This window comes from Erpetoichthys calabaricus, chromosome 4 (genome assembly GCF_900747795.2).
Source record: "Erpetoichthys calabaricus chromosome 4, fErpCal1.3, whole genome shotgun sequence".
NCBI lineage: Eukaryota > Metazoa > Chordata > Cladistia > Polypteriformes > Polypteridae > Erpetoichthys > Erpetoichthys calabaricus.
Genome location: NC_041397.2, coordinates 316,818,455 through 316,890,543, shown reverse-complemented (window position 1 = coordinate 316,890,543; position 72,089 = coordinate 316,818,455). Strand labels below are relative to the sequence as shown.

The 72,089-nt window shown below is 40.2% G+C and overlaps 1 long non-coding RNA gene across 1 annotated transcript; it reads right to left on the bottom strand.

Annotated features, from left to right (window-relative positions):
- Positions 1-20,387: 20,387 nt before the first annotated feature.
- Positions 20,388-57,866, bottom strand: LOC114641145 (uncharacterized). Its single transcript, XR_007934686.1, has 5 exons — positions 57,380-57,866; positions 56,733-57,080; positions 32,731-32,835; positions 25,976-26,043; positions 20,388-20,833 (listed from the first exon to the last, which is right to left on the bottom strand). It is a non-coding gene; the product is annotated as an uncharacterized LOC114641145 (long non-coding RNA).
- Positions 57,867-72,089: the final 14,223 nt, after the last annotated feature.

Sequence of the window (72,089 nt, the reverse complement as noted above, 5' to 3'; positions counted from 1 at the left end):
TCTTTCCATCTGATGATTTCAAGGCTCCAAGTATCTGAGATGTCTTTTCCACGAGTAGAAGAAAAGCTTGGCAGTAGACGCTGAGACACCCTGAAGAGAAACAGAACAGTAACATTTTATAAATAACTTATTACTTATATTTTTATACAAAGGACTAACAAACAGAAATGTGTACAGCTAATCAGCAGCTCTAGTACAATACAATACAATACAGTTTATTTTTGTATAGCCCAAAATCCCACAGGAAGTGCTGCAATGGGCTTTAACAGGTCCTGCCTCTTGACAGCCCCCCAGCCTTGACTGTCTAAGAAGACAAGGAAAAACTCCAAAAAAAAAAACCTTGTAGGGAAAAAAATGGAAGAAACCTTGGGAAAGGCAATTCAAAGAGAGACCCCTTTCCAGGTAGGCTGGGCGTGCAGTGGGTGTCAAAAGAAGGGGTCAATACAATACAATGCAGTACACAGAACAGAACAATTTCTCAATATAATAAGAAATAAAAAATATAAATTTTAGAAGTACAGAGCAGAATTTAACAATAGATGATATATCCCATAATAAGATTTGGATTTGTGTAGAGTCCTGGAGACCTCATCCTTCAAGCTGCCTCCCCCATTTGGCCATTCCACGGCTGAAACAGTGCTGGGCCAGCCAATCCGATGAAAGGACCCCTCTTTCCCACGATTCCTGCAATCCTCCATCTGGGATGACTTTTCCTTAGGCAGGCAAAACAACTTGGCGGGTGGGCAGTGGCACCAAGTGCCACATTTGAGTACCGAGAAGAAAAACAGAATAGGTGAGGGTTAGTATCCGATTCTAACTATCATGTTACTTATGTTTTAGTGCTAATGACTAACAACAGAGATGCAGTCTGTACAGTTAATCAGCAGCTCTAGTCAGGATATGCTAAACTGAAGTAGTGAGTCTTCAGCTGGGATTTAAAAGCTGAGACCGAAGGGGCATCTCTTATAGTAGCAGGCAGACCATTCCACAGTTTAGGGGCCCTGTAACTAAAAGCTCGACCTCCCACTGTTATTTTATTAATCCTTGGAATCATAAGCAGACCAGCATCTTGAGATCTTAATGTGCGCTCTCGTTTGTAAGTCATGATAAGTTCAAACAAGTAAGCCGGACCTCGGCCATTTAATGCTTTATATGTTAAAAGAAGGATTTTGAAATCTGCCCTAAACTTAACCGGGAGCCAGTGTAAGGATTTAAGAACTGGAGTTATGTGTTCGTATTTTCTTGTTCTTGTAATAATTCTTGCAGCCGCATTTTGGATTAACTGGAGGCTGTATAAAGAACAGTTTGAACATCCAGTGAACACCGCATTGCAGCAGTCAATCCTACTAGAGATAAATGCATGAATTAGTTTCTCAGAATCCTGTTTATTTAAAAAGCGCCTTAATTTCCTAACATTTTTAAGATGGAATAAACATGTTTTGGACAACTTTGTAATATGCGCTTTAAATGACATACTAGAGTCAAAGATAACTCCTAGATTGCGGGCTGAGTCAGTAAAATTGACTGGGATTCCCACTGAGTTACATGACGACAAAATATTGTTGTGATCAGCATCATTCCCTTCAACAATTAACATCTCTGTTTTATCTGTATTTAAAGACAAGTAGTTCTCATTCATCCACTCCTTTAATTCACTAACACAACTCATTAAAGACAACATCGGAGAAACTTCATTTGATTTAAATGAAAGGTATAACTGGGTGTCATCTGCATACGAGTGAATATTAACATGATGTTTCCTAATGAGAGATCCCAGTGGAAGCATGTAAAGTGAAAACAGTAAAGGTCCCAGTACTGAGCCCTGCGGGACACCATATTGAACTTCTGTGTATAATGATGGAGTACTGTCAGCACATTTCTGTACATATTGGAATCGATTTGATAAGTAAGAACTAAACCAAGCGAGCACGGTGCCTGTAAGCCCAACATCATTTTCTAGCCTGTGCAGTAAAATAGATTGGTCGATGGTGTCAAATGCTGCACTTAAGTCCAACAACATAATTACAGTGGAGTTTCCTTCATCAGAGGATATCAGAATGTCATTTACAACCTGCGTTAGTGCCGTTTCTGTACTATGACCAGTGCGAAAACCAGACTGGAATTTCTCAAATAAATTGTAATGCGTAAGGTGTGTCTGAAGCTGACTGGCGACTACTTTTTCTAGTATTTTAGAGAGAAACGGTAGATTTGAAATAGGCCTATAATTATTTAGTATATGTGGGTCAAGGTCTGACTTTTTAAGTAATGGTTTAATGACTGACACTTTTAGTGCGTCAGGTACTGTGCCATGCAATAATGAACTATTGATAATGTTTAGGATAGGCGCTGCAAGAACATCCATTGTACTTTTTACTAGTTTTGTTGGCACTGGATCTAGGGAACAAGTAGTGGGCTTCATTTTAGAAATTAAACTTAAGACTTCCTGCTCAGTTACAGGATTAAAATTACTAAAGTGCTAAATTTCTAGTCAGGGTATGCTAAACTGAAGTTGTGAGTCTTCAGCCTGAGATTAATGGGACATCTCCTAGATCAGCAGGCAGATTATTCCACAGCTTTTGGACCCTCTTATACGCCATGTCCTAAATTCTCACTTGTTTAGGTTTCTTCATTAACCTTTCATATGGAATCTGATCAAAAGCCCCTGAAAATCAAGATAAATAAAATCAGATGCACCTGTCTAAATGTACAAAGGAAACAACTGAGGCAGCATCTTAACTAGAAGCAAATGTCTAATCCGCTGGGTTGCACTGCCTAAAAGGTCTAAAACTACTACGCTTGCCATTTTAGTTTTGCTACACTATTAGACAAAGCAAGTAATGAATAGACACCCACCACATGTACCCCTCCCAGGGCTTTCTATTCCTCTCTTAAGCTTGTGTGTGCCCCATTCTGGTGTAGCACCTTAGGTTTGTGGTTTAGTAGGACCTGTTATATGGGCTGCTGTACTTTAAATAGAAATAGGCAGTCAAATAGTGCAGACAGGTTGACTGCTTGACAAAGGCTAAAAGCAGATCACAGTCAGCGGATGTGGTGTTCACATCACTAAAGATGAGTTTTAATCAGATGGGATCCTTTTAAGTTTACCCTCACATTCTATCTCAATAGTGTACACCTCTTCTTAAAGTGTCATGCAACTTGAAAGTTCAAATCAAATCTATGGGTAAAATGCAATTAATAACTAAAGAGTAATCTACTGTGGACAGCCACCAGTCCATAACAGGGCAGAATCATTTGGTTGGTGGATTCATCAAATAGCCCAAAAGCCAGGAAGAAAACCAGAGAGACCCTAAGTTGCCATTACGATGTGCACAAACTCTGCTCAGTGTATATTTGCATTAGGACTTCAAAGCAGACCCTCACACCCTCTAGAGCAGTACCCTCAGCCATAAGAGGCACAGCCTGACTCTCACTTTCAGAAAGCTAGCACTCAACCAAGGCCTCAAAAATCAGAGAATTCTCATAAAGATGACTTGTTATGATGGCTAACACTCCTTCTTCTTCTTCTTCTTCTTCTTCTTCTTCTTCATCTTCATCTTCATCTTCTTCTTCTTTCAGCTGCTCCTGTTAGGTGTTGCCACAGCGGATCATCTTGTTCCATATCTTTCTGTCTTCTGCATCTTGTTCTGTTACACCCATCATCTTCATGTCCTCTCTCACCACATCCATAAACCTTCTCTTAGGCCTTCCTCTTTTCCTCTTCCCTGGCAGCTCTATCCTTAGCATCCTTCTCCCAATATACTCAGCATCTCTCCTCTGCACATGTCTAAACCAATGCAGACTGTACCAAATTGTATGGAAACTGGCCAATGGACTGATTATGAGGTGCATAAGCAGATGGGAAATGAAAGTGTACATTGATAAGTGCTTAACACAAGTGTAGTGGCTCGCTGGCTAATCTGTGTCTGTGCATTGTCTTTACTTGTTTGAAAGTGGGCATAAGTCTGGCAGTCCTTCAATCCCCTCTTTGTTTTGTTTTACATTTTCCTTTCTGTTTCTAAATTTTCATAACTCTTTGGAGAGGCTATAACAAAAAATCCATCTCCTCTCCCCCTTTCTTTCCCTTTTCTGTTTTACTTCAGTTCTTTTTCTCTTTTGATATTTTTATTCAGAACATTAGAACATAAGAAAAGTTGTGACAAGATCAGGCCCTTTAGCCCAACAGACTCATCCATCCTATTTATCTCCAAGATGACACCAAGTTGAGTTTTGAAGGTCCCTGAAGTCCAACAGTCTACCACACTGCTTGGACGCTTATTCCACATGTCTGTGGTTCTTTGTGTGAAAAAAAACTTCCTAATGTTTGTGTGAACTTTACCCTTAACAAGTTTCCAACGTTGTCCCCGTGTTCTTGCTGAACTCATTTTAAAGTCAACATCTCGATCCACTGGACTAATTCCCTTCATAATTTTAAACACTTCAGTCAGGTCACCTCTTAATCTTCTTTTAAACTGTAAAGGCTCAGCTCTTTTAATCTTTCATCATAACTCATCCCCTATAGCCCTGAATCAGCCGAGTTGCTCTCCTCTGGATATTTTCTAGTGCTGCTATGTCCTTTTTGAGACCAAAACTACACACAGGACTCCAGATGAGGCCTCACCAGTGTGTTATAAAGCTTCAGCAGAACCTCCTGTGACTTGTACTCCACACATCAAGGCGCTATATAACCTAACATCCTTTAGCCTTCCTCATCATTTCTGTACTGACAAGTACAATGTGACTCCCAGGTCTTTCTCATGCGGAATGCTGTCCAAGTTTCTCTGTACAAATGCAACAGATTTGAGATTATCTGCCCTTCCTCTTTGTTTGCAAACTTAACCAGCATGCATGCATGCATATATATATATATATATATATATATATATATATATATATATATATATATATATATATATATATATATATATATATTGTGACAGATAGGGGGCGCTCTCGCTCCCTTGAACCCTCGGTCACCATGCCAGACACCAGATAAAAGTCCAAAATGAATTAATAATAATAAACTGTGCACAAAGCACCCTCCTCACCACAATCCTCCAATAAACAATAACACAATAACAAATAATCACTCTCCCAGACGTGTTGCCACCCTTCCACCCAGCTCAGCTCAACGCTCTGTTGTTTTTCCCAGTCTTTTATAGTCCCTGACCCAGAAGTGTTTCGCATCCTTCTGTCCATGTGATTCCTTATCACTTCCGGGTCAGATAAAAAGTCGTCTTCTTCATCCCGGAAGCACGTCATTCCTCTTGTTCATGTGACTATCCAGCAGGGTTGTAAAGGAAAACTCCAATGTCCATAATTGCCTGCTAGCATTTGGGGCACCTCCATGCTGCAGGGTGGGCTCCACCTGGCGGCCTGGGGGTATTGGCCGGGATGAATGACCAGTCATTTCTCACAATATATATATATATGTAATTGAAGATTACATTATAATTCTTGTCAGATTGTTTGTGTATGTTAAAAAGTGCAGCAGCACTGACCCCCGGGGGTCACCACTTTAAACATACCCTAATTCTGCTAAGGTTCCTTGCACCATAATCATTTGCTTGAACCAGATTTGTAGCCACCTAAACACTGCATCCTAAATTTCCACTTCTTTCAGTTTGATTATTAACCTTTCATGCAGGAACTTATCAAAAGCTCCCTGAAAATCTACATAAATAATATCATATTCACCTCTCTGATTGTATTATTTTGTCGCTTCCTCATAAAATTCCAACATTTTAGTGAAATAAGACTTCCCTCATCTGAACCTATGTTGAGAATTTGCCAACACTCCAATTCTACTCATGTGCTGCTCAGTCCATTACTTAATAATACCTTTCATTAATTTTCCTGTGATGTAAATAAAGCTTACCGGCCAATAGTTGCTTGAAACTGCAAGATCTCCCTTTTTATACAATGAGGTGATATTTGCCAACATCCAGTCTTCAGGAATTTCTCCAGTGTGCAAAGATTTTTGAATATTATGTGCTTACTTACTTCCCTAAGCACTTGAGGATAAATATTATCTGGTCCTGGAGGTTTGTTAGATTTCTGTCTGTTTAATCTGAGCAGCACTTCTCCCTGTACAATTTCTAAATCACTCAGTAACTCCTTAGTCAGGATTGGTAATAAGATTTCAGCCACCATTATCACAAACACAGGCACCCCACAGGGATGCGTCCTCAGCCCCATCCTCTACACCCTGTTCACCTAGGACTGTGTCGCCTCCCACAAAGATAACATCATCCTAAAGTTCGCAGACGACACTGCAGTGATAGGACGCATCATTGGTGTGGATGAGGTGACCTACAGGAGGGAAGTGGTCAGTCTAGTGTCATGGTGTGAGGACAACAACCTCACCCTCAACACAGACAAGACGAATGAGATGATAGTGGACATGAGGAAGGAGATGAGACCTCACCGCCCACTGCTCATCTGAGGGCTTGAAGTGGAGAGTGTGAGCAGCATTAAATACCTGGATGTCTACATCAGTGAGGACCTCACTTGGAAACTTAACACTACACAGCTGGTCAAGAGGGCCCAGCAGCGTCTGTACTTTCTGAGGAGGCTGAAGAAGTTTGGTATGTCGACTAAGATCCTCAGCAAATTTTACAGCTGCATTGTTGAGAGCATCTTGACCAGCTGCATCACCGTGTGGTACGGTAACACTACTGCTATGGATCACAAATGCCTGCAGAGAGTGGTGAAGACTGCTGAGAAGATCACCAGGACCCCACTGCCCTCTCTGCAGAGCATCTATAACTGCAGAGTCCGCAGGAGAACTGCCTCGATCCTCAGGTACCCCACTCACCCCCAACACGAACTATTCACACTTCTACCCTCAGGCAGGAGGTATATATGTATGAAATGCAGGACTTCCAGGCTAAAGAACTCTTTCGTTCCCAAGGCCATTAGACTCCTAAATAACTGACTGGAGTTTATAACCATGGTGCACCTCATTCTATCTACCTCACACAACTGTATTTGACTTGTCCATCACACACCTACAGTACTGTGCAAAAGTTTTAGGCAGGTGTGAAAAAATGCTGTAAACAAAGAGTGCTTTTAAAAATGGAAGTGTTAATCATTTATTTTCATCAATCAACAAAATGCAGTGAATGAACAAAAGTGAAATCGAAATCAAACCAATATTTGGTGTGACCACCCTTTGCCTTCAAAACAGCATCAGTTCTTCTAGGTACACTTGCACACAGTTTTTGAAGGAACTTGGCTGGTAGGTTGTTCCAAACATCTTGGAGAATTAACCCCAGATCTTCTGTGGATGTAAGCTTCCTCACATCCTTCTGTCTCTTCATGTAATCCCAGACACACTCGATGATGTTGAGATCAGGGCTCTGTGGGGGCCATACCATCACCTCCAGGGCTTCTTGTTCTTCTTTACACTGAAGATAGTTCTTAATGACTTCGGCTGTTTGTTTGGGGCTGTTGTCCTGCTGCAGAATAAATTTGGGGCCAATCATACGCCTCCCTGATGGTACTGCATGATGGATAAGTATCTGCCTGTATTTCTCAGCATTGAGAACACCATTAATCCTGACCAAATCTCCAACTCCATTTGCAGAAATGCAGCCCCAAACGTTCAAGGAACCTCCACCATGCTTCACTGTTGCCTGTAGACACTCATTATTGTACCGCTCTCCAGCCCTTCAACGAACAAACTGCCTTCTGCTACAGCCAAATATTTCAAATTTTGACTCATCAGTCCAGAGCACCTGCTGCCATTTTTCTGCACCCCAGTTCCTATGTTTTCGTGCATACTTGAGTCGCTTGGCCTTGTTTCCACATCGGAGGTATGGCTTTTTGGCTGCAACTCTTCCATGAAGACCACTTCTGGCCAGACTTCTCCGGACAGTAGATGGGTGTACCTGGTCCCACTGATTTCTGCCAGTTCTGAGCTGATGGCACTGCTGGACATCTTCCGATTTCGAAGGGTAATAAGCTTGATGTGTCTTTCATCTGCTGCACTAAGTTTCCTTGGCCGACCACTACATCTATGATCCTCAACGTTCCCCGTTTCTTTGTACTTCTTCAAAAGAGCTTGAACAGCACATCTTGAAACCCCAGTCTGCTTTGAAATCTTAGTCTGGGAGAGACCTTGCTGATGCAGTAGAACTACCTTGTGTCTTGTTGCGGTGCTCAATCTTGCCATGACATGAAACTGTCTTCCACAACCTCACCTGGGTAGCAGAGTTTGGCTGTTCCTCACCCAGTTTTAAGTCTCCTACACAGCTGTTTCTGTTTCAGTTAATGACTGTGTTTCAACCTACGTGTGACATTGATGATCATTAGCACCTGTTTGGTAGAATTGGTTGATCAGACACCTGACTAGAATCCTACAAAATCCATGACTTTGTGCAAGTGGACCGATAAGAATTGATGCTGGTTTGAAGGCAAAAGGTAGTAACACCAAATATTGATTTGATTTTGATTTCTCTTTTGTTCGCTCACTTTGCATTTTGTAAATTGATAACAATAAACAATCATTATTTATATTTCTGAAAGCATTCTTTGTTTACAGCATTTTTTCACACCTACCTAAAACTTTTGCACAGTACTGTACCTGCACATTACACTTTATATTTCTATTCTGTTTTTATACTTTATGTTGCCTCTGTTACGTATTATCTATCCATCCATCCATTTTCCAACCCACTGAATCCGAACACAGGGTCACGGGGGTCTGCTGGAGCCAATCCCAGCCAACACAGGGCACAAGGCAGGGAACCAATCCCGGGCAGGGTGCCAACCCACCGCAGAACACACACAAACACACCCACACACCAAGCACACACTAGGGCCAATTTAGAATCAACAATCCACCTAACCTGCATGTCTTTGGACTGTGGGAGGAAACCGGAGCACCCGGAGGAAACCCACGCAGACACGGGGAGAACATGCAAACTCCACGCAGGGTGGACCCGGGAAGCGAACCCGGGTCTCCTAACTGCGAGGCAACAGCACTACCACTGCGCCACCGTGCCGCCCTACTTATTATCTACCTGCTACTTATTATTTATGTTTATCTTTATATGTTGGTTTTGTCATTTTGTGTGGACAGCAAAGAAAGAACTTCATTGTACACGTTTCCTTACTGTGCACATGACAATAAACTTTGAACTTGAACTTGAACTTAGTAGTCCCTGTTACTGTGTGAGGTTGTCAACTTTAGTAAAGTGCAATTTTAAAGTATTTGCTTTTTTACTGTCTGTACATTTTAGTTCACCTTTACTGTTCCTGATACTCTTCACGTCCACCTTCACAGTTCTTGTACTCTTCTGCCTTTTCTGCATTTTTTCCTCTCCAACTTTCTTTTAGACTTCCTAATATCATTTTAACCATTTCACTCATTCTCTCACATTCACTATATTTTAGACCCTATTTTAGACCGTGTTTTTAGAGAGCAGTTTTTAAAATGTGGCTTTTTGTGTGCGTTTTGGCCTTTTGTCTACATACAAACTGCAATTTAGGTCCCAGAAAACGGACCTCTTGAAAAACTCCGGGCAGGGTAAAGATATTTAGAAATCCATTTTCCCTGTTTATGTGTAGACAGGGAAAGACTATGTTTTTGGCTTATAATGTATGCCGGTACCATCTTTGCTTGACGTCAGAGTGTGCGCCATTATCCGTTTTGTCTACATGAGGCAATTTCGCGCAATGGCAGGCAAGTTTACATATAAACATACAATTACTTTATCACTATATTGAGCAACAGAGGAATCACAGTGAGCTACAGAGGCCACTACTGCATCAAACACTCCATAAAAACAAAGCAGTCATCCACAAGTTTCTTGGGTTATTTGAAAAAAAGGGAAGGTTTCCTCAGCCACCTGTGATTATAAATGTTCATTTATTGATGTTGTGGTGAAATGGCCAGGTAGTGTTCATGACGCCCATAAATCAATGCTGAACACACATTTGAAAAAAAAAAAAGCTATGGATATTAATATAGACGACATTCCCTTTGTTATCTACAGTCATGGCCGAAATTATTGGCACGCCTGGAATTTTTTTCTCTGTTTCTTTATGTTGTTCCAATGCACATAAAGTAAATAAACATGTGGATACCAAAACATTTGTAATTGCAACAATTTTCTGGGAGAAATTGTGCATTTTCAAGGAAACTTCCAGGGGTGCCGATAATTTCGGCCATGACTGTATGCCCGTTTTGTGCTCTTGACAGCGGATTTTTGCATGTGGATGGATTTTTTTTTAAATAGTGCATGTTTGGAAAGCATTTTTTTAAAAATGAAGGAGGACAACACCCATTTTAAAAAATATGACAACCCTTAATTGCCCCTGTTGCCAAACCGTTGGAGTTTACAGGGTGCCATGCTGAGCTTTGGTCCTTGTACAGCCTCACGAATCGCATAGACACCATTGTGTTTCTGCTCTTCTCTCCCTAGCAGTAGAGTGTTGTACCGTGTTAGCCATAGATTGATACAGGAGAAAGGAGGGTGAAATGACACCTTTTATTAGCTAACTAAATAGATTACAAATGCAAGCTGTCGAGTCAGCTAAGGCCCCTTCATCAGGCGCGGTGTAACAAAGAAACTGACAAATACTCTCGCTTATATTAGGACACCACATCTGACTCCACTCGATGCGGAGGAGCAGCGGCTCAGTCTTGATGACAGCTTCTCACCCTATCTTTAAGGGAGAGCTCAGACACCCTGCGGATGAAACTCTATTTCAGCCGCTTGTATTCGCGCTCTCGTTCTTTCGGTCACTACCCATAGCTTATGACCATAGGTGAGGGTAGGAGCGCAGATCGACTGGTAAATTGAGAGCTTTGCCTTAAGGCTCAGCTCCTTTTTCATCACGACAGACCGATGCAGAGCCCACATCACTGTGGACGCCTCACCGATCCGCCTGTCGATCTCATGCTCAATTCTTCCCTCACTCGTGAACAAGATCCTGAGATACTTGAACTCCTCCACTTGGGGCAGGATCTCGCTCCCAACCCTGAAAGGGCACTCCACCCTTTTCCGGCTGAGGACCATGGTCTCGGATTTGGAGGTGCTGATTCCCATCCCAGCTGCTTCACACTCAGCTGCGAACCGATCCAGAGAGAGCTGAAGATCATGGCCTGATGAAGCAAACAGGACAACATCATCTGCAAAAAGCAGTGACCCAATCCTGAGTCCACCAAACTGGACCCCCTCAACACCCTGGCTGTGCCTAGAAATTCTGTCCATAAAAGTTATGAGCAGAATCGGTGACAAAGGGCAGCCCTGGCGGAGTCCAACTCTCACTGGAAACGGGTTCGACTTACTGCCGGCAATGCGGACCAAGCTCTGACACCGATCGTACAGGGACTGAACAGCCCTTATCAGGGGGTCCGGTACCCCATACTCCCGGAGCACCCCCCACAGGATTCCCCGAGAGACACGGTCGAACGCCTTTTCCAAGTCCACAAAACACATGTAGACTGGTTGGGCGAACTCCCATGCACCCTCCAGGACCCTGCTAAGAGTGTAGAGCTGGTCCACTGTTCCGCGAACAGGACGAAAACCACACTGTTCCTCCTGAATCCAAGGTTCGACTATCCGATGGACCCTCCTCTCCAGGACCCCCGAATAGACTTTTCCAGGGAGGCTGAGGAGTGTGATCCCTCTGTAGTTGGAACACACCCTCCAGTCCTCCTTCTTGATATTATAAACTGCTATTAAAATAATGGATTTTATGTGCTGTGATAATACTTGTCATTACTTTCTAATTTTACTGGAATGATGTGACATGGTTTAAAAAATAATTCATAAACAAAAATGTAATAATTCTAATTTTTTATTGAATTTTTTAAAAACAAGTAACAAATCACATCCAAATAAATCAAACTTAATAAATCATAAATTCATAAATAAGTAAAAAAATAAAAATGCTCCAAGTTTCAAAACAGTTCCCGTATTCCCTGAACACACCTGTATATGTAATGGCATGCTTGCCTTTTCAGACTTGTTTTCATTTCCACTAATGAGAGTTTCCCGTCTCCTTCTCTCTACTGCACTTTCAGGACAGCTTTAATGTGTTTGCTTTCTGAAGTTCTTTTCTCTCTCTATGAAATGCACTCTCTGTGTTTTAGACTGATTGATTTTAGACTTGCACCAAAGGCTTCGTATGTCATCAAGACAACATTTCAGACAGGACAGCTGCGGTAACATCAGGCAGTGAAGGCATAAAACCACAGTTCACACTCTTGCATGACAGATGTCTCACAATCTCAACTGCATAATAAGTCAAAGGTCCATTAATTCCTGCTCATCAAACCCAAAATTAGGAAATGAGCCTGGCAGCCCACTCAAGTAGCCTTTTAGTAAAAAGCAATGATGCAGCAACACAGGAGGGACAAATATCACATTTCATTTCATCTCATCTTCAACTCATCTTCTGCTTTACCTGGTAAAGGTCATGATGGTAGCAGATCAGCCCTGACTTCCCTGACCTAAGGTTTAGATTTCAACTCGTCCCAAAGAATCTCCAGGTGTTTCCCAGCCAGAATGCATCTAGCATGTCCTGGCTCTGCCACAGGGTCTGCACACAGTGAGACGTACCCAGAGGAGCTCTACGGACAGCTGCCTGAGGGGCACCTTTATGACTTGCCCAAACCACCTCAACTGGCTTGTCTTGATCTGGAGGAACAGCAGCTGTACTCTGGAGCTGTCCCAAATCACTGAGCTTATCACCCTATCATGGGGTGTCAGTCCACCCACCCTTTGAAGAAACCTTATTTCTGTACTTGAAATCTCATTCATTCTGTCATTACCCGCAGGTGAGGACAGAGATGTAGATCGACCAGTAAACCAAGAGTTTTCTCTTTAGATTGAGCTCCTGATTCACCACCCAGAACTTGCACAATGCCTGCTCTGATCTAATTGTCAATCTCACGATCCCTTTATCCATCAAGATCCTGAAGAAGATCCTGAAATACCTGAACTCCTCCACTGAGGGCATTTGTTTCCTCTCGTACCTGGAGACAACAGTCCACTGCTTTATGAGAGAGAACCATGGCTTAAAGATGTTGATCCTCATCCCAACCACTTCACACTTCATCTGTTTTACAAAAAACATGGCAAAGTGTTCAGTCTGTGTAAAAATGAATGTACAGTATGTAACTTCAGCTATTGAGCATAAAGAGAGCAAATGTACTGTCACTTCATTTCTGCTGCAGAAGCAGCTCTTTCCATTACAGCATTGATGAGGACCACAGATGACATGTGGTTTGCCAAATGTGTCACATTGCAAAAAGAAGAAGGCCATGTGAAGAACTGAGAATGCGTGCTTGTGTCTGCCTTTCTCATGCCAGGCGCTCTGAAGTGGTCAAATGATTAAAAAGGTGTTGTTAGCTTGGCAGTAGGCACGTCTGGACTGAAACTTGTGTTGGACGATGAACACAGATAAGTGAAGAGGAAGAGCAATAAGAGGAGGGAAATTGCATTTGAGGGGGGCTGCTTTTCAAAATCTACCACCATTAATGTCTCAAATTAGAAACATTCAATGTGTACAATGATATTCAACATCCCTGCCATGGAAGGAATGAAAGACTTGGTATGAAATGATCCATATGCAATGCTTCCATATAATGTACACTTTAGTAATACCGCTGGAAATCAGTCAGTGGAAAATGTTACAGCAATACAATTATTAGTGCTGTACAATAATATATAATCAATTATATTCACTTATAAAATATTTATTATGCACACAAGTAAAATGAAGAGGAAATTGAATAAGAACCAGTTCAATAATATTTAATTTGAAACGAAACACATTGGGTCAAATGAAGTAAACAAACTGCACAGATTGGTACAGCGGTGGCTTGATGCTTCTGTGCATATCAGCCTTTACAGATCAGTTGTGTGTGTGTGTGTGTAGGTGTGTGTGTTTGTGTGTGTGTTTGTGTGTGTTCATCTCTTTCTCTCCATCATCCAGCACATGCTCTGGTATGGAAAACTTGCTGTCGGCTGTATTCATTTGTAAATTGCTTTGAATGTGTAGGAGTGAGTGTATGCGCGTGTGCTGGCATGTGAGTCTGTGTGGGCGTATATGTATATTTAAATAAATGATTGTATATGGCATAACAAATAAGCCATTTGATGAGTTTAATATTCATAACTCACAATATTGAACTTGATTTAAGCAATATGTAAAAAAATAACTGCAAATACAAATCAGAATGTGACCCTGATGATCTAACACTGATTAACGGGCCAGCAGTAAGGACACTTGAGTAAACAGCCAGCAATTTGAAAATCTGTACCCTCTGATTTTAAACAGCTAAACTTTTAAACTCTGGACTCTTTAATCCATTTCTAAACACACTATTTGCATACTGCCACAGAAGTGAATTTCAGAGACAACATAGCCTTCTTATTGTCCATTTTTTCTCAAAAACACACGTAAAAAGAGTTGCATTTTCTTGGCTTGAAAAATGACATATTTATTAAGTTCAATCTTTCTACTGTAAAACATACAAAACACAAAGTACAAAGTCAGAAGTGTAGAATGTATAACAATAATAATAATAAAAATAATTCTAATATCGTATATGCTGTCAAAATGAGCAGTTTGTGTGATATATCTTGAACCATGGTGAAATATACAATCCAACTTCACAGTTGTGACAATAGTAGCGTGAATCCTTCTTTCCAGACTGATCAGCTTTTTGAACGGCACATGTGCGACTGACACGAGTGTCACTTTCAGATTCATCACAATCACTTTCGATTTCAATGTCCATTTCAATTTCACTGCCTGAAGACAGATTAACTTCATCATAACCGCTCGTATCACTGTCAAGAGCGTACAACACCTCGGCTATTGAAAAACATTTCTTTCGAGACGCCATTATGATGCTAGGAGAAGACGTGTCTGCACTGCTGCCTGGGTAACACTTGGGTCTGTCGCTTAGGCAAGACGCACCTATGTCGTTTCCTGAGCAATACCCGGCAATAAAGACTGTTGGCACTTTTGCAGCCTGAGTGACATTCAAGTCTAACACTTATGTGAGACACATCTATACAGTTGTTTGAGTGACGCTTGGAACTAACGCTTATAGCACTGTTTTTACAGGTCTAATGCTCAGGTGTTTAAAGGCTCAAATAAGTGTAATTGCACTCCCAACCAGGGGTTGGCACTGTTGCCTTATGCCTTTCCTCTATCTCCCTCTTCAGAAGTAGTGATTGATGGTCATGTCCCTAACAGAGGTGGGTAGAGTAGCCAAAAATTGTACTCAAGTAAGAGGAGCATTACTTCAAAATAATATTACTCAAGTAGAAGTAAAAAGCAGTCATCCAAAATATGACTCAAGTAAGAGTAAAAAAGTATTTGGTGAAAAGACTACTCAAGTACTGAGTATCTGTTTGACCATAAATTATTTATTTTTTTGGAAATGTTGTAACAAGACAGACAAAAATATAAAATAATGTTCAAATTCTGCTATTTCCAAATAATAAAATAAAAATTGAGTACAAATAAATAACATCTTTACAAAATAAAGATGCACAAATAACACAAAGTTCCAAATCTCAGTCTTTCACAACAAAGCTAGCAAAACTAACATCCACAAAAAATGAATTTATGTAAAACTTACCACGACATGTTTCCTCGGGCTAGACATTAAGTTTTTGTATGCTGAAATGTCCGTTAGTTTTTGCAGACACAGAAGCCATCGCATTATATAGCTGTTCTTTTGCACTGTGTGTAAGCGAAACATGCTTTTTATATGAGGCCAGTGGTGTTCATTCTCATCCTCTTCAGTTTTAGCATTGGAGAAAGTTGCCTCTGCCATTTTTCATGTATTCTTTCTTTCTGTCCGCTGTCTGTGAGGAGTTTGTGCTGCTATGCCACCACAGTTTGTGTGTGGTCATGTGACTGCATGGCTACATATGATTGGTGAAACCGAGTAATGTGATTATTGTTGCTATGTCTGATTGGTGAAACAGTCATGCAGTATCTCCAATGGCGGCTTCTCTCTGGCAAAAATATAGCGTATCTAATGCGTAAATGGAAAAAAAGTAACGAGTCGAGTGTTGCCCAAAGCAGCAGAGTAAGATTAGCGTTTTATCTGTGTTTTTTCTTATTCTTACAATAGTTTTAATGACTGCTATAGATTGATTTTAATTTCTGTATCTTTATTGACTTGAGCCTTGTTTCTTTTAGATTATTTTATCTTTTAGGTAACAGATTGTTAATTTATTAGACCTGTGGTAATTAAAATACAAATGGACAAACAGCCTGATAAAGGAAAACACTTATTGATTATTCTTACAATCCTTTAATTTAACATGAAGTGAGTCTTGGGGTCCATGATGTACAAACAAAAAGAGAATAGCACAGCAGGACAGAGAAAAAGAAAGCAGAGTAGAGAAGGAAACAGCAATAGGCTGAAGAACCAAATAGAAATTGGCAGGACCCCTGCACACCGAAAAACAAACTGAAGCAGCTCTTTTCCCAGAATTGAAAATACTCATCTTCCATCACCTTTAAAAAGACTTATTTTCAAAAAAATTTATTAACCTTTAAAGTCTCATTTCAAATACATTTCCTACTTTTTCTATCAGGGAGGCATGGTGGCGCAGGTTCTCCCTGCATGGAGTTTGCATGTTCTCCCCGTGTCTGTGTGGGTTTCCTCTGGTGCTCCGGTTTCCTCCCACAGTCCAAAGACATGCAGGTTAGGTGCATTGGTGATTCTAAATTGTCCTTAGTGTGTGCTGGGTGTGTGTGTGTGTGCCCTGTGGTGGGCTGCTACCCTGCCCGGGGTTTTTTCCTGCCTTGTGCCCTGTGTTGGCTGGGATTGACTCCGGCAGACCCCCCTGACCCTGTGTTAGGATATAGTGGGTTAGATAATGACTGACTGACTGACTTTTTCTACCATCAATTTAACTGTGTTTTTGTGAATGCTGGTTTATAATAGTGGTGATTTTATACTGTTTCTTACCTGTACCTTCTGTACCTTAATGGTTTGGTGCTTATGTTAAGCTAGTAAGTCTCTTTGCGGAAAGCAGCTGTCCATGTGCAGATAAGATTACACATGGGGTGCTATAAAGTAGATATATTAAGATAAAATTCCACAACAATACAATGATGGATCTCAAAAACTACTTGTGCAAAAATATTGCTTACCAATAAGCTTGGCAACTTGATTAAACAGAAAAGACTGAACAAAATCCCAGTTAAATTAGGGATGGAGGGGATTTTTCATGATGGCAACCAGTTTTTCCCCCATCCTCTTTTCCACAACAGTTTCCAGTGTGTTCAGGGTTAGCCCTGTGATGATGCAGGCTTTCCTGATACGTTTGATCAGGAATTGTGTTTCTTCAGATTTGAGGTTGCTTCCTCAGGAGACCACAGCATAGAACAGGCTACTATGGACCGGTAGAACATTTCTAGCAGTTTGATCCATACATCAAAACACATGAGTCTCCTTAGCAAGTCCCGTCTGCTCTGACCCTTCTTGTCCAGAGCCAATGTGTTGTCAGACCAGTCCAGATTGTTGTCTATGTGAACCCCCAGGTCCTTGAGCTCTGCACCACTTCCACATCCTCCCCCTCAATGATGACTGGTCTTAGAGGCTGTAACACATGCTGGAAGTCCACCACGAGCTCTTTTGTTTTGCTAATGTTGATCTGCAGTTAGTTTTCTCTGCACCACAAAACAAAGTGCTCTACAAGCCTACTATACTCTGACTCATCTCCATTATCAAAACAGCCTATGTCTGTCTGTCTGTCTGTCTGTCTGTCTGTCTATCTATCTATCTATCTATCTATTATGAGGGACAACCCCTGAATGATCCTGGAAACAACGTCAATGTCATGCGCTCAGATGAATAGACTGACGTGCACCTCACCCTGTAAATTTCCAAAGATGGACATGAGACCTGCCCCAGGGGATTGTGAGAAGGTGTAGATGGATGGTGGCCCTCATACTATCTGGAGCCTACACCAATGGATGTGATTTCACAGAAGGGGAAGGCGGATATGTGCAACAGTCAACATTTCTCCACCATAGATAAGGAGGTTCAGAGGGTTTCTGGTGATTCTGTTGATACAGGGAGAAACCAGTTAGCAATTGGCCAGCCTCCAGAACTCCATCTCCCAGAAGCCTCCAGGTAAACCAATAGAGCATGTGCAGGAGAGCCGCATGCTTTCGACTAGCAGACTGGGCCAACATACAGACTGGGCCAATCCCATTGCTGGCCAAACTAACTATTGACTTTGATGTGTGGGACATGGAGTGGGTGCTCCAGCCTGTACGTTCTTTGTTACAGATCATCGGAAGCTTCAAGAAGATAATCAGAGAATTGAAGAAGATGGCCAGGGTCATTAGAGTGGGCAGAAGAATACTTGCGGTGGCAGCTTGGTGTCGGACTTCCTATTATGGTGAATTCAGTAGTACACATCAGTGGCATGGGTACCATACAGAATAAAAGGATGAAATGCAAATTGTCCTCTGATGATTCGGAAATGAAACGAGTTGCATTGGACCAAACAGTGAACAAGAGTGTGATGACCAATTGTCCGGGGAAGAAAGACATAGGGTTGAACAAGACAGATCGGCTTATTAGTAACAGTGTCCAGGCCATCCAGGTCCATGCTAAATCTCCGACAATCACACGCAAAACAAAAGGGGTGCAGGCATTGCAGGGTCCCTCTGTATCCTATAGGGAGATGCAGACTGTTGCCACACACCAGGTCAAAAAGGAGATCCATGAAAGACAGGTCAGGTCTCCTAATAATGTAGTATGTTTGAGAGTTCTGCTCTGCTGATGTGGAGAGACGTGCTAAATTGGGCTGTGCAGAAAGGGAGGCAGAGATTCCCATCCTGTTTCCAGACTCGTGGGTTGCAGACTCTGAAATGGGGACAACAGTGCTATGAGTGCTGTGGGGCAGGACTTGGATGGAGGTGCTATCCCTTTGTGACAGACACAGGTGTCATGAGACAGTGTCAACGCAGCACTTCCCAGTAATCTTGGCTTTATATTTCAGGAGGGAGCCATAGACTGGCCAACCCTGACAGCCTCCCTTGGAGCAGCCCTCTTGGGAATGGGTGACTTGCCCTACAAGACTCAGCTGAGAGAGGGGCACTGTGAGGGATGGCCCATGTTATTACCTGTCCAGGATGCCCTCGTAATGGAAGAAATGGGGGAGAGAGTGTGCACAGGGCATTATCCCCCCCAGAGTGCTAGATGGCTGCGTCATTGTCTCAAATTTCCACAGGGCAGCATGGGACTTGGCGTTCTTCAACTCAGCCCTGTGGGCTACTGTGGGTGCCACCAAGGGGTGCTGCAGGGACTGGGGAACCCTACTTTGTGGTGTCTCCAACCTCACCCAGAAGTGCATTTGGAGCATGTATATAGAAGACCAGAAGTACTCTCAGGTGGAAGATAAAAGGAGTTGCCTTCCTCACATGGATGAGCCAGAGTCGGGTGGCAGGTGGACCAAGCTTGCATGGAGGAGTGGAGGAGGCAGTGACCAGAGAGACATGGAGAAAAGAGTTGCTTTATTGTGCTATACACTGCTTATTGCATATACTTGTGGCTGTGGTGGAGGGAAACACTTATCTTAAAGAGTTTACCATGAATAAAAGTCTCTTTGGGCTTTTACCTTGTGTCCGTGCCTGTTTGTGTTGGGCATTTGGCGAGCTGGAGCACCTCCTGGTGCCTCATCTATCTATCTATCTATCTATCTATCTATCTATCTATCTATCTATCTATCTATCTATCTATCTATCTATCTATCTATCTATCTATCTATCTATCTATCTATCTATCTATCATATAGTGCCTTTCACATCTATCTATCCTTCAAGTAGTGCCTTTCACATCCATCCATCCATCCATCCATCACATAGCACCTTTCACATCTATCTATCTATGTATTATATAGTGCCTTTCATCTATTTATCTATCTACTGTATCTTATAGTGCCTTTCTTGTCTTTCTATTATATATTGCTATTCTTGTCTATGTATCTTATAGTGTCTTTCACATATATAACTATTTATTATACAGTGCCTTTCACATGTCTATTTATCTATCGATCTATTATATAGTGCTGTTCATATTTATCTGTCAACCTGTCTATCCAATGTTTAGTGCCCACTATGCAATATCTATCCATGATATGTTTTCAGGTGCTGCCTAGCTCAGAAAAGCGCTAATCAATTTTGTCTAAAGATTCACAGTTTACATTTGATATATCCTTAAGTATTTGAAATAAAACTGTCCAATTGCTTTTTTAAACTTATTTTATTGCTCTTGTCAGATGTTATGATCCATGCATCTCTGGACTCTGGAGCTGCCAGAATGAATACATTTTTTCCATTTCCAAGTACTATTTAATGGCCTAATAATCTGTAACGATTAAGTGCCCTGACCATTATTCAGTAAACTTGATTATATTTGTCATCTTACAAGGTGAGACGGTCATCCCCCTTAATTCAGCTCAATACAAATTTGACTGTTACAGTATTACATTGCAAAAAGAAAAGAAAAAAAAATCACACTTGGTAGTTCATGATAGAAAACATATTTTTTAATAATGCAGTGGTCATCTGTGAAGTAAACCAACAAGGCATATATGTGTTTATTTTTTTTGCATTTTACCAAATAAAGCAGTTGGTTTCTTGCCAGTATTCAGACACACTTGCAGTGTGAGGCAGCCTAAGTTTAAAAGCACCGCCGATTCAGAATATGAAAGTCCATTTTAAAGTTCTATTTTCTTAATTGGACTTCAGCATACACCGTGTGTTTATTCATTTGCCCTCTCCGTTGTTGATTTTCCATGGTACTCACTTCTGCATAATGCAGGTCATTCTGGATAGGAGACAAAAATAGTAATTCATACAGTCATTTCATTAATAAATCAGCAAATGTTTGTTTACTGTAACACCTTACCCTTTAAGGTGGCAACATCAGGACTAGCTTTACCAAAAGAATCAAGTTACAAAATGAACTCATGGCTTAACTTTCAGGTGTGTTCAAGGCCTGTGCAGGCACTGTAGCCCTCAATGGACTGAGGTCAGGAGGTTGGTTTCAGAACCTTGCAATCCATTTCAGAGTTTTGAAAGCCAAAGGCTGTCTTCACCAGGATTGGGTAAATGGCTGAAAACAGACCTGGACAGAACTCCAGTCCATCACAGGGACCACTCACTCTTTCTCTCTCTCACACACACCACAATTTGCAATTACCAATTAACATAACCTAAAAAACCTTTATAATATATTCTTCCTTTGCTCGAGTATATCTGGCTGTAGTAATTCTCATGAAATCAGTTTTGCACAGCTATTCAGTTATGGCAAATATTAGTAAATAACAGAAGTGAAAAGCCAATTTTATTACAGTGACAGAACATTATGGGTGAATGTGGCACTCTGGATGGGTGACAAGAAAACTTGTGTAGCATATACTGTATGCCTACACATAAAGCCCATCCTCATTTGTTTAAGGCCTGCTCTATATCATCATCATTAGAGAGGGACTGGGGTACACTAAAAAAACTTTCACAAATGAATGTAGAGTAGAGGACTGCACACAGTGGTTGAAGTGGAAACAAATAAATGGCAGTGTTTCTGTATGGTTCTTCATTGTCATGATGCTGTTCAAATCCAGAACAAGTTCTTAATCAACATTTCCCCCTCATGAGTTTTGATCACACTATTGTACATATATAGCATCTTACTGGGTTATGGAGGGGGAATCCCCCTTGTAGTTTTATATACACAGTTCTAAATCTATTATGAGGATGTTTGTTTTGGTGGAGCAATGTTTTATTAAATGGGCAGCATGTTAAAACTGAGACATTCTGATATTCTTCAGTTATTCATCAGGATGCATTGCCTAAAATCAGAACTGTCGATGTCATCCAGACGTTTGGTTACCCTGGGAAATAACAGTGACAGTAAAAAAGTGGACCATTGCAATTTATGTAGATAATAGAGCTGTGAAGCTGGTTTAGAGTAAAGCTGATGCTGTGTAAATGCTTATTTACTCTTGTGCTTAATGTCACAGGGTACTTCATTCATATCTAGATAACATTTTGTTTTCCTTGCTTGCATTTTATACTTTTATGTTTATGAAGATTATTGAAATAACTTGTTATCAGTTAACGCATTTGTGAACTGAGGTTCTAATGCACTGGTTCTTTTGTTTGTGCTCAAGCCACTGAGAAGACTTCACAAAGCTGAAACAACCTGCTAATTGAGAGGTTTCTGCATGCACCCAACTGGGCTTGCAGTCCCTCCCACGCAAACATTAAGCGACACCGATGTCCCACCCCATGCATGCAGTCTGTTGGGTGTTTCACTATCTTGCATTGGGGATCTGTTTGCCATCAGTAGTGGCTATTAGGCATGAAAAAGAGGGAAGTATATAAAATATACAAGTTGGCACTCAAGGTAAAATTGAAATGGTGAACTAATTTGAAGTTGCAGAGAATATATATTTTTTTTAAGATAGACAAGTTTGTAAATTTACCAATGCTTTACAATGGGACATTTTTGAATTGTAAAACTGTGTACAGAACAACGTTTTCAAGATATTGCAATGAATATTGAACCGATCTTGCCAAATTTCATTGAAGATAAGTGTACAAATTGTGCAGACAGACAATATAGCTATCACAACAGGTGCTTTGGGCATTATATACAAGAACACCTAAAAATGGATGGGCCAAACACCAGGCATTCATTACATAAAGCTGTCATTTTAGCAGTAAGATATCACAAGCCATCAAATTATTATGCGGAATGAAAAGGAGGAAACAAATCTTTTCAAAAATATAAAGTAAATATTTTCCTTCCTCAGTTGCTCTATAGCTGTGGAAAAAAAAATGAGTAATGAAAGTGCCATGAATTGCATTTCCAGTGCTTATTACGGTGACAAATTTTAACCCAGCCACAGGGGATGCACAAAACAGTGTGTTTCTTCGTGCTGGTGCCAAGACAAGATTAATGAGGAGGGATATGTCTGGAAGGGCATCTGGTATAAAATTTTGGCAGACCAACATGTGGACAACGATATAAATTTCCATGCCGGATTGGTCAAGGCCTGGGTGAGCAATGGCTGCCACCAGTACTGTTAGCCAACAGGGTGCTGGTGGAAATTGGGCTGCTGTTGGCAGAAGAAGGAGAAGAAGAGGGGGGAGACGTGTCCAGAGACAGGAGGAGAGGAGTAAGGTAAAGAGAGTGGAATAGAGGGTAGGAACTTTGAATGTTGGCAGTATGACTGGCAAGGGGAGAGAGTTAGCAGATATGATTGAGAGAAAGAAGGTTGATATATTGTGTGTGCAAGAGACTAAATGGAAGGGGAGTAAGGCCAGGTGGATCAGAGGGGGATTCAAATTGTTCTATCGTGGTGTGGATGGGAGGAGAAATGGAGTAGGAGTTATTCTGAAGGAACAGCATGTCAAGAGTGTCCTGGAGGTGACAAGAGTGTCAGACAGAGTAATGGATTATGAAGCTGGAAATTGGAGGTGTGATGATGAATGTTGTTAGTGCATATGCACCACAAGTTGGGTGTGCAATGGATGAGAAAGAAGATTTTTGGAGTGAGTTGGATGAAGTGATGAACAGTGTACTCAAGGGACAGAAAGTGGTAATAGGAGCGGATTTCAATGGGCATGTTGGTGAAGGGAATACAGGAGACGAGGAGGTGATCAGTAAGGTATGGTGTCAAGGAGAGGAATGAAGAAGGTCAGATGATAATGGATTTTGTCAAAAGGATGGACATGGCTGTGGTGAATACGTATTTTAAGAAGAGGGAGGAACATAGGGTGACATACAAGAGTGGAGGAAGATGCACACAGGTAGATTACATCCTATGCAGAAGAGTTGATCTGAAGGAGATTAAAGACTGCAAAGAGGTGGCAGGGGAAAGTGTAGTTAGGCAACATAGGATGGTGGTCTGTAGGATGACATTGGAGATCAAGAAGAGGAAGAGAATGAGGGCAGAGCCAACGATCAAATGGTGGAAGTTTAATAAGGAAGACTGCAAGGATGAGTTTAGGGTGGAGGTGAGACAGGCACTGGGTGGCAGTGAAGAGTTACCAGACAGCTGGGAAACTACAGCAGATGTAGTAAGGGTGACAGCAAGAAGGGTGTTTGGTGTGACATCTGGAAAGAGGAAGGAGGAAAAGGAAATCTGGTGGTGGAATGTGGAAATACAGGAGAGTATACAGAGGAAGATAATGGCGAAGAAGAATTGGGATAGTCAGAGAGATGAGGAAAGTAGACGAGAGTACAAGGAGATAAGGCGCAAGGTGAAGAGAGAGGTGGCGATGGTTAAAGAAAAGGCTTTATGATGAGTTGTATGAGAGGTTGGACACTAAGGAGGGAGAAAAGGACCGGTGGGCGAGACAGAGGGACCGAGCTGAGAAAGATGTGCATGGAGGTGTTTAGGAGAGATGGCAGTGGAGCTTTTAACCAGATTGTTTAATGGAATCTTGGAAAGTGAGAGGATGCCTGAGTTGTGGAGAAGAAGTGTACTGGTGCCGATATTTAAGAATAAGGAGGATGTGCAGGACTGTAGTAACTACATGGGGATAAAATTGATGAGCCACATCATGAAGTTATGGGAAAGAGTAGTGGAAGCTCGGTTAAGAAGTGAGGTGATGATTAGTGAGCAGCAGTGTGGTTTCATGCTGGAAAAGAGTACCACAATGGTGTTGATGGAGAAGTATAGAGAAGCCCAGGAGTTTCATTGCGTCTTTGTGGACCTGGAGAAAGCATATGACAGAGTGCCTCAACAGGAGCTGTGGTATTGTATGGGGAAGTTGGGTGTGGCAAACAAGTAAGTAAGACTTTTACAGTATATGTATAAGGGAAGTGTGACAGTGGTGAGGTCTGCGGTAGGAGTGACGGAGGTGGGATTACATCAGGGATCGTCTCTGAGCCCTTTCTTATTTCCAACAGTGATGGACAGTTTGACAGATGAGATTAGACAGGAGTCCCCGTGGACTATGATGTTTGCGGATGACATTGTGATCTGTAGCAATAGTAGGGAGCAGGTTGAGGAGACCCTGGAGAGGTGGAGATATGCCCTAGAGAGGAGAGGAATGAAGGACAGTAGGACCACCAAGACAGAAAACGTGTGTGAATGAGACGGAGGTCAGTGGAATGGTGAGGATGCAGGGAGTACAGTAGAGTTGGAAAAGGTGGATGAGTTTAAATACTTGGGATCAACAGTACAGAGTTTCAACAGAGATCTCAGCAAACTCATACAATGGGCTCAAGAAGTGTAGCAGACATTTTTATTTGAAATTCAAAAGTATTTTCATTGTGTATGGAGAGTTGTTTGTGGTAATAAAAACACTTTACTTTGATTACAAAACTGTAATTCTTGTCTATGAATAATACTATTAGTTACTGTTATCTATATTGCTGTTCTCCAGTTAAATCAAACTCATTTGAGAAGAAAAAGGCAAGCAGTGTGGGGTTAGTAGTTAAGACTTTGGAATCAAACCCTGAGGTTATGGGTTTAAATCCCACTACTGACATCATGTAGCCATAAGCAAGTCATTTCATCTGCCTGTGCTGTAACTGGAAAAACAATCGTATCTCAGAGGTTGTAATTCACTTGGATAAAGGCATCAGTCCAATGATGAGTAAAAAATAAAACGTCTTGAAAGAGATAAAAACAAGACTAGAAAGAGATCTCACATAACATGCTTAGCAAATTTAACTTCTTTTACCTCAGTTGTCTCCTTTTTGTGTATTGCTATTTCCACTGAGGAATTTTAAGAGCAACATCTATGACAAAGTTCATACTTGAAGGAGAAATTCTTCTAAACCTCATGGGCAATCAAAGAGCAACCTCTGAGCAGAAAACTTTTCTAGTGGGCCATGACACATAAGTGCGATGGTGTCCACAAAATCTCCTCCAGAGAAAAACCCTGCAGTGCTAGACAATGAAGACATGCATTAACAATGTTCACTATCTCACATTATATGAAAAAATACCTCATGACAGGGTTGCTGCAACTCAGTTTTCTTTGGATTTCTGAAAGAGAACCATTTCTTCTCAGTGGCTAAAGGAATAAAAAAAAGATATTAGTAATTAAATCGTCTTTAACACTAAGACAGCCAAACGTGCATCTTAACATGTACCAAAGTTAGGAAAAATAACATTTCTTTCAAAAAGAACATTTCAAAGACTTATGAAATATTTATGATAAATAACAGGAAAATATTTCATACTGTAAATGAGAGGTGCATTCTGTGCAAGGGATTTTATTTGGGTTTTCCGATTTTAGTCTCACATTCAATGAACATACAGATTAGGTCAACTGGAACCTTCAAAATGTCCCTGTGAGATTAGGTGTGATTGTGTGCCTAAGGATTCAATATGGCAACTGGTACCCCATCCATAGTTGGCCCCCAGGTTGCACTCACAACTGCCGAAGAAAGCAGCAGCTCTCTGCAACCCTGAAGTGGATAACTTGGCTAGAAAATGGAAGAAGACAGCCCCTGGGCTTGAACCACTGTCTGGGCCCAACCTACATGTTCTAAAAGAAACTGTGGAAAATGTAGTAACGTACTGTAATGTCAAAGCTTTGTAGTTACTTATAATCGAATGAACTGTACACAGGAACAACTAGTGCAAGAGTAGCAACTGGTGTATAGACACAGAAACAACTTATGAGATTATGAATGATATAACAAGACAGAGAAATGAAGTGTGCAATGTCAAAGCTTAAAATAATGCTTTATAGTCATCAGAGTACAGTGCGCCATGTCAAATATTAAAAACAGAAAAAGTCTGAGCGAGAAGAAGAGAGAAAATGAAAAGAGAGGGGGGGGGGGAAGTATTTAACACATTTTATAGCATCCAGTTATTTTCAGTTGTTAAGGTAATACAAATAAATAAATAAATAAATAAATAAATAATTACTTTGGACCCTGGACTCTTTTGTCAGGCTACCAACAAACTTCACCTGCAGTTCAGCAGAGATACAGCCCACTCACTCATTGTGCGAGGTCCGCTTTGTATCACTTCACTGCCAAATGGCCTTTACAAAACCATACAATTTGTCATCAACACTCTGCTCGGGTGTGTGAAGTGCAAAGAACAATTTCATTTTCAAAAAGCGATTTCTCACAACTGTGTATAGTATCAGGTAACTCTTCTGCTTTTTGTTAAGGAGATGATATTTATTAAGGCTGAGCAGGAGAAAAGGTGTGATCTGGATGTGGTGAAAAGTTGAAAACAAGCAGATCATTAATGCATTCAACAAAAAAACAAGAATTTAGGGAAAAACCAAAGTGAAAAATTCAAAGATTAATGTCAAAACCAGAATCACCAAACAAAGGTTTGAATTTTAAGCAGAGAAGCCACATAAATTTTACATATGAATTCAGGTAGAGAAATGCCACTACGGGTGATCTTTAAACCTGGTATGAAATAGTATTAGGGTCATGACCTCTGTAGCCCCACCCACCAACTGTCCCTCACAAAAGGATTCAAAATGGTGGCAGACATGATATACAAAATGGCAGTGGAAGCAATTCATAACATCAGATACTCCAAACTAGGTTCTATAGCGTTAATCTGACAATAAAAACAGATTCCCTGACCTTAAAAAAACCTAAAAAATGAGATTCTTTTGCCATAAATTTACTCAATAAAAGGAGCCAAAAATGATCAAAACTGATATTCCATAAATATCAAAAACAAATGCAAATACCTGAAGGATCTGCTTTGTATTAGGCTTTTCAAATAAAAGTTTTGTTGGTCAGTACATTTTAGTGTCTGGCTTTGGAAAGATTATATACAGCAACTACAAAGAAAGCCAGCAAATCATGATAACTAACATCACACCGCATGAACACCTGGAATTTGGTTTCAGCATGCGGTTCTGCTGTGGTATGTCTGGTGTTCCCACTAACTACAGATTACATCTAACACACCATCACTTATGAACAGAATGCAATGTTTTAAGAGATCACATGTATCTGATCCATCTGCAGAAAGCACATGAAGTAAAAAATAAAATGTTTTAATAGTAACAGTTCTTTAGTAATGGCCAGTTCCAGCATGGTTGATTCTAGTTCTGGTGACAGTAAAGCATACAAAGATGATAATTTTGTATAAGTGGTAAACTTTTGGGGTGGCACTGTGGCGCAGTGCATAGCGCTGCTGCCTCGCAGTTAGGAGACCCGGGTTTGCTTCCCGGGTCATCCCTGCGTGGATTTCCTCTGGGTGCTCTGGTTTCCTCCTAACACAGGGTCACAGGTGTCTGCTGGAGCCAATCCCGGCCAACACAGGGCGCAGGGCAGGAACAAATCTCGGGCAGGGCTCCAGCCCACCACAGGCCCCCCCCCCCCCACACACACCCAAACACCAAGCATACACTAGGGACAATTTAGGATTGTCAATGCACCTAACCTGCATGTCTATGGACTGTGGGAGGAAACCTCTGCCATACTCCTTCCTTTTCTTCATGACTTATTTAACTGGATATTCAGTCACTTGGATATTTTCTTATCTCCATCCCCTGGTTTTTCATGGAGTTGTTTGAAGAGTTACTCTGTCTTCACTATGTAGGTTAAGCTACCATACTGACTCACCACAAGTTTGTCCTTCCACATACAAACAATGGAAACCCCAGAAAGATGATATCCATTAAATTATGGTATTTGTACTTTTAATGCCAATTGACTGCATCAGTGATGAGGTGTATAATATTAAATACATATGCCATCAGTTATTGTGTGTTTTATATTTGTAATTTGTAAATGTTTGTAATTTGTAATCTATCTATATAAACCCTTGACACATATTTTAGGAAGTTATTGAAGACTGAGGAAATTCTGAAGGAGCAGAAAATGATAGGTATTATCCTAATACATAAAAAGGGTGATTGGGCAGATCCAAGTAAGCGTAAGATTCATCACAGGCAAATAAAAGGAAGGAAATATTAAGGAACAGATTGAGTAACACATGGCAAGAAAAACAGTTTTTCTGAACAGCATGGGTTCAGATGAGGAAGGTCATGTTTTATCAACTTGCAGGAATTCTATGAGGAAGCAACAAAAGGATAAGACCAAAGTTAAGCATATTATATTTTTAATCTTGACTTTCAGAAAGCATTTGATAAGGTGCCACATGAGAGGTTGGGCATCAGATTAAAAGAAGTGGCAGTTCAGGGTGTGGTGTGTAGACGGGGGCAAAATTGGCTCAGACACAAGAAGCAGAGGGTGAAAGCGCGAGGAACCTCATCAGAACTGGCCGATGTTAAGAGTGGTGACCAGCAGGGGTCAGTGTTAGGGGCACTGCTATTTTTAATATCTATAAATGATTTAGATAGGAATATAAAGAACAAGCTGGTTAGGTTTGCAGATGATACAAAGATAGGTGGAATCTGTTATATCATCACAGAACGAATTGAGCAGCAGACTGGCTTGGGCAGATTTGTGGCAGATGAAATTTAATGTCAGTAAATGTAAAGAATGACACATAGGAAGTACAACTGTGAGATCTGAATACATAATGGGAGGTCTGAAAATTGAGAGTACACCTTATGAGAAGGATTTAGGAGTCGTAGTGGACTCTACGCTATCGACTTCCAGACAATGTTCAGAAGCCATTAAGAAAGCTAACACAATGTCAGGTTATATAGCGCCTAGATGTGTGGAGTACAAGTCACAGGAGGTTCTGCTCAAGCTTTATAACACACTGGTGAGGCCTCATCTGGAGTCCTGTGTGCAGTTTTGGTCACCAGGCCACAAAAAAGACACAGCAGAGCTAGAAAAGGTCGAGAGAAGAGCGACTAGGCTGATTCCATGGCTACAGGGGATGAGTTGTTAGGAAAGATTATAAGAGCTGAGCCTTTACAGTTTAAGCAAAAGAAGATTAAGAAGTGACATGATTGAGGTGTTTAAAAATATGAAGGGACTTAGTCCAGTGGAATGAGACTGTTATTTTAAAATGAGATAATTAAGAACATGGGGACACAGTTGGAAACTTGTGAAGGGGAAATTTCACACAGACATTAGGAAGGTTTTATTCACAAAGAGAACTATAGATACTTGGAATAAACTACCAAGTAGTGCGGTAGACAGTAAAACTTTCAAAGCTGGACTTGATAATTTTTTAGAAGAATTAATTGGAAAGGACTGGCAAGCTTTGTTGGGCAAAATGGCCTGCTCTCGTCTAGACTGTTCTAATGTCCTAATTAATATTGATCACTTGGCAAAGTTCCAAAAAAACAAAAGCAAAAAAAACGACTTTAATAATATTAAAATTGGAAAACTTCCAGGAGGAATGAATACTTTTCACAGGTGCGGTACTTTGATGCATTATGAAAAATGAAACAGTGGAGTGACAAGGCTCTAAATATCACATCATAACTGACTGATTCCACCAACTGTTACACAAGCTCATTTTAAACTAATCTGTTTTGTGAACTTAAGTGTGTATTCACCTATTTATCTAGAAAGTTTTTTTCAAAGACATAGCACTATTGTTAAACGTTGAAGCATGATGAGTCTTTTATAAGGACCATTTGGTACACTGGGTGTAAAAGTAGAGCAGTGAAAGAGGCCTTAGCACAATTTCCATTTCCCCCCTAGAATGGAGTAACACCACCTGGAGAACAACTTGTGTAATTTCCCCTCTGCCTTCATGTCTAACCTTCCCAGGCATGAAGGACTAGTGATCACCTCTTCACCACGACAGTATCATTGGACTTGCAGACCTCACAGAGAGCAGGTGGTCTTTCGGCAGTTGTGTTTTTCTATAGAATTGTAATGGCAATGTGTGAAGCATACTGCAATAATTTACCTCCATTTTAAGCCTCAACTCTTCTCAGATACTTGTCCTGCCAATATAACATTCATGGTTATATTCTATTACCATTTTGTACTTATAAAGGAACTTCAGAAAAGATCTTCATAATGGTTTTACTTCTTTTCTCACTAGATCAAAGTTACAGGAGCACCTACATGGATCTGGATTAAAAGTGACATAACCTGTGGTTGAAGTGGAAAAAATGAACTTGTGACACTCCCTGTTATTTTGGCCAATTGCTATTGAAACACAATTTCAGAAGACGTGTGAAAGCTTGATTGAAATTACAGATTGTTGATGTAAACATGGAGTGGTTGTGGGGCAAGGGGCTGGAGTGCTCTAGTACACGTTCAACAAATGATTATACTCTCAAGGACAGAATGAGGAGCTGCTGGAACTAGGGGTCTCATGTATAACACCGTGTGTAGAATTCACATTAGAACATGGTGTACAGACAAAACTGGAAATGTGTGTATGCACAAAAAATCCAGATGCATAAAACTGGATGTATGCAATGTTCCACGCACTTCCCATTTATAAATCCCAAAGAACATGAAATGTAACATATGTACATGCACCTACAGCCCCATCCTGACTCCTCCAGGAATTTTGCATATTTGAAAATGTAAATTAATATAAATAGGCCCTTCTGTTCAGTGTTCTGTTTAAAGGCAATGTCAAAAGCATGTGGAAAAAAGAAGAATTTCAATTAATGTGAAGTGGAGGCAAGGAAAAATTTACTATTTGTTGTCTTAAGCAGTGGTATAAGCAACAAAAGGAAGTTATGGAGTGATACAGCTTGATGGAGACATTTGAAAGTTCAAGTTCAGAAAGTCACACAGTGTCCGAAATAAAAAAGTGGTCAGATATCAAAGTCTACGTGAAAAAGCGACTTGCAGCCCACCATCTGTTTATCTGTATTACAAAAGCTGACACCCATGCCGACTCCAGGTGGTGACATTGCTGCTGTGCCCACCATATCTTCAGATGCTGGCTGTTCACACACCTCTGCCTTGGAAATCACTGGGCGACCATCTGGCTGTGTGCTGATGGACTGTTCTGGAGTCACAAAATGCAATAGTGGATGCTGTAAGAGATGTGGCCAATGAACTAAGAAATAGAAGGGCTGTGCTATGTGATACTGACCACAAGTTGAATGAATTGGTTAAAAATAAATGCTGCATCTGATTCCCCATTTTTATTTTCTGCTCATTGCATTCAAACGTAATTGTAACACTGTCTGATTTGGAGGATCATTTGGTAGATCTGGTTCATCAAACCGCATCTCTTCAAGCACGTGCAAGCTACACATAGAACTTGAAAAGGAGCAGGTAGAGCACAATTCCTCAAAGTCTGCCTTTGTAAAGCTGGCACCAGTTCAGCACACAGTGTCAAGAGGATAGCTCTTGGAAATCGAAATCGACTTAGGAGCCAGTCATCATCATCTATACATATACATGCTTTCTTCTAATACTTCCATTTGCTATGATAGTTTGGCCATTCCATGCACCATTATATTGTTACAGAATGATTACAATGAAGTGAATTAAACTTGTAAACAATCTGAAAAAGGGAGACCACACAAAGTATCACTGCTTTGACACGGTGTGCCACCAGTTTGCAAAACAGAGCAGAAATGTGCGTACGTATGGTGTGAGGCTGCTATGAAAATGTGCGTGGCTTTAAGTCAAGTGTAGTTTTTATACCTCTCGTAGTGAGCGTGGAAATGGGCATAAGCAACATTTTTATATGTAAGCACCGTTTATACATGAGGCCCTAGGCCACTTCATGTGCTGGTCATAAATAAAAGTACACAACACTTGCACATGACTGAGCTTTGTATTACAAGGTATGTGGACAAAAAGTTTTTTTTTACATTTCAGCATCATTTTTTTTAAATAAATGAATATATTTCTATGATACTTACCTATATAGAGAAACAGTAAAATGTTGAAGAGAACTGACAAAGCAAGGAAAACATAAAGCAAGGCTTCAGACCCTTTTGCAGGAGCCAAATGTGGTGAACCACGGCCTTAAATATAAAAAATAAAAATATATATTAATTTTGCTGTTATTCTTTTTTCTGATTATCCTTTCTCATATTGTGAATAGAACAGTTATCTATGGTCAGTTTTACATTCCCTTGAACCCACTGCTTAAAACTCTTGTAACACAATGAATATGCTGAGACTTTAAATGAGCAAGATAGTGAGACAAGAAAAGTGAAGAAGTCTGCAGAGCTGTTTAAGGGGGAACGTGACAGAAGTGTTTTACCAGAACCACATGGCAATATCTTAAGCAGCTTTTAGAGTTTCCTTTTTTGGAAAAATGTAAAGAAAATACATTTGAAATGCCTTAGTATGGCTTTCCACAATTTATTTTGTGCAGTACATTTCCAAGTAAATGCAGATTATGATGTAATCTACCAGTACATTCTGGGTTTACCAGAATGGCAGACCTCATACTCTACCTAGTCTATGAGGTATGGTAGTGACTGGGACTGATAGGTGATATATCCCAAAAGTTATTACTTTGTGGGCATAGAACAACTGCCAAAGGTGGGCAGGTAATTACAAGTTGCTCTGACCACTGGGTGGTAGTAATTTGCTCCTTCAGAAAATAATGTGGGCCTACACCACCTATCATGGAGGACAGACTGACCCTTTAATAGTGAATAGGGCGTTATGATGTACGTGGGAATATCAAATGATACTTTGGGAAGACCATCCCTCATACTTTTACAAAACATTCCAGAGCTCTGAGGTGATTCCCAGGGTAGTTTAAATTTACAGAAAATGTAACAGCAAACAATTTGAGTTCATATTTTATGAGGTTTTTGCCTGTGAAGTGATCAGTAAAAGGTTAGTATTTCTTGGGTTAAAAAAGTAATTAATCCTGCTGAAATTGTAGATTGAAGACCAACTGAGATTGAGACAATATTTAACTTGAGTTATCAAACAAATCAATGATGATCACATATTTTACAGTCATGAGTAAATTCTGCACAAGCTGCAAAGCTGACTGGGCTCCGTAAACAGTTATATCTATTATATATATATATATATATATATATATATATATATATATATATATATATATATATATACACACACACACACAGTATATATATATCTATATCTATATATCTATCTATATCTATATCAGAGACGCTAGCCACTTTGCGTCTCTGCTGCTGTCGTTGTGAAGGTGGGGGGGGGTGGGGGGTGTGTGAATGCTGAACACACGCTGAAGACGGACCAGTTGCTGGCTTGCTGCTACCTGCTACCGAGCTGTGTGTTCTGCATGTTGTGCAGCGCGTCGACCATTTAAAAGCCTTTACAGCAGAATAAAAACATACATTTGATTTGAGTCTGTAACAGACGTTGTAAATTTATTGTACTTGTAAAGGTTAGCTTTGTCTTATTTTATTCAATTTTATTCTCTCAGTCGTGTTCACACTTCCCCCAATCTGACACTGGTGTTTTCACATAAAGACGTCCGATAACAGATTAATTAATAATTAAATATAATTATTGCTTACAAAAAGTTGTTACTTGGTATATGTTTTCCTCTTCTAGTCCTCTGAAGGTGTTTCATGGTGAAATGACCAACAGACACAGATGCACCCCACAATTCACTAGAACATCTTTCCATCTGAATGATGTCCTGATGTACACTTTCATGATCTCAGGAAAAAAAAATCCAAATGAGAGTGAAGGAAATGGACTATTAAACATATATTGCACCCAAGTGCAGGGTAGGAAGAAAGAAGCCCCTCAACTAGTTCTTCATGGTTTTCTTTCTTTGTATCCCAAGAAAATGTTGCCACATTTCTTTTTTTTTGTCTTCTTTTACTGTTTCCTTATCAGTTACCTGGTCTTAAAAATTAACAACCTTGCATATTTCTATAAAAAAACAGTTAAAAACAGTCTCTCACTTCTGGACAATAAAAAGGGATGTTTCTTACCTTCTAAATATAAATTCCTGGCGATTTTCAAGAAATACTGACTGAGAGCAAAAAAGGTGTAGTAAATACCTGATTTTGAGATGCTTGTATCTCAACTAATGTTAAGAACAAAGAAGATGGCCATTTTTCATCATAAAAATATACAGTACTTCAAATAATATTCTGAGCATAATAAATAGTTTTGCCATAAAGTAAACATATGCTGTTTTTAAAAAAAATATACAATTTGGTTTCAAAATTCCACTTAATCCGATATCTCATGGAAACAGTTTGCAGTAGAGAAATTCCTGTTTCAGAAAATTGATTCAGCATATTGAAATCTTTAACATGGACTGATTGCTTTGCAGAAAAGTGTATTTAAAAAAAGAATCAAAGGTGTTCAACTATGGTGATGCATACAGTATTGAAAACTATAATTTTCAAAAAGGTTATCATACAGGATCAACAATGGACTAGTTATTAATCCATAAGAGGCCCAGATTCGGGACACAATGAAAATGTGTGCTGTGCTGCCTGTTCCAAAAGTACAGGCTGCAAGGCAAAAAATCAGCACTGATTAGGGTGACAGACAACAGCAGGAGAACATGCAAAACTAATTCACCCAACATACACTTGTGTTGGATTTTAGCAGAAAACCAGAGCATCAAGCAAAAAAAAAAAAACACAACTCGGACAGTTCGAGGCATTTCTGTAGCTGGCATTCCTACTGAGAAACCTTGAGCAGTGAAGCAGGAGTGGAAAGATGTAGCAGAGAATTAAGATACGCTATGTTTGTAGATGACACTGAATTATACAGATCTAGTGAAACGCCAGAAAAAATAAGACTTAGACATACATTGGTAGCCAGATAGTCAAGCACTTTAAAATATTTATGGAATGCTGAGGATATAGTCTTCATGCTATGTGAGATACAAATAAAGGGAGGTTATTTTAAGCTTTAAAATGTATCACTGTGACCTCATATAGTGCTAGGGTGTTGTACCGTGTTAGCCATTATGGCTGTAATGAGAAGCCAAGCAAAATGACCCCTTTTATTGGCTAACTAAAAAGATTACAATATACAAGCTTTTGTGACCCCTTCTTCAGGATTGTCCAGGATATGTATGTGTGAGTGAGGACTTGTGTTAAAAGCACCGTTAGGGTGACAGACAAGATTAGAGTCAATTAGAGTAGATCTGCATCAGGGGTCTTCTTGAAGTCCTTAGCTCTTTGATGAGGTTATGTTGAATCATGGAGTTCCATCTCGCCTGAAGAAGGGGCCTGAGTTGCTTTGAAAGCTTGCATATTATCATCTTTTTAGTTAGCCAATAACAGGAATCATTTTTCTGGAGTTGTTGCTCCAAGAGCAAAAACACATACTCATTATTAAGAATTACCTTTAAAAATATAGAAGATTCATTGTATTTTGCCCGATTGGTTAATTTCTTGGATTGCTTTTAAAACTAAGTGATGTACTAGAAACAAAAACTTAACAGTCTGATTGCATTTAGTACCACTGACTCAGGTTTTATTGCTTTATTCAAATAGCATGGTGTTTTGGCTAGGGCCCTGGACTCTACAGCCCAAGAATATTGGCTCAGCTTTTGTCTCTGCCTCACTGTGTGACCCTGAAGAAGTTTATTAACCTTCTTGTGCTCCAGCTGTACATACTGAACATCTAATGTATCTTCTGAATGTGTTCAGACCCCTTCACTTTATTCTTAGTTTGTTGTTTTGCAGCCTTGTCTCAAAATCGCTTACATTCCATTTTTCCATCATCAAGCAGCACTCAGAATGAAGGGATTTTCGGAAATTTTACAAATGTATTTAAAAAAAATTAAATAAATAAAAATGTCATATTGGCACAAGTACTTAGACCCTTTACTTGGTACTTCATTAAAGTCCCATTGGCAGCCATTCCACTCTGGAGTCTTCTTCGATGTGATTTGACAGGTTACACACACACACACATTTTTAGGCTTTCTGCCATTTTTCTCCACAGATCCTTTCAAGTTCTGTCAAGTTGGATGAAGATGTAATGGGCTAGAATTCAGTATTCTAAAGAAAATGACATTTCCGTGTGTTGCTTAGTGTAATTTGTTTAAGTATCTAATCCACACACAATGTGGTGATAACAGAACTGTCTTCTTCCTTTGAAAATTAACGAGTTCTGGGGACATTGGTTTTTAACCAGTTACTTTTTTGATAGCTGGCCACAATACCATTGTTGAACCAAAGTAAATGTGTTTACACTATTTGTTCTAGAGGAGGAAATTGGCTTGCAATTCTGGCTGCAATTATAGAAGATGAAGAAGGGAATGAAACTGTAGAACTCTCACAACTAGGTGAACAAGAACTTTATTATTTCCTTTTTGATTATGTTAAGGGGGATAAGTTGAGAAATTTGGAGGACAAAGGCATGTCACACCTACTTCACCTCCAGGATATGATTTCACAACTCCTAAATGGAAAAGATTTCAACCCTGCGAGGAGTAAGGATTGTACAGGTGTTACCACTGCAGGGCTGGATCAGGATACTCATTTGAGCCAAGCTAAACATCTTGGCACAAACTTTGAAAAAAGGAGGAACTCTGGGGACTTGGGGAAAGGATGCCTCCCTTATATCACTTCAGATCAAGTGGTAAGACTCACTTATGTTGCTGCTTTTCTGCCTCACAGGGAGTTCAAAGTCCATGGTGGCCAAATCTATGATGGGGGTTCTGAAATTTTATACAGTAACCTTTGCAAACAAATAGATGTAGGGCTACATGAGGGATTTACTGAGGAGTCTGAAATTGTTAAGTCTGTACTAAAAGAAGATAAACCAGGCATCTTCAAAAATGTTCTCATGAGTAGAGATGATCTCACATTAGAAGAACTCAAATGATTTCTTAGGCCACACATTAGGGAAAAAAACAGCACAGAACTGTTTCAGGAACTAAGCAATACAAAGCAACAAGATACGGAAGTACCTGAAGAATTTGTATATAGAATAACGGATCTTCGACAGCGTGTGCTGCTCGCATCAGAGCAACATGGAGCTGAATTCAGCTATGACAGAAAATTAGTGCAGGGCATATTTCTTCATACCCTTTAGCAAGGGTTGAATGAGAAAAATAACAACATCAGACAAGACCTAAAACCAATTCTCACTGACCCGAAGGTGACTGATTTTGTAATACTAGAGTGGATAACTAGATCGACCAGGGAAGAAGCATGAGAGAATAAAGCGACTCAGCCCACTGAGTAAACATAGATCAGTCACTGTAAATTCAGTAGAGGCAAAAGACGATACACAGGCTGATCAGACTAAAGTGAGTCAGGCAAATGATAGGATGCAAGTGGACAGTGCAGCTGTTAAACAGTTAACAGCTCAAGTGTCTGAACTAGCAAAGAAATTTGAAATGATTGTGAAACTTAACGATAATGATAATCTGACAGCTATCCGTGCACCTCAAGCTCAAAGTACAACTATTGAGCGGCTAACAGCTCAAGTACCTGTGCTAGAAAGAAATTTTGAAAAGATTGTGAAGGAATTAACAGCTTGAGTGTCAGAACTAGCAGAAAAATTTGTAAACTTTGTGAAATATACTTATACCAATAGTTGGAGAGCCGTTCATGCACTTCCACAACTGGACTCTCAGGTATCAAGTCTTAGTCCCAAACAAAGATGCAGAGGATGTGTCCAGGTCTCAACGACCTGAATTGTGTGGGTGGTTACAAACCAGGTAACGCTTGTGGTTGGTAACCACCCACACAATTCAGGTCGTCGAGACTCAGACTACGAATGCATTGAATGTAATTACTCCGGACCTGCAGGCTGTCAAATAAACGAACCACATGCCGTGGTGCAGCGTAAAGGGGCTGTGCCATACACTGAAGAGAATATCCAGACTCAAACTCATCAAGACCTAAGTAACACTTTATTTTAAATATCAAACAAAGCTGAATTCAATTGTTCTCTCGTCTGCTAGCTAAGCAGAGTTAAGGCACACACCCCAAAGCTGGCGAGTGAGTGAGGAAGGCCCCTCCCCTCGGCCCGCTGCGTGTTTCTCAGATTCGCACAAATAAATCGGTACTGCAAGCGAACTCTGATACATAGCGAAATGAGAGAAGTCGCAAAATCAACCGGAATGTTCAAGCAAATTATAGAAAAAAACCTGATCTAAATCCGTCAAGTAGTCCTCTCGTGAAAAGTGGATAGACATACAGACAGACAGAGAGACATTGGATTTTATATATTATATATTAGTAAACCTTCAAAATAATGTGCAGTTAAAGTTTCGACAGCATTCTCAGCATTTCTGGAGCTTAGTAGAGCCACATAACTATAAGAATCTTCACCAAGCAGCTCTGAAAATGTCTGCTTTGTTTGGGTCTCCATACCTCTGTGAGTCTGACATGAATGTCATGAAATCGAAGTTCAGAACAAGACTGACAGACGGACATTTAAATGACTCCATATGAGTGAACCTCAGTGCCAGTCATCTGACTAACTAAACAACACGTCACACATGCGACTGGACCTGTGAATAAAGTGACACAGTGACATGTGACAAAATGACAAATGAAGAAGTCAGATCTGTGGATTTGGAATTGCATTGTTTAGTTTTGACAGCATTCATGTTTTACTTCAATAGTGTGAGATACACTAGAAAATGCATACAGACAAACAAAATGCACTTGCAGGTGAACTAAATATTTTTGTGATGTTTTAATACAAATTGTGAGTTGTGGACACCAACATTTTGTAAATGTTCGGGCAAAACAAGCTTATTCAGTTTGTTTGGGTTGAAATAAGCTATGAGAATAAACGTTAGAAAACACGAGTAGCTCTCGGCCATTTTCATTTTGTAAAAGGAGCACTCAGGAGAAAAAAGGTTGGAGACCCCTGCATTAGACTGTCCAACATGTGATTATTATAGAACAGTTTATTCAAATGCAGTGGGTGGTCTTGAGGATTGTACAGTAACTGTGCTTCATTTTGTCTGTTATAACCAACCATGGAGCCCACACTGGTTCATTTTCTCCCTGGATGCTGCTGACTAGGGGTTTTGTTTTTTTTAGTGGACTTCCATGTCACAGATGTTTGTATGGTAATGACTGTGACTCTTTCTTTTTTACGGTGTGTTAAACATAACTGAAGTGTATGCATGAATAGACATTGTAGACTTAATAGTTTTCTGTTAAAGTGTTATACACACACTGCACCAATTCTTTGGAGCACTATCTTAATACTGGGTAGTTGCGTGGAGATTTCATAAGATGTTGGAAACATTCCTCTGAGTTTCTGGTCAATGCTGACATGACTGTATCACACAATTTCTGTAAGATTTTAGTTACACTTTCATGCTGTGAATGTCCTGCTCTACCACATCCCAAATTCTGCTCAATTCAGATCCAATGACTTGGAAGGCTACTGAAGAAAACTGAACTAACTCATTTTCATGTTCATGAAACCAGTTTAAGACTTTTCTTTGTGACAACAGCAACAACATGTATTTATGTAAACAATGTAGCTCAAAGTGAAAAGAAAACCAAACAAGATTAGACAAAAATACAAAAGAATAAATAACAAAAAAAAGGTGAGGTCAGATGGCTGGGAGGACAGAAAAAACAAACCAACAAAAAACTCCAATAAGGCTGGAGATAAAAAAAACAAAATCTTTATGGATTCCAAGGCCAAAAGACCACCAAAACCCCACTGGCAACAGAGTGACATAGTACATTATCAAGTAGCCAACAGAAGTAAGTTGTGGCCTTGAATGGATGCACATGGTCAGCAACAATACTCAAATAGGAAGATGATCGATTGGTATTAACAGGCCCTCACTATTACACCATGTCACACACACACAAATAGGAGGAAGCCGAAGCGACCAAGTGAAGGTAATTCCACACCAGGTCAAGGGGGTGGCGGGGTGCACTAAACCTACTTCTGTTATCTCTGCAGACCAAACATGGGAAATCCAATCACTTCCAGGTTGTGGTATAGCAGGTCCACAGCTCACGTCAAGAGGCCAGTTTTAAAATAAATAATCGCCACACTCGCAGGTTAGCGAGGGGGGACGTGGTAGTGTGGTTGAGCGGTTCCTGGGGAGTTCGTGATGTGGGCGTTTCTCGTCTAAGTGCACAGGTTAGAAATCGTCCGCATCCGTAATTGTTCCTGGGAGCTGCTGACTGCCACAGCTGCCATGTCCTCGTCATAAATAGAAGCGTGAGGTGGCTAGGAAAAGAGGAAGAAAAGAAAAGAGAGAACAGGAGGTTGTAGGAGAAGGCAGGAAACAGAGGAGAGAAAACTGGTGCGTGAGAGAGAGAGCAAGCGAGTGCTCACAGGCAGCTGGATTGGAGAGCCCCCTCACTAGCAGTGTGTGGCCGACACTAGAGGAGGGGCAATTGGAAGGGGTCACTCCAGCTGAACGGTTTCTAGGAGCTGGAGTGATCGGTAGTATGGATGACACCCCACGGAAGGCAACGGGAGTCGTGGAGACTTGGGAAGGTGAGCCTCAGCGTGAGCGACCTGGCCGTTGAGGAACCCAAGTCTTGGTCCGGTAAGGTAGCTTTATGAAGCCAAGGAACGGAAGGCAACTGGACAGAAGTAACGTCAGCTGCAGGAAGGGCGACTCCCCTGTTGAGCTGCCAGTAGTAGAAGAAGGTTGATTTGTAAAGGGACTGCTTCCAGCCATTATTTTAACCTCATTGTTTTAAAGGATTTTGTTTTCTATTTATTGAATTTTTAATCTCCACTACTTTACTCATTTTATGGATTATTTATTTATGGCATTTGTTACACTGCACTTTGTTTGGACACTGTTTTTTTGATGTTTTAATAAAAGCACTTTTGCAAATTTTGCACCATCCCCTTGCTTTATTTGTTGTGCCTCACTGCCGAGCTCATCGGTAACATTACTGACGGTGGCGAGTTCAGGAGCTCGCAGAAGGAAGATGGGAGCATGTAGTGAACCCGCATCGTCACACAGGTCTGGTGCCAAGAACGACGTCACTTCCAAAGTTGACTCTTTAAAGCCGCCATCTTTCCTCCTTAATGTCAGTTCAGATCAGGACTATGAGTGTCATTTCCAAACCCATTTTGCAGCCAGGGACAATATATGGGCGGCTGCCCCAAACCTTTTTGTGTGTGTCGAGGTTGTTCATTTCACAACCACCACCAGCCTGAACTGTTGACACAAGGCTGGTACGGCAGATGGATTCAAATTCTGACCCGTGTGTGTGCCTCAACAGAATGTGAGGTTCACCAGACCAGGCTATGTTTTTCCAGTCTTCAACTGTTCATTGTTGGTGAGCCTATGCCCACTGCTGCATCAACGTTCTGCTCTTGGCTGACAGGAGAGGAACCCAATGTGGTCTTCTTTTGTTGTGGCCTATCCATGTCAAGGTTTGATGTGTTGTAGATTCTGAGATGCTTTTCTGCTCACCACAGTTGCACAGAGTGGTTAGCTGAGTTACTGTCACCTTTCTTTCAGCTCAAACTAGCTTGGCTTTTCCCCTCAAAAGAATTAATTTTGGTTACATCAAGAATTTTAGCATTTTCTGGGAATGCTCTATATTTTTAAGAATGATGGCATTCACCCCAAATACTCTTGAATCACTCATGCTGTTTAATAACAATTCATAAAAAGCACATGCACATCCTTACCCCATCCTCACCTCTCACCAGTTCTCTTTAGACTCTTACATTATTGCTGTTTTAATTAGAAACAGATTCAACAAGCCCCCTACTATGTCCATTCCACATGGGCTTATGCCTACTGCCGATATGTTGCTGTCTGTCAAATTGGCCTTGATTAACACTCCCTCGATTGTGAATATGTCATTTGTGCTCAATGATCTAATTCTGCCCACAGGTTAGCTTTTTAATAAACAGGGTCAAGGAATATGAAACATGTTATCGAGTTGTGAGAATTTTGTATGCATCAGTTCAGCTTGATTCATGGGACTTACTGCTGTCTTCAAAAACAACTTTAAATGTTGCATAGTGTTTTAAAATCTGTTTATTGCATCCCAAATTATTGTCCACCTGGCTCAAATAGCTCCATCCTGAGAAGATTCAGGGACTTTTTGTCCTCTGTCTTGAAGGAATCTAGGCTTGGTATTATTGGTGATTTTAATATTCATGTAAACAATGCTTCTGATAGCAGTGCTTCAAAATCTGTCAGTCTAACTGAATCTTTTAATCTCACTCTACATGCCTCTGGCCCTTGACAAATAAGAGGACATACGCTGGATCTTCTTTTATCCTTGGTATAAATCTTAATAATAATAATAATAATAATAATAATACATTTTATTTATTCGTAGGTGCCTTTCTAAACACTCAAGGACACTGAACAAAATAAAACAAACAATATAAAAAAAACTAAAAATACAAAATTTAAAATCAGACAGAGCAATTGTAGTCAAAGAGAAAAAGCAGTCTTAAACAAATGACTTAAGTTTAGATTTGAAAAGTGAACATGATTCAATATTTCTAAGCTCAGATGGTAGTGAGTTCCAGAGCTGGGGAGCACAGAAACTGAATGGTGGTAAGACAGACGAAGGGGACAGTCAAGTGGATGGAGGAAGAGGATCTAAGGGTGCATGATGGGAATGGCAACATGGAGAAGGTCAGACAGATATGGAGGGGCGAGGTGGTGGAGAGCCTTAAATGTTAACAGGAGAATTTTGAACTGAATGCAGAACTTAACTGGAAGCCAGTGAAGCTGCTGCAAGACGGGAGTGATATGGTGAGTAGAGCGGGTTCTAGTAATGATGCGGGCAGCTGAGTTCTGGACCAGTTGAAGCTTATAAAGAGATTTGTGAGAAAGACCAAAGAAAAGGGATTTTGTAATAATCCAGACGAGAAGTGACAAGGCTATGAACAAGGATAGCAGTGGTGTGGGGCGAATACGATTAAAGTTACACAGGTGGAAATATGCAGACCGGGAGATGTTATTGATGTGAGACTGAAAGGATAAAGTACCGTCAAGGATGACACCTGTAGGGAAGGGGAGACAAAGAAATTATCAATAACAAAGGAAAACTAATTAGTTTTGGATAATGTTGATTTTGTACCAATGAGGAGAACCTCAGTTTTGTCACAGTATAATTTAAGAAAATTTGAAGAAAACTAGGATTTAATTTCTGTTATGCAGTCAATAAGTAAGGAAGGTGGAAAGGAAGCAGTAGGTTTGCTAGTGAGATAGAGCTGAGTGTCATCAACATAACAGTGGAAAATAATGTTATATTTACAAAAAGATATTACCGAGAGGGAAGGAGGTAAATAATGAAAAGAAGGGGTCCCAGGACAGAGCCCACCTGAAGTAACAGCAGTGGGTTGGGATATGAAAGTTTTAAGCTGAATGAACGGAGTGCGGCCTGAGAGGTAGGATCTAAACCAATCTAGTGGTGTGTGTGTTAGTGCTGGGAGGTATACCGGTTCATACTGAAAACCATTTTTTATTTTTGTTATGATATGAATTTTTATTAAACACAACACCGGTTTAAATAGCCTAAACAACGTTTGGAACGTGGCACAGCAGGAAACTGTTTAAGGGGGGACCTTTTTCACTGCTACACCGCTAAACATGCATGCAACAGAGTACATGTGTTAGTGGAGGTATTGAGCAGTGAAAATGGGCAGAGAACATTCCAAAACTGAAGCTGTAGCAGACAATAAAGTTGAATGTGATGACACAGAAGAACTTTTGCCGACAAAAGGAGCCATGTCTGTTGTCTGGAGATACTTTGGTTTTAAAAGGTCAGATGTGGACCAAACAAATATTTACTGCAAATGCTGTCAAGCTAAAGTTGTCCCAGGAGGCGGCAACACGAGCAATTTGCTGCACCACCTTAGCCACGAACATGCTTTGGAGTACCATGAATGTAAGGAACTAAGGTTGGCACCCTCCACATCCTCAGGTAAAACTGAAAAGTGAGAGGACACTCGAGTCAGATGTCACTTGTAGACGCGTTAGCTAGAGGTACTGCCTACGACAAATAAAGCAAGCGGTGGATCGAGATAACCAACGCCATACAATCTGTATAGCTAATGTGTCAGTGGACAGAGATTGTTAACATTGACAGAAAGTGTAGGTGGTTTACAAAAAATATTTACTATTTATTTCATTTCTAAGACATGTTCAGTGCAATACAACTTTTGACAAGCACCTCTGGATATTTTACTAAGTCTAAATGCCTCTTTGGATGGTTGAAAATATGTTGTCAAAATTATAGTGTAAAGTTTTTGCAAAATTTGTTCAATAAAAAGGTTCTATATTTTGACTGCATTTGTCATGCAATGGGATTCCTTCTCTTCATTAGTGCCACCCCCTTGAAAACTGGGGCCATGCAAAATGTTTTTTTTGTACAATGTACAATTCTCATAACAGTGGAACAGGTTATTCTTAGCCAGTCTACTGCAGTAATTGCAGTGGAAAATATGGTTAACATCCACTCATGCATGGGATAAAAATACCACGGAATACCGTGAAACTGGGATAATTTTGAAAAATACAGTGATATAGAATTTTGGTCATACTGCCCAGCACTAGTGTGTGTAACGCCAATCGAAGATAATCTATTAAGAAGAGTAGTGTGACAAATAGTATCAAAGACCACACTCAGATCAAGGAGGATGAGAATAGAAATTAAATCAGAATCAGCTGCCATCAGGAGGTCGTTTGTAATTTTGATAAGTGCCGTTTCTGTACTATGGAGGGGGCGAAAACCAGACTGGAACTGTTCATTCTCATTTGTCTCAAAATAATCTGTATGAAGTTGAATAGTTACTATTTTTTCAAGAATTTTGGAAATGAAGGGTAGATTAGAAATAGGACAAAGATTTACTGAAATTAGTTGGATCTGCACCAGGTTTTTTCAGAATTGGGGTTATTGCAGCAGTTTTAAAAGATGAAGGATCAGTTCCAGTGGTGAGAGAGCAGTGGATTATAGCAGAGATAAGGGGGAGCAGAGAGGGGAGGCAGGCTTTGACCAGAACTGTGGGAAGGGGGTCCAGTTGACAGGTGGATGGCTTATGAAGGCAGAGATAAAGAATTTAGGAGTAATAATGGACTCTAGCCTAAACTTTAAAGTCACACATTAATCAGATTTTAAGGACTGAATTTTTTCAATTAAAGAACATTGCAAAAGTTAGAGCAGTGCTTCCCAAACTCGGTCCTGCTGAACCCCTGTGGCTGCAGGTTTTTGTTCCCACCAGCTTCTGTTTTGTAATTGAACTCCTGAGCTAATTAAGTGACGTGTTATTTGTCAAGTTCCGTGTTTAGGGAAAAATATAGAAATTAGAAAACTAAGTTTGCTAAAAAAAAATATTAAAATGTACCAAGCAGTTATATAGGAATAATGTATTTTTTTTCTTTTTACCAGTATTTTCATTTTGATTTTCATTCTACTTTTCCAGGTCTTCTAATTGTTTAATTAATCCATTATTTACTCATTAGTGGGTCGGTTGCTAAAGTACTTGCAGACTTTAATTATTCGTGTTGTTTGCCTGCGTGTCTGCTCTGCTCGTTTTAAATTGTCATTATTAAGATACAACAAAAGGGGAAAAACTGCACAGAGAAAGGGCAAAGTATAATGAAATCAACAAAAGAGAGTTAAGCATTTAAACCTACAGCAAAAGCAGAAATATTTCTAAATGTCTTATAAATGTAAAAATCATGCTGCTGTGCTTTTCTGAATGTCGAATAAAAGAAAAATAATCCCAGCTAATTAAATGAGCTCAGTGTTATCAGGTGTTGTCACTGATTAGGAACAAAAACCTGCAGCCACAGGGGGCCACAGGACCGAGTTTGGGAAACACTGAGTTAGACCTCTTACAACATTGCAAGATGCTGAAAAATTAGTTCATGATTTTGTTTTCAGTTGACTAGATTATTGTAACGTACCAAAGAAAGACATCAATCTGCTAGTGCAAAGTGCAGCAGCAACAATCCTAGAATAAGAAAATCTGAGCACATCACACCAGTCTTAACATTGCTACATTGGCTACCTGTGTCATTTAGAACTGACTTTAAAATACTACTAATGGTGTATAAAGACTTAAGTAATTTTGCTGCATGATAAAGTTTGGAGTGCCTGCCCCCCATCATTCCAAGTCGTAACATTAGATCATCTAATGGTGGTCTGCTTATAATTCCAAAAGCCAGACTTAAAAAAAATGGTGTGGTGGGCTTTTGCTCTTATGCACTAAAATTCTGGAATACTTTACCAATATGCCCTGCGGTAGGCTGGCGCCCTGCCCAGGGTTTGTTTCATGCCTTGTGCGCTGGGATTGGCTCCAGCAGACCCCCATGACCCTGTGGTTAGGGTATAGCGGGTTGGATACTGGATGGATGGACTTTACCAATAGAGATACGTCAGGCTAATACTGTGGAACATTTAAAAAAACTGCCAAAACCTATTATTATAGTTTATGTAGCTACATTATAGTTGTACTTTTAATAGACTATATACATATTCTTCAGTGTGAGAGAATACAGGGAACAATCCAGAGGTAATAAAGTCATTTACAGGTAACATGGTTTTGCACATGAAATGTTTTGGTATGAAGTACACATTTAAAAAGAAATACAGTATATAGCATTTGTCGTGGAAATAGTGTGAAGAGACTGCAGAAAAGGATAAGTAAAGAGACAGAAATGTTCCAGTTGGTAGTTTAAGAAACTGGCTGATGTTATACACAGGATGTTCTAGATAGAGAGTTAAAATCAGCAGATAATAATATACCCAGAAAGACTGGATGGTTATCACATACACAGAAAATTCAAAAAAAGACATTCTGCGGTGGCACGGTGGCGCAGTGGGTAGTGCTGCTGCCTCGCAGTAAAGAGACCTGGGTTCATTTCCCGGGTCGTCCCTGCGTGGAGTTTGCATGTTCTCCCTGTGTCTGCGTGGGTTTCCTCCCACAGTCCAAAGACATGCAGGTAAGGTGCATTGGCGATCCTAAATTGTCCCTAGTGTGTGCTTGGTGTGTGTGTGTGTGTGCGCCCTGTGGTGGGTTGGCACCCTGCCCGGGTGCACTGCCTTGCACACTGTGTTGGCTGGGTTTGGCTCCAGCAGACCCCCTGTGACCCTGTATTCTGATTCAGCGGGTTGGAAAATGGATGGTTGGACTAATTCTGCACCCTCAAAAAATCCCACTCTTTGGTTATATGATGGTATTCAAGCCTTAAAGCAGGAATGTTGGAAAGTGGAGTGTTTATGGAAGTCCACTAAATTTCAATATCTTTATTTTAAAAAATTGATAATAAGTTTTAAAAACAAGGTCAAGGATGCCAGAACTGCTTATTTATCAAAATTTCTTTCCAGTAGAGATATAATCCAAAGATTTTATTTGATACTATCAATAAGATTGTCACTCCTGCGTCCCATTTAGTACCTATTTTCCTCAAATGAAGACTGACAATTTCCATTTTTTTGGTTAATAATGTTTGTGCAAGAATTACTACAAATAATCATATTGCTATCTACTGTCAAGTCTGGACAACAACCTTTAAGTGCTTCGCTCCTGTTTCACTGAAAGAGCTCTCTGAATTGGTAAATAGGATGAAACCATGACATTTTGCCCATTACTTTAATTAAAATCTAGCTGTCCCCTGTGGCACTGCCCTCATAGTAATGAAACAGAACAAACTTTAAAAGTCAATAAAAAAAATAAAAAAAATGTAATAATTTGTATTGAGAAGAATTTATATTGATGGCTTTCATATCTGAGGGACTCTTGATATACAATATTTTTGGTTTTGCTATCAGGGGCGAGAATGTAGCTGTGATCTCTTTGCCAAAAATGTAAAAAGTTGGTAAGGTATCTCTGGCCCAGTGGAAAGTCGGTATGATCCATCATCAAACATTGGCACAGTATCTGATCGTGTTCAGCTCTGACGGGAGAGTGTCCTCCACGTGGGGAGAAGAGCACATGGCGCGATATCTCTGCCAATGAGCAGGTACCCTCTGAAACAAACATATCTCTGATCTCTCTCTCAAAAACGTCAAACATTACTCTTTATAAAAATGTCTGCTGAAGAAACAGGTATCACTAGCTAAGTGGAGGCAAGGTCCACTTTAACACATGGCGCGAGGTAGAGCGACTCAAACGGAGGCTGGTGTGTGGGTGAGTAGGGCCCACCCGGCCCCCTACTCCTGAGGTCCTGTGCCCCCCTCCCCTCAGCCCACAGCCTGTCTCTTGGATTTGTGCAAATAAATCAGTGCGGCAACTGAACTATGATACTTAGTGCGATGAGAGAAATTGCAAAATCAACCAGAATGTTCAAGCAAATTATAGGAAAAAAACCTGTCAAGTAGTTCTCTCATGAAAAGCGTACAGACGTATAGAGAGACAAACAGACAGATGTTGGATTATACATATATCTCTATTATATAAAAACAATCATGGGTTGAGACGTGATTTTCTCGCAGACACTTTAACGTCCCACGAGACAAGGAGGACAGCTGCTGCACAGGCTTTGAAATGTTTGAAAAGCTGCAGCAGCAGCAAACCATGTATTTGTTTCCCATTGTTTCACCGTTTAAGAGAGGGTTTCAGAGAAGCAACCGCATCTCCTTAGTGTGCGTTCAGCCCCCCTCTTCACAATGTGACAGGCAGAGATACGAAGTGGGGGGCGAGTAGCTCCCCCGGGTGCTCTCAATATATTAATATATATATATATATATATATATATTTTTTATAGATAGATAGATAGATAGATAGATAGATAGATAGATAGATAGATAGATAGATAGATAGATAGATAGATAGATAGATAGATAGATAGATAGATAGATAGATAGATAGATAGATAGATAGATAAATAGATAGATAGATACTTTATTAATCCCAAGGGGAAATTCACAATAAATAAAAATAGAAAAATTAAAGTAGAAAAGTACACATACACATACAGTCATACACAGAGCTGCTGAAAAGGCTGTCACTCTCGGCGGCGCCGGATGTTATGTGTTATTGGGTGGTGTATTGTCCATAATCAACAGCTCCCTGATTTGTCCCGACCTACTTTAAACAGGCCGTTGTTCAGCCTCTTCTATAGAAGCCAAATCTTGATGGTTATTTGATTCAAAACAATAACACATATTTCTAAACTGCCTTTAAAGGCAACAATTACGTTCAAAATTCAACCTCCCAGCTACACATTTCTTTCACTATCTTCAAATTAGAAATTTTGTTAAACAGAAATTGCCCGATTTCCCCCACCTCGCACCCTCCACAATGCTGGAAAAAATACTGCTCAATTTTGAGGAATTAAACACCATTTCCGCAATATATAAAATCTTATTAGAGTCCCTACCTTTCAAAGATCCAAGAGGACATTGGGAAGAAGATCTCTTAATCAATATATCAGAAAAGGAGTGGAAGGTAGCAAAGCAGAGAATTCACTCGAGCTCCATATGCGCAAAGCATAGAATTATTCAACTAAAAATTATATATCGAGGTCATCTGTCTCGCTTAAAACTGTCCAAAATGTTTCCAGGGCGAGATCCAACCTGCTAACGCTGCAACCAAGCTCCTGCCTCACTGGGTCACATGTTCTGGGCCTGCACCAAACTAGCATCATTTTGGACCAAAATTTTTAAGTGCCTTTCAGACAGCCTTGGGGTCACAATCCCTCCTAACCCACTAACAGCTGTGTTTGGTGTTCTTCCAGACGGACTTGAATTGGAGAAGGACAAGCAAATGGTGATTGCATTCACTACACTCTTGGCACGCAGACTTATTTTGTTAAATTGGAAAAATCCTAATTCTCCTCTTATAAGTCAGTGGGACACCGATGTTGTATATTATTTGAAATTGGAAAAAATCAAATTCTCAGTTAGAGGATCTGTACAGAATTTTTTCAAAACCTGGCAGGATCTAATCAATATTATTTTAGAATAAGAGAAATAACTATTACCACATTTAATTCCCTTCTACATTTTTTAATTTACCTATATATTTATTTCTCCCTTTCTTTTGTTTATTGTTGCCTCATTAAAAAGCCCTAAGCATTTCTCCTTCAGCTAAGCTCTCCTTCTCAGGGGTGGGGTTTGATCTGTCTTCAATTTTGTCAGGTTATAAATTGATCTATTTGTATGGAATAATTACAAAAAAAATTAATAAATAAAAATAAATAAATAAAAATAAAGGCAACAATCTCAGAAAAAAATAATTGTTGCCAACACACCTTGAAAGTGTTCTTGAGGAACACAACATTTTAGATAAATTTCAGTCTGGCTTCAGTTGGATGCACTGTACTTCCCAGAGTCTCTAATGACATTCTAAAGCATAAGAAGTTGTCAGATATTAAAGTTACTGTGAAAAGGCGAGTCGTAGCCCACTGTCTGAGTGTCATATGAAAGCTTATTAGGGTACAGAGAAAAGAAAAAAAATATGGACACAGTGGGGGAAAAAAGTCAACTTTAATCTCGAACTTTCCATTTTAATCTCGTAATTTATTTTGTCATTAAAGTAGAACATCATTAACTTCATCTTAAAATCGTTTAATTTACTAGTTTCTCAAATCCCATCATAACTAAAGTAGCACGTTAAATGCTTTGTTTTGTTTATGTGTGTTCTTCTATGTGCTCTGTATGTGTGGATCACTATGTGCTTCTTAAACGGGCTTTCTCTTCCTCCGACAGGACACAGAATCCATTACATTCGTGATATTACAGCTCTCTGAATAATTTAAATACTGAGATGTATACTTGATATCATGTTCATGATGATAGGAATTGAGGCATGTTATTAAACATGGGAACGCGGTGGCACAGTGACAGTGACGAGCTGGCGCCATGTCCAGAGACTGCATCACATAAGATGCTTGCTGCGCTGCGTACGACCTTTGATTAAATCATTTATTGCAGCAGTACTGTCTCTTTCAAACGTATTAACCTCTTATTCTTGTCCTTCCTTTTCTTTCTCCAAGTACCCAATCGCCACACAATCAGCTCTGCAATAAATGTGAAGCCATCTGTAATCTTAGAACTCTGATTCTTCAAAACTTTTAAGGAACATTGAAATATCTTCGTAGTACATGTTTAATTATTCTATCCATCTATCCTTCCAGTGTCGTGCCAGCCCAGCAAGAATACAGTGTGAGGCAGGAACAATCCCTGAACTAGCTAGCGGCATGACACTGTGTCTTCACATGTTTAATTATTAACAATATAGATTATTTAAATGATGTTAACATTTTATCTGTATAATGTAATAAACATATTTTGCTGCATTTCTTCTTAAAATGATGTCGTCATCATATGTAAATACGCGCTTTATAAAGTGGATCAGGTTGTGTAATATAATAACTGTATTGCAAGTTTACAGTGAGGTGATTGTACTTATAAGTACAAACAGTTCTACAAGGAGCACTTGATGGACTGATTGAGTGCGTTTAGAGCTCTTGGGATGAAACTGTTTCTGAACTGTGAGGTTTGTACAGCAGTGATTCTCAACCTGTGGGGCGGGCCCCCCTAGGGGGCGTGAAGTAACATAAAGGGGGGCATGAAGATATGAAAAAAAGAAACAAAAATTGAAAATATGAAAAATACATCTATTGAAACCAAAACAAATTAACTTAAACTACATTTATTTTGATACTAGAAAAATAACTATAGAGTTAGATAAATGTTGATAAAAGTTAAGTAGGTATAATAAAATATGCATCTATGATATACCATTACTTAAAAAAGAACAAATTGATATTAGCGGGCTCCTTTCAAAAAAACGTTAGGGGGGCACGATTACAACTGTCATGAAAACTCGGGACGCAAATACTTAAAGGTTGAGAAACGCTGCAGTACAGGAAAGGCTCTGAAGCGTTTACCATATGGGAACAGTTCAAATAGACAGCATGGCTGAGGCAGCGTGTGCTTGATGCTGTATCCTGATAATTCTCTTTCTGATCAGCTGCTGTTGAGCTGTGATTCCACACTCCGATAGAGTGATATAAATACTTGAGAGTAACAATGCTAAAGCAGCTATAGTATTTAGAATAGTTTGGCCATTCTGTGCACCATTATATTGTTACAGGTTAATTACATTCAGATGCCTTAAACTAATAAACAATATGCGGTTAATTTCAGTGTATATGATAAAGCCGCATCAGGGATGTGGATCTAAAAAAGAAAGGAAAAGCACACTGGAACAAAAGCACTGCTTTGACATTGGGTGCCGCCAGTTTGTAAAACCGAGCGGAGAACTTGCATACTCCAAGGATTGAGCTAGCGTGAATATGTGTGTGGCATTATGCCAAGTTTAATTTTTATACATCGCGATTTGAGTGTGGAAACAGGAGTATGCAACATTTTTGTGCGTATGCACCGTTTATACATGAGGCCCCAGGTCTTTGAGGTCTTCTGCATAGGGTTTGTTAGCTGTCCTGTGTGTAAGCTACAATATATAACGCAATGCTACAATATATGTATTACTAATGTACTGATATTGATACACTGATATAAGCAGTTGACTAATGTAAGTGTGTGTGTAAGCAAGAATATTTAAAGTAGGGTGACAAAAACTATTAAAAAAGAATGGTTTGTAATTTCCTAAAAGCAACCGTTAACAAAAAAATGTTCTATGCTTAAGAATAAAAATGTGATGACATACAAAAAAACTTGCACAAAGTGGAAACACTGAAGCAAGTGCAAAAGTGTTTTAGAAAAGGGAACAGACAGGTAATAAACTATATAAGCAGCCTGAAGAAGGGGAAGTGAGAGTTTTTCTGACTTGCAAGCAGAAAGCTCCACACTACTCATCCATTTATTAATTCTGAAATAAACTATCATTGACTAATTGCACTCCTGTCTTCCTTGGTGTTGTTCTTCCACACCTACATACTAGACTTAAGACTAAAGGAGACCGCACTTGAGGCATGTGGCCCCTAATTAATGGAACTCTCTTCCTGTATATGCGAGATCTGTAGATAATGTGGAAAATTTTCAAAAGGTGCTTAATACCTAATTATTCAAGCTCACCATTGTGTAATTATACTGTGTATGTCTAAGTATATTATTATTGGTTTTAATCGGTTTAAATTTGCCAAGTTTTATTGTGTATGTCATTGCATTTTATTCCTGGTTTTAATATATTAACTTGCTTTTGTGCAAGTGCCTGTGATAATCGTTTGTAAATCACTTTGACATTTGTTCTTGAAATGTGCTACATAAATAACATTTGCTTACTTACTTAAATACTTTCGCTTGCCTATCTGGCACCAGCAGTCATGCCATGATCAGCATCACCGAGGTCACATTCTGACATTCTGGTATTTCATGTAAAATATGAACTGGAGTACCTACGCTGTACCTACAAGATCTTATGTACTGCACTGACACCACAGGACTGTCTGATCAGATCACTGCATGTGTTAGCAGGTGGAAAGCTGTTCATAAGAACTTGAAAAGTGAGTGTAGACAGATCAATGTATGTTAGTGTTTTCTGTCTGTATTTAGTGCAGAGCAGAAGTATTCTGAATGCTTAGAGTTACTACAACTGTATTTACAGTTCTGAAAATTAGTCTTGGTTATTACTTTTCAAGTACCACAGGCAATACATACAATTTTATTTTGTTAATTTGAAATTTAGCACAGTAATACAGTGATTAACTCTCCTGATTAATGGAAAAAGCATTCTAGCATTGAATACACTTTTCTACTATGTGCAGTTTGCATGTTCTCCTATGTAAGCACCTCGATCATGGGAAAGGTGCTATATAAATAAAATGTATTATTATTATTATTATTATTATGTATGTTTTTCTCCCACTTCTCCAAAGGGATGCAAGTTCAAGTTAATTGACATGTTGACCTGCGTGAACAGTCCCAGTGCAGCTACTATAACTACTCAAACTAATAATTAAATTCAGTTTATTTAAGAAATAATTATTTTGAGTTCAGGGGTTTTGGAACTGCTCAGGTTTAGGCAGAAACTGTGTCACTATAAATTGTTCAGTTCATAAGTCATTCAATAAATTTTGTTCTTACACAAAAAATATCACTAATTAAAATACACGGGAATCGTATATATACATACACATACATACACATACATACATACATACAGAACGACTTAATATTGCTCAGAATTACTCTCAGTGATTTGAACACTTATAACGGAATGAACAGACTGCCTCATTACCTGACTGAATTTGATTGTTTAGTATATGCATTTCGGTAGAGATATTAACCGCTTAGAAGAATTCACAAGGGGGCTCCGCCCCCTGCTCGCTTCGCTCGCCTACCCCCGGCGTTTTGAACCCGTGCCCGCTGGGCAGCTACGTGTCCGGATGACGCACGTTTAATACGGAGCGTTTGCCCGTGTCATTGTGGAGTCCCCCACTGGTAATACAGAGCTTCGTCCGTACTATTACGCGGTGCATTTTGGACCACTGCGGACCCCGTAGTTTTTCTCGTTTCAGTTTGTATCTTTGGTCAGTTGAGGTCATGTTTTTCAAGCTTTTGAATTCCGGTCTTCATTATCTGTAACCTGCTGTCCATGTGCGTGGCCCCCTTGTTCAACCTGTTTATCACGTTTCACTTTGCTTTCTACTCTGTCTTTAATTTCTGACCGTGCTTTATTCCGGTTTTGTTTCAATGTCACTGGGTCCGTGGTGATTATATGTAAAGGAGGCAGTCTAATTTTACCCTTTTGACAACTACGTGTAAATTCATTATTTGTATTGCCAGTTGTTTCTTCTGGGAAGTTAAGTGAATGACAATGATTGCAAATGACATTCATTAATCCCAATGAATTTTCCTCAATAGTGGACCCATTATTGAAGGCGTTGTCAGCCAACTGGCGTAAGCATTTAGCAGGTGTCTGGCATTGATGTCTGCGACGGGCATGTTTTGCTTGTGGCGTTTGACTGACGCGTTGTTGCATGTACATTATTTGTGACGCGCTATTTTGTAGTTTTAATTGATTTGCCACCGCTTTGCGAAATAAGGAGGATCGCACTCACTGTTAATATGTATCCTTTTCTGCAGTTGAACGGTTAATAGTGCTTTATTGTAAGGAGATACACCTATGCTCACACCTATGCTGCCTAGTGTGAAGGTGTTGAGATGACGTATGTTTAATATGGACGTTTCCTTTAGAAATGTGGTTTTGGGTGTCACTTCTTATTGAGGGGGGGGGTATTGAGGATTGTTGTTGCGCGAGCGTCTTCTTTCTTTTTGTGTCCCATGGGCTTGACACCTACGCCGACACCCATGCTGCCTAGTGTGAAGGTGTCGACGTTCACTTTAGAATATGTGGCTTTGGGTGTCACTTCTTATGGATGTGTGGGGGGGATTGTTGTTGCGCGAACGTCTTCTTTCTTTTTGTGTTCCTGTGTCTTGTTTGAATCCCCCTCTTTGTGTGTGTCCCGTCCCTTGCTTGTAGGGTCTGTGGGGTGGTTTTGTGTTCTTTTTTATTGTCTTCCATGGGCTTGTTGAATCCCCCTCTTGGTGTGTGTCCCGTCCCGTCCCGTGCCTGTAGGGGGGTGGTCGTGCCTTGCCGTTGTGCGCTCGTCTGTTCTTTTTTTTTGTTGTGTTTAGTTTCGTGTGCAATGTGTTTTGTGCTTTGCCCGCGGTTGAGTACTTTTTTATTTGCCTTTTCCTTTTTTCGGTGCTTGTGTGACTCCTTTTTGTATGTGCTCACTCCTTTTTTCTGTGGTCTTGTCCGCCACTCGCGGCCCCTCATCCGCCTTTGTCGCCCTCTTTTGTCCGCATTTCTCCGACTCTCGCGGACTCTTTTTGCGCCTGCGCCTCTCGCGGACCCTCATCCGCCTCTCTCGCCCTCTTTTGTCCGCCTTTCTCGGCTCCTCAGCCGACTCTCGCGGACTCTTTTTGCGCCTGCGCAGTACGTCTTTTTGCAGCTACGGCCCATGGCCGGATGTGCCTGCGTCCATCATCCGGTTTAGCATTCTCGGTTAGTAATATAGATTTTGGACCAAAGCAATCCTCCTGTTAAAGGACTGAAGTCCCACTCTTACCGTCCACTCGCAGCTCGATCCCGTCGCTGAAGCGCCACACGTCCGTTTCCAGCTTGGTGCAGTAATAAGTAGCGACGTCTTCTCAAGTGACATTTCGGATGACTAAGGTGTGATTTTTTTCCAGTGTAAAGTGCTCTCCGGCCCTCAAGTAAGAATAGCTGAACGTACCGTCAGGGCTGAAGGATTGCAGGATGGGCTCAGGGGGGCGGCCGGAGATCTGCCTGTACCAGAACATCGATGAGCCGTCACTGCTGCTGTTAGTGGAGTACAAGCAGTTCAGGGACACCGTGTCACCCGGGGGAGATGTCACCACAGAGGTCCAGGCGTGAAGACAAAGGCTCAGGAGACCTGGAACAATAAAAATCAAATAACATATAAAAGCTATATCAGTTACTCGACACGAGTAGTTCAGTAATTACATTTGAGATGTAGGATATAATGGGTTGGATAATGGATGTCTTCCAATAGTTTCACGAAAGACATTATGACAGTTGAATGTTTTTTTTTCGAAACCTGTTATATTCTAGTCGGACTGCAGACAGTTTGTTTATTCCGACCGAAAAGGGTTTAAACAGACCTAAGGCAACTTAACCATTTACCGGTGTATTTATTTATTTGAAAAACTAAACATTCTTTGAGGTGCTTACCTAACGTGCAGGCCTGCGAATATTCCTTCGAAAAAAAAAACAAACATTGTTGCCCTTTCCTGCTGGCCGGCATAATCTGTTCATGGAGTTGCTCGAGCGGCCCCCTCACCGTCCCGCGGCACCTTTACTCATTTGTGTTCTACAAGAACAGTCGCGTAGATTTAACCGCTGAAACGCACACGAGTGCTTTCTGTGTGACTTCCTACTGACTTTAATACAAACGGATGTATCTCGATCAAAAATCATGTGAGGTTTTATGGTATAGTTGGAGACTACGATGTGCGCCATCATATATAAAATGTTCTGTCCTATCTATTCAGTTTCCCATTCTACATACTACAATGCAGGATCGCAGGGTCCCTTTGAGGCAGCATTGTTTTTATATTAAAAAAAACTAAATCTGAATTAATAATTATTTATACTAAGCACCTCAGTATTGAACTATGAACTAAACTTTAAATTGTTAAATAAACATAAAACAAATGTAGAAGGTTAATACTTAAAAAAAAAAAAAACCTTTTCAAGTTGCCACCATTAGTATTTTTATGTTTTAATTCAGGGGTGAGCAACATCAGTCCTGGAAGAAGGCCACAGGCGCTGCACGATTTTGTTCCAACCCAATTGCTTAATTAGAAAACAATCCTTAGCAATAACAGGCCCGTTTTAATTCAACTCCATGGCTTGTTAGTGTTTTTGTTTAGCCATATCAGGTTATATTTATAGGGCACTTTTATTTTCCTTTCCAAGGATCTCATCCAAATGATTTGAAGGGTGAAATGGACGAGTGATTCTCAGTCCTTCACTTTTTCTCTTCAGTTTCCTTCCAAATGTTTTATTAATCCAGACAGTTCATGATGAATACACACAGATGTAAATGGAGACACGTTAGATGGAGAACTGCTGCTTCTTTTGTCATTTTCATCTTATTGTTAATAAAGGGGGATTTTAAAAAAAAACCTGCATGTAGCTGCATGTTTAAGACTAAAATAAGCAGTTAAGGGTGGGGAATGTTAACAAGCAACACCACTAAAACAAAGCATAAAAATGTCACTTGAGCAATAAGTGCTTTATCAGCAATAATTGACTTGGTTGGAACAAAAACCTGCAGCCACTGCGGCCCTCCAGGATGGACATTCCTCACCCTTGTTGTAATTATAGCTCTTCTGTTATTCACTATATTCATTGTGTTCATCCGGGTTTCCAACTGTCTTGTCCAGTGTCCAGTGCTTGGCACAAGGCAGGGATCAACTGTTTTTAGTTATCTGTAGCATATTATTACATTTTTACTACCGCACTGCACAGGCTTCCAGTCTGTTCTAGAAACTTTAATGAAAGCTTCACTATACCTCATTAACAATCCCTTCATATATGGAAAATACAAAGTTATGTATTAGCACAAGTAGTTGTAAACTTAATATGAACTTTTATAAGCATTAGAACTTAAGGTAGAACTTTTACACAAATCAGATATGCCAAGTAAATCTACAGTATATCTACAGTATATATCTAAAAGCCAAATACCACTGACTCACTCATCACGAAATCTCCTGAACCATAAGGACTTGGGACTTGAAATTTGGAATGTAGGTTACCCTTGGCCCATAGGTGCTCGCTAAGAAACGGTTTTAAAAATTTTGTGGTCCTAGCGTGTTCTGTCTGTATGTCTGTCCGCTTTTCATGAGAGAATTACTTAACGGATTTACATCAGGTTGTTTTCTATAATTTGCTTGAACTTTCCGGTTGATTTTGTGACTTCTCTCATCACGCTAAGTACCACAGTTCACTTACAGTACCGATGTATTTATGCAAATCCAACAGACTGTCTGTGGGCCGAGAGCAGGGGGGCGGGGCCTTCCTCATTCACTCGCCTGTCTCTGTTCGAGTTAGTCTACATCTCACCACGTGTTGGAGTGCACCTCGCCTCCGCTTAGCTAGTGAGACCTGTTTGATCAACAGACATCATCATCTACAGATTGTTAAGGAGTAACGTTTGACGTTTTTGAGACAGAGATCAGAGCTACGTGTGTTTTATAGAGTAGCTGCTCATAGGCCATGTGCTTTTCTCCCCACGCAGGGAACGCTCTCCCATCAGAGCTGAACACGATCAGATACATTGCCAACGTCTATCGATTTTTAAAGTTTGCCCTGTTTCATTACTATGTGGGCGCAGCCACGGGGTACAGCTATCTTATATATATAAAGCAGAATGCAAGAGTGTATGTTATCATCCAGTTGACGCTTGGTAACCACAAGGGGGCGACAGAGCCCCAGACACAGCAATACAGTCCACAATACTGTATAAGAATATAAATACAATAAACAGTTTTTATTCCACAAAGCAGCTTCTAATAAACACATCTCCAACAATTAGCCACAATCTTATATATAAAGCAGACTGTAACAATCTTGCGGTCTTGTATATATGTTATCATTAAGTTGACGCTCAGAGTTTTATCACAAAAATACTGTAGTATTATTAGTCATTTAATATTTGATTTTGTTAACAAAATTTTCATCTTGCATTATTCTTATTGTAACAACGTTGTAGTCATAATAGAATTAAATCAACCTAATACCAATATTAATTTAATTGACTTTTATTTTCGTCGTCAAAAATTCTGCATGTAAAAACTTATTACTACATCTCAAAACAAAAATTAATTTGTCACTTATTTCTTAATTATATTGTTAATTATCCAGTTTATGCTCTGAACATTTCTGGTGTGCTCCATAATTATATTTTTCTCAGACAATTAAAAAAAAACTTTACTTTCCTCCCGAGCACCACTGGGTATTTCAGCTAGTAGTTAAATAAAGGCATATGCCATATTTCTTTTTTATTTGAGCTCAGAGAGAAACCACCAATATTTAATAACCCAAAAGAATGGAGAAGGGGGAGAATGATAAATGGAGACAATCCGAGGTCAGAGAAGGGGGAACACCTGCAGGTTGAGGGCCAGTTTGGAAATAAGGGAAACATCCATCCATCCATCCATTGTCCAACCCGCTGAATCCGAACACAGGGTCACGGGGGTCTGCTGGAGCCAATCCCAGCCAACACAGGGCACAAGGCAGGAACCAATCCTGGGCAGGGTGCCAACCCACCGCAGGACACACACAAACACACCCACACACCAAGCACACACTAGGGCCAATTTAGAATCGCCAATCCACCTAACCTGCATGTCTTTTGACTGTGGGAGGAAACCCACACAGACACGGGGAGAACATGCAGACTCCACGCAGGGAGGACCCGGGAAGCGAACCCAGGTCCCCAGGTCTCCCAACTGCGAGGCAGCAGCGCTACCCACTGCGCCACCGTGCCGCCCATAAGGGAAACAAACAATGATAATGTGTGACAAGTTAAGAGAAATATTGCTGGCTACAGAAAGGGCCTGCAAGGGACCAACTAGAATAGGGAGTCAAAATAAGCAGCGAATGAACTGTTTCAAGCGAGGTCAAAATGATAAGAAATGATTATATAAACTGTAACTTTTGGCTTGTTTGGGACTAAACTCGGCTTGGCTTAATTGGGTTGAGTTCACGTTATTGTTTATTCCAATAATACTAATTACTCTGTTTGCCTATCCTTCGACTCCTAGAGCCTTCTTTCAAGGTGAGAATCTCCGGTGCATTTTACGCTCCAACATATATTGAAATCTCAGGGTAGCCCTGGACATTATTTTTCCACATATTAGCCTACAACTTATGTGGGATGTTCAGACACTGGCCTTTTCGTTACACAGTGAGGTGCACAGATCACAGGGTCATTTTACAGGACAGAATTTAGGACATTTTGGATGGAACTCCAGAGGCAATAGCATTTTCACAAAATAGCAAAATGTATTTGTTATTAATTAATGATTATACATTATCAGAAAAGAAACAGCCAATTACCAAATAAAAGAATTGTCATATTCGTACATGAAATAACAACTGGACCTTAACAGCAGGAGTTTGCACTATAGCACATCAAATTGTTATTATTTTTCCTCATAAAGTGTCAATTGTGGCTCAAATATTCAAAAATCCACTGAAACTGAGCATCTGGTGCTACACATTGCCATTCCTTATTGTATTTTAAACATTCAACAAAGAAACGTTCCAGAAGCCTGAAGTACACTCTTAAACGATCAAGGTGCCCGAGTGGTTCTTCAGAGCAATGCCATGTGAAGATTCCAGAAAAAAAAAAAGCATTTATTTATTTCTGCCCATCCTAACTGTAAACCACTCCACCACCTCAAATTTTATCTCCTTGCTTTCTGCACATAGTGAGTCAGACGATGCTTTCTTCTGGCCGCTCCTGTAAACGCTGATTTATGCTTAAGCATTGAGCCTACACTATAGGTATGCCAGTATCCATGTAGGCTATGAAGTACCTATGAAGTAGCCTGATGCAGACCTCCTCAAAAATGTGACCGCACATCATGTCAACGTGAACCCTACACAGACCCTTTCGACTCCGATTGGCCAGTTTGCCAATTATGTATTTCCTGAAACATTTTTGATTTGAAAGTTGGCAAATGTATGAAAAGTGGAAAAATGTGGAGATGGGTGCAGCTGCAGACCTCTGCTGGTCCGTGATTCAGTAGCTGCACTGGGCAAGTTTTTGTCCCTTAGTTTACTTGCTGTGAGTCAGATAACCGTCCCCCAACCCTAATCTTAACCATACTCTATCCAGATGTTATCACTGAGACATATAATATAAGGTGACAACCTTCTCAATGGAGTGGAGCTCTGGTGGTCTGCAGCTAGAGTTTATCCGAAATCTGAGGGTCAAGTACGAAGTACAAGTAGAAGAAAATGTGTAACAAGAGGAGCGGTGATCCTGGAGGGCAAACACTGAATGGATCATTCACTTTTCTTGCATGTTGAAAACACCACCAACTAGCATTAAGGCATGTGTTAGTGGAACGGAATGATACAGAAGTATAAACTTCTTTTGACGGCGCAGCTCAACACAGAAGTATAAATCAGTCTTAAGCTCTATTGGTTACAGAGAGCCCAGTGAGCTTTGACTGGTGTGAGCAGATTGTGACTTTCTTACCCACAGAGTTAGTGGCTCACTAGTAGGGTTAACCTGCATGTTAAGTTTAGCCACAGAATTACCCCTAGGCTTAGAGTTAGGTTTTTGAGCCTAGAGTTAGCCTTAGGCTCTAGAGTAAGAGTTAGGCTTTGGTTTCCATGGTTGAGGTTACAACAACAACAACAACAACATTTATTTATATAGCACATTTTCATACAAAAAGTAGCTCAAAGTGCTTTACATAATGAAGAAAAGAAAAATAAAAGACAAAATAAGAAATTAAAATAAGACAACATTAGTTAACATAGAAAAGGAGTAAGGTCCGATGGCCAGGGTGGACAGAAAAAAATAAATAAAATCTGTAGGGGTTCCAGGCCACGAGACCACCCAGTCCCCCCTGGTCATTCTACCTAACATAAATGAAATAGTCCTCTTTGTAGTTAGGGAGTCACTTGATGGTGATGGTCATACAGACTTCTGGCTTTTAATCCATCCATCATTGTTGGAACATCATGGTGCTTTGGGTAGATGGTGGTGGCGCAAGCCACCACCAAAAGGACACCGGAAAAGGAAACAGAAGAGAGAGTAGGGGTTAGTACAGATTCTGAATGAATAGTTATTATAATGAATTGGATATACAGAGTATCAGGATTAAATTACAGTGAAGTCATGAGAAGGCCATGTTAAAGTAATGTGTTTTCAGTAGTTTTTTAAAGTGCTCCACTGTATTAGCCTGGCGAATTCCTACTGGCAGACTATTCCAGATTTTAGGTGCATAACAGCAGAAGGCCGCCTCACCACTTCTTTTAAGTTTTGCTCTTGGAATTCTAAGGAGACACTCAGTTGAGGATCTGAGGTTGCGATTTGGAATATAAGACGTCAGACATTCCGATATATAAGATGGAGCGAGATTATTTAAGGCTTTATAAACCATAAGCAGAATTTTAAAGTCAATTCTGAAAGACACAAGTAACCAGTGTAGTGACATCAAAACTGGAGAAATGTGTTCGGATTTTCTTTTCCTGGTAAGGATTCTAGCAGCTGCATTCTGCACTAATTGCAAACGATTGATGTCTTTTTTGGGTAGTCCTGAGAGGAGTGCGTTACAGTAATCTAGTCGACTGAAAACAAACACGTGAACTAATTTCTCTGCATCTTTTGATGATATAAGAGGTCTAACTTTTGCTATGTTTCTTAAGTGAAAAAATGCTGTCCTAGTGATCTGATTAATATGCAATATAAAACTCAGATTACAGTCAACGGTTACCCCTAAGATTTTTACCTCCGTTTTGACTTTTAATCCTAATGCATCCAGTTTATTTCTAATAGCCTCATTGTATCCATTATTGCCAATCACTAAGATATCGATTTTCTCTTTATTTAACTTGAGAAAGTTACTATTCATCCATTCTGAGATACAAGTTAGACATTGTGTTAGCGAATCAAGAGATTTGGGGTCATCAGGTGCTATTGATAAATACAGTTGTGTGTCATCAGCATAGCTGTGGTAGCTCACGTTGTGCCCTGAGATAATCTGACCTAATGGAAGCATGTAGATTGAGAAGAGCAGTGGACCCAGGATAGAGCCTTATGAACACCATATAGAATATCATGTGTCTTTGAGTTGTAATTACCACAACTAACAAAGAATTTTCTCCCTGCCAGGTAGGATTCAAACCAATTTAAGACACTGCCAGAGAGGCCCACCCACTGACTAAGGCGATTTATAAGAATATTTTGATCAATGGTGTCAAATGCGGCACTCAGATCTAAGAGGATGAGAATAGATAAATGGCCTCTGTCTGCATTTACCCGCAAGTCATTTACTACTTTAACGAGTACAGTTTCTGTGCTGTGATTTGTTCTAAAACCTGACTGAAATTTATCAAGAATAGCATGTTTATTGAGGTGCTCATTTAACTGTATAATGACTGCCTTCTCTAGAATTTTACTTAAGAAAGGCAGGTTAGAGATGGGTCTAAAATTTTCAAGAGCAGAGGAGTCGAGGTTATTTTTCTTAAGTAGAGGTTTAACTACCGCAGTCTTAAGACAGTCTGGGAAGACCCCCGTATCTAATGACGAATTTACTATGTCAATGTTTAGGTTAATGTTTTGGTAGAGCAGACTGTTCTGACCCTTTGGCTTTGGAGCTTGAGGTGGGCATTATTCTATTCCAACTTGCTTAGGTTTCACTGGGCTTAATTATCTCCCTATAGTCCAAATTCCCTTTCCTTAAGCTGGCGACTCATTCTTGGCTTGAAGATATCGTTCAAATTGGAGGAATCAAACACCAAAGACACATCAAAAACAATTCAGAAAGACTTGGACATTCTTCAGAACTGAATGCACATTTGGAAAATTGAGTTTAACACAGAAAAGTGCAAAGTGTTCCACTCTGGCAAAAGGAACATTAATTACTGTATAAACAGAAGATAAGAGACACTGAGCTGAAGGAAGCAACCGCTGAAAAGGATTTAGGGGTTTATGTTGAATCACCATTTTCATTACAGAAGGCAAATAAATGTTAGGCTATATTGTAAAATATTGTTAAAAAAATTGAGAGATATCATGCTTAGACTATATAACACACCAGTAAGACCACATCTCGACTGGAAAAAAGACAAAGCAGCACTTGAAGCTGTGCAGAGGAGATCAACCAGGACTTAAGGGCCTGTCGTAGTGTGACAGACTCAGAGAATAAACCTGTTTAGTCTAAGCAGAGGAGACTAACCCTTCATCCAGGTCTTCAAAATACGAAAGGCATTGATAAAGGAGTGCAACATTCTTTCAATTTAATGGTACAAATGAAAATTAGAGGGAAGTGCATTTAGGAGTGAAGCCAGGAAGCAATTCTTTACACAGAAAGTTGTGGGAATCCTGAACAAACTACCAAGACATGAAGTTGAAGCAGAAACCTTGAGATCCTTTAAGAAAAATCTGGATGAGATTTTGGGACAGCTTAGCTTCTATCTAAACAAATGGGCTTGATGAACAGAATAGTTTCCTCTCATTTGTCAAATTTCTTATGTTCTTACATTGCCTCAAATAGTAAACAGCATGGTAAGGAGTAACAGATTGCTTGGGTAAATGACTATAGCTAAGGTGCCTCAGTCTCCATGTGTCTATGAGATACCTGTCTGGTCTGTTCAAGCCAAGGCTAGTGAGTCCCTTTGTGGAGTACTCAGGATCGCCAAGTTGTGCCAGCATCACTCATGATCAGTATATCAGAGAATAAGGTCTTTATGTCTGTGTCTTTCTGGGTAAATGCATTAAACATATGTAAGGCACACGAGAGTAGGCAACACAATAGCACGTCTGGTCAGTTCTGCTCTCCCTACAATTAACAATTGTTAAACTATACTTGACTGTACACTGTACTACCATTTTTTTCATGTGTGTATTACTATTTTTATTATTAAACGAGTGTACTTAACTTGACTCCTCCGTCTGTTTATTTGTCAGGATCAAATCTTGCAACTAATTTTAAACCCACTTTTGGCAAAAAAAAATTTTTAAATTTTGCATATGTGTTCAGTATCAATGACAGTACAATAATGCTTCAAAACCAATGCAATTTCATAACAAATTTCTCCGTAATCAATAGTTTTGCGATTCCAAATAATACACACGCAACAATGATGGAGACGGAATATAGTGAGATATCGGAGCATACAAGCGAGAGACGCATCAGATTGCCCCCACTTGCCTCTTCCAGTGAGTGCAGTCGGTAAATATGTGGGACGATTTTACTTGTTGACTCTTGCGAAGGAGTAGCCTTGATAATCACATTGAGGAAGTATTGGCATACGTTTACCGTTCTGTCGTTGATATTTTTTTTTGCAGCAACCGAGCGCTAATCGTATAAGAGCCTCAACAGAAAAACAGAGACCAAAACATAATTCTTTTTAGTATTCAAATAATTCCGCAAAGAAGACACAGTATATTATGTAATACTTTCAAAGACTAAAAAGCGAAAAATAAAATATACAATTTTTTTCTTTTAAATAAAACAATTTTATTTACATTAGTTATAAATGCACTAAAAAACAAAATATAAATTTTTCTTTAACCACAGTTTTCGTGGTTATAGATAGATAGATAGATAGACAGATAGATAGATGAAAGGCACTATATGATAGATAGATAGATAGATAGATAGATAGATAGATAGATAGATAGATAGATAGATAGATAGATAGATAGATAGATAGATGAAAGGCACTATATGATAGATAGATAGATAGATAGATAGATAGATAGATAGATAGATAGATAGATAGATAGATAGATAGATAGATAGATAGATAGATGAAAGGCACTATATGATAGATAGATAGATAGATAGATAGATAGATAGATAGATAGATAGATAGATAGATAGATAGATAGATAGATAGATACTTTATTAATCCCAAGGGGAAATTCCCATACAGTACTCCAGCAGCAGCATACTGATACAATAAACAATATTAAATTAAAGAGTGATAACAATGCAGGTATAACAGACAGACAAAAACTTTGAATAATGTTAACGTTTACCCCCTCTGGTGGAATTGAAGAGTCACATAGTGTGTCGGAGGAACAATCTCCTCAGTCTGTCAGTGTAGCACAATGGTGATAGCAGTCTGTCGCTGAAGCTGCTCCTCTGTCTGGAGATGATCGTGTTCAATGGATGCAGTGGATTCTCCATGATTGACAGGAGTCTGCTCAGCGCCCGTCACTCTGCCACGGATGTCAAACTGTCCAGCTCCGTGCCTACAATAGAGCCTGCCTTCGTCACCAGTTTGTCCAGGCGTGAGACGTCCCTCTTCTTTATGCTGCCTCCCCAGCACACCACCGCGTAGAAGAGGGCGCTCACCACAACCATCTGATAGAACATCTGCAGCATCTTATTACAGATGTTGAAGGACGCCAGCCTTCTAATGAAGTATAGTCTGCTCTGTCCTCTCTTACACAGAGCATCAGTATTGGCAGTCCAGTCTAATTTATCATCCAGCTGCACTCCCAGGTATTTATAGGTCTGTACCCTCTGCACACAGTCACCTCTGATGATCACGGGGTCCATGAGGGGCCTGGGCCTCCTAAAATCCACCACCAGCTCCTTGGTTTTGCTGGTGTTCAGTTGTAGGTGGTTTGAGTCGCACCATTTAATAAAGTCCTTGATGAGGTTCCTATACTCCTCCTCCTGCCCACTCCTGATGCAGCCCACGATAGCAGTGCCGGCAGTGAACTTTTGCACGTGGCAGGACTCCGAGTTGTATTGGAAGTCTGATGTATGTTGGCTGAACAGGACCGGAGAAAGTACAGTCCCCTGCGGCTCTCCTATGCTGCTGACCACAATGTCAGATGTGCAGTTCCCGAGACTCACATACTGAGGTCTGTCTCTAAGATAGTCCACGATCCATGCTACTAGGTGTGAATCTACTCCCATCTCTAGATTTATATGTGACAAAATAAAATCATGGGACACACATAAAGTAATTAATTCAATCAATTAATAGAATAGCTACTTTCATCATTTGGTGGCGCAGTGGTAGCACTGCTGCCTCACAGTAAGGAGACCTGGGTTCGCTTCCCAGGTCCACCCTGTGTGGAGTTTGCATGTTTTCCCCTTGTCACGTGGGTTTCCTTCCACCGTCCAAAGACATGGAGGTTAGGTGCATTGGAGATCCTAAATTGTCCCGTGTGTGTGTGCTTGGTGTGTGGGTGAGTGTGTGCCCTGTGGTGGGCTGGTGCCTTGCCCGGGGTTTGTTTCCTGCCTTGCACCCTGTGTTAGCTGGGACTGGCTCCAGCAGACCCCCGTGACCCTGTAGTTAGGATATAGCGGGTTGGAAGATGACTGACTTTCATCATAAACTATTAAAAAAAACAACAACATTGTAATTCCCCACCATGCTAAACAAGTTTCAAATATTGTTTGAATCAATTCATTTATGTGCGCCCCATGATTTTATTTAGTCACTAGGTGGCTTCGCTTCGCTCACCAACCCTTCCCCACCCCCCCCACCCGCCAGCGGCTGCTTCTCCGAAACTCCTCTTAAACGGTGATACTAGAGGAAACAAATAATTTTTTTTAGCTCCTCTTTGCTCGATTAGCTGTTGCTGTGCTGCTGCTGCCCTCACGCATAATCTGCACTTCGCTCTCCTACCCCTCCACCCGTTGTGAAGTTGGGGGGTGAGCTCACCGCAAGCAGTTGTGGCCATTCCTCCGAAACCCCTCTTAAATGGTGATACAATGGGAAACAAGTAACAGGTGTGTTTTTCACCTCCTCTTTGCTCGAGAAGCTGCTGCTGCCGTGCCACATGATCTGCATTTTATGTGGAGCTTCGAATGTTTAAAAGCCTGTATAGCACCTGAATTTTCGCTCTCTCTTTTCGCTGTTCCGTTATTTCTCAGAGTAATATTTTCCATTTGTTTGCGCTAATGCGATCTTTACTCTCATTTTATGAGACTTTCAAATTTTCCTACTTCCATTATCTCTAACCTGCTCTGCATGTGTATCATGGGACTTGCGTCTGAAGGTTGTAAGTATGACGTGACTTGACCGTCTCACGGAAAGTGAATGTGTCTCTCTGTCTCTCTTTAAAAGATCACGTCTTATCCCCGGGAAATAGTCTTGTCTCATTTTTTTTTAAAAAATAGTCTTGTCTCATTTTTTTTTTAAAAATAGTCTTGTCTCATTTTTTTTTATAATAGAGAGATATACAACCACGAAAATTGTTTAAAGAATTTGTTTTTGCTTTTTAGTGCATCTATAACTAAAGTAAATAAAATCATTTTACTTAAAAAAATTATATATTTTGTTATTATTGTTATTATGTATTAACCGTGTTTCAAATAAATACTATCATTTTAATTGCTGAATCAAGACACCTTTTTGTTTTGTTTTCTTTTGTTTATTTACTGAAAGTAAAATGCAGCAGCACAATTTAAGTTCAAGAGGTGGATGCTCATTGTCTTGGTACCTTAGTGGGCATTTTTACAAATTAAATTATTATATAGCTGTTTCTGCATTCTAAAATCTTTAGCCATGCTTTGAAGGAGCAACATTATAGTTTATTGTACAACACTGAAACTACTGTACCTGACAGTAAATGAAACTACACTGGGATCTAAACTGAGTTGTGTTAATGCTGCCACCAACTGGTACAGTTTAAAAGTATCAATATAAGTTTGGATTTGTCTCTATTTTAAATGGTTTTATTTAAATCTTAAATATGTACATTATTTATAGTTTTCTTTAATAGAGTTAACATTCTAAAATATTTTTTTTTTTACCAAAGCACGAAAGCAGTTGAGTTCTTTATATCATCAAGTTTTGATTTGCTTCAATCTTGCAGAAAAATGCACAGGTCAAAACTAGAAATATAAGACTCAATAAGCAAGGAAACTTTAAAATTCATATCCATATTACTAAACGAGAATGGTAAACCGGATATGGACGCAGGGACCTGCCCGTGGACGCAGGAGACATAGTGCACAGGCGCCACACAAAGCCCCCCTCCCCAGAGTGTAAACGGGAGAGACTACGAACCGTCTGAAAATGCCGCAAGCAGGATAAAGCGAGGTTAGAAATAAAAGACAGAGTAGGAAACAAAGTAAAACGTCAAAGAGGTTAAAGAACAGGGCCAAACACATGGAGAGCAGGTTACAGGAGTCAGACCCACGTCCCAGAGTGAAACGGGACAGACTACGGAGTACACACACTAACATAAATAAGAAATGAGGCAACGCGCCCATAAACTTAAAAACGAAACAGCGCGATCCACTGAGATCGCAGGAGTAATGACGAAACAGCTCCACTAACAGAAATAAGAAATGAGGCAATGCGCCCATAGCACACAAAAAAGAGGAGTCACACCCACGCCCCAGAGTGAAACGGGACAGACTACGGAGTACACACAGTCTCCCAGTCCCTGCCTCTGAAAAACATCCCCACATCATGATGCTGCCACCACCATGCTTCACTGTAGGGATGGTATTGGCCTGGTGATGAGCGGTGCCTGGTTTCCTCCAAACGTGATGCCTGGCATTCACACCAAAGAGTTCAATCTTTGTCTCATCAGACCAGAGAATTTTCTTTCTCATGGTCTGAGAGTCCTTCAGGTGCCTTTTGGCAAACTCCAGGCGGGCTGCCATGTGCCTTTTACTAAGGAGTGGCTTCCATCTGGTCACTCTACCATACAGGCCTGATTGGTGGATTGCTGAAGAGATGGTTGTCCTTCTGGAAGGTTCTCTGGAGGACCTCTGGAGCTCTGACAGAGTGACCATCGGCTTCTTGCTCACCTCCCTGACTAAGGCCCTTCTCCCCCGATCGCTCAGTTTAGATGGCCAGCCAGCTCTAGGAAGAGTCCTGGTGGTTTCGAACTTCTTCCACTTACGGATGATGGAGGCCACTGTGCTCATTGGGACCTTCAAAGCAGCAGAAATTTTTCTGTAACCTTCCCCAGATTTGTGCCTTGAGACAATCCTGTCTCGGAGGTCTACAGACAATTCCTTTGACTTCATGCTTGGCTTGTGCTCTGACATGAACTGTCAACTGTGGGACCTTATATAGACAGGTGTGTGCCTTTCCAAATCATGTCCAGTCAACTGAATTTACCACAGGTGGACTCCAATGAAGCTGCAGAAACATCTCAAGGATGATCAGGGGAAACAGGATGCACCTGAGCTCAATTTTGAGCTTCATGGCAAAGGCTGTGCATTCTTAGGTACATGTGCTTTCTCAATTTTTTTATTTTTAATAAATTTGCAAAAACCTCAAGTAAGCTTTTTTCACATTGTCATTATGGGGTGTTGTGTGTAGAATTCTGAGGAAAAAAATGAATTTAATCCATTTTGGAATAAGGCTGTAACATAACAAAATGTGGAAAAAGTGATGCGCTGGGAATACTTTCCGGATGCACTGTAAACTGACCAGAAAAATAAAAAGTTCTTCATTGCAAATACACAGCATTGGCACTCTTAAAAGGGAACTAATATACTCTTGTCACACACGTGCGAGTAGGAGGATGTTGTGTGGACCAAGCAAAGGTAATTACACGCCAGGCCAGGGGGTGACGGGTTGCACTAAACCTTCTCCTGTTATCTCTACAGACCAGCCATGGGAAGAAAACTTGTCTGATTCAGAGCTGGTGACGTCACTTCCAGTTCTGGAGCCCAGAAGAACATCATGTCTGGCGCACAGACTGACGTCAGAAGAACATCACTTCCGGTCTGATCCCTTAAAGCCACCATCTTTGCAAACCCTCGGCAGTTCTGTTTTGTACTCAGTATTGTGAACATCTCTGTGCTATTGAAAAGCCTTTTGCAGCCAGGAATATTACACGGGTAGCTGCCCCAAACCTTTTTAAGTGTATTGAGTCTGTTCATTATTACAGTGGCATAGTCCATGTTTTGGTTTGACTTCCAATCTCCTGTTGTTCTTCTGGGTACTGGAAGTGATGCCACCAGCTCTGAATCATCTAGGTTTTACCACGGCTGGTCTGTACAGATAACAGGAGAAGGTTTAATGCACTCCACCACCCCATGGCCTAGCATGGAATTACCTTTGCTTGGTCTATGCAACGTCCTCCTACACGCACCTGTGTGAAACTCTGCATTTATTAATTTTTAGGTTTGTTTGTCATGTTAACACATATTGTAATAATGACTAAAGGATATTTTTATACATGTAAGTTATC